General features: G+C 40.4%; 1 protein-coding gene across 4 annotated transcripts; it reads left to right on the top strand.

The window, feature by feature from the left end:
• Positions 1-3,856: 3,856 nt before the first annotated feature.
• Positions 3,857-59,671, top strand: CACUL1 (CDK2 associated cullin domain 1). 4 transcript variants are annotated; one of them, XM_056351641.1, is made up of 10 exons: positions 3,857-4,323; positions 10,854-10,980; positions 15,570-15,672; positions 25,947-26,042; positions 31,983-32,085; positions 34,499-34,579; positions 45,221-45,310; positions 49,615-49,753; positions 55,015-55,058; positions 56,209-59,671. In XM_056351641.1, the coding sequence occupies exons 1-10, from the start codon at positions 4,023-4,025 to the stop codon at positions 56,247-56,249; spliced, it is 1,125 nt and encodes a 374-aa protein (XP_056207616.1). In that variant the 5' UTR covers positions 3,857-4,022; the 3' UTR covers positions 56,250-59,671. The 4 variants fall into 4 exon arrangements, with proteins under 4 accessions (XP_056207616.1, XP_056207618.1, XP_056207617.1 ...); XM_056351643.1 differs by lacking the exon at positions 25,947-26,042; XM_056351642.1 differs by lacking the exon at positions 34,499-34,579 and having other exon boundaries at positions 3,859-4,323.
• Positions 59,672-72,089: the final 12,418 nt, after the last annotated feature.

Genomic DNA, 72,089 nt, shown 5'->3' on the forward strand with positions numbered 1-72,089 from the left:
TGCTGCCTTGGTGGGGGGTAGTTAGGATTTCTGTATTTTCAAAATACATTGTTTCTTTTGCTTTCTTTTGCTTGTGGAAGATGGCAGAGATTGTTCCAGTTCAGGCAGCTGATTTCTACTTGTGCTGTTTCTTTCTTCTGAACTCTCAGAAATCAATACTGCTGATAAAAATGTGTTAACAGCCTTTAGTGCCCCAGGACTTATCACATAAGCTGGTTTTGTGTGTTTTTTTTCCCTAGGCAGAGCCCAACTAAGAGATTGTAATACAACCAGACAGACTGTATATAGTCTGTGTTTGCAGACAGTATATGGTCAAGAAACACTAAGGGTGGTCTTTCCATACTGTAACTGGCATGCTTTCCATGAAAACTTTACACTAATCAGCTTGCCCTAAGCAGCAGTTGCTGTTGGAAGGGGTATGCCATAGATACTGCCAGACTGGACTATCAGTTCCCTGAGCTCAAGCAAGTCATCTCCCAGAGATTGTCAAAATATGTCTCAAAAATAATGAGCACTTGAGCCTTCCCTTTTGGTTTATCTACTTTCTGCCAGTATTCTGCAAGGGGCTGTCTTATTTGCCATTGAAAGAGCTATGTTTCATGCTCTCCCGACAGACTGCTATTTAAGGCTCTGCTTAGCATTCATATTTCTTTCTTGTCAGAATTATTTTCTTTTTTCATTTGGTGTTTAGAACTAGAGCTATAAATCTAGGAAGCATTTTACATGCTGTGTTAGGGCTTGATTGAAATCCCATTGAAATCAATGAAAGCTTTCCTATTGACTTCAGTGGACTGGGCACTTGGGAAATAAGGAAAAATGGTCTGTTTTAAAATAAGAAGAATTGTATCCATGTCATAATGTTTATTACCAATAGCATGAAATAAAACAAAACGTATTATGCATGGCTTTTCCCAACAGGCCTCATATATCATTTAATTGCCACCTACATACACCCAGATGTGACATGGAGTGCAGCAACAGCTGTCCTGGGGTACTTAATAATTCTGCTTTATGCACACAAGTATCTGAGGAAAAAGAAAATACCCTTATCTGTCTGATACAAATGTTCATATAAAATCAAAATGACACAAGACAGAAACATTCAGCAGAAGCTAGTGTTGCAGCCTGCTTCCAAGCGCCTGGAAAGAAAAGCTCCCTTGTAGCCTCATTTCTACAAATTTCTCTGTAGAAATTAGTTCTTTAATGAGTCACACTTTCCGTGGGTACTGTTAGGAAACCTTGATCTTCCCTTTTAATTTGTAGGAAAGCTTGCAGCTGTGACCTGGTTATCAAAAGTGCTGAGCAAAAAAAATAAAAAAAAGTAAATATTATGAAGATGTAACAAACGCTTCTGATACTACTCTATGTAATTAAATACTGATCCAGGAGTCTGAAAGTGTGAAATCTGCATATTACTTTGTTGGCGAAAGTACTGTAGTCTACTGATGAGCTAGTTACAATGAAGATGAGTCTTAAGTCTCCAGGGATTTTTATGGAGATGTGAGGATACTCAGGTCTTGTCAGAATTGCATTTGTATGTGGTGTTCTCAACTAATATTGAAAATAATTATAGTTGTGGTATTGCAAAATGTAATTTTGCTAAGACTGTATTTAAAGCCTGAATCAAATTTTTACATGCTGACGAGGAAAAAAGGAAACGATGCGGAGAAGGCTCTGAGGTGCATGCAAAAACAAGCGTTGCTTTAATGATGAAGTATTTGATAGTGCCTTTATCAGCATGCAGTCATGTGTTTAAATAGCATGAGCCATACATCACTATTGCAGTTTGTCATTTGCCTTATGGGAGGGAAGAAAGAGCTTCTTGTTTGATCTGTAAGATGAGCTAACTTGTTGCACCAGGCAACAGAGGAGGCTCTGTAGAGAGCTCCACACTGAAGTATTTCCTAATCTTTTTTGGATTCCTGCCACAAGGAAGTGCAGTGAGGGTAGTCACAGTGCAAGGAACATTGTGAAAGGGATTAGAAAGGAAACATACCTCTAAAGATCATGGCAAAAAAACCCAATCCCAAAAGACCCCAGCTGGTCAGTAAATTACAGAGGTGGTAAGAAAAATAGCTGTGTGCAATAAAAGAGTACAAAACAAAGGAAGAAATCCTAGAACTGAAAAATGCTGGGTTTTTCTTACTTTTTGACTGCTCTATGATGTCAACATAAGCACTTTCAAAATTAATAAAATGAAGATAAAGCTCTGCTGATAAGGATAAGTTCCTGATTTCTCCTCAGGTCACAGTGTTTTTAAATACTGGCAAATAATCTGAGACCCAGTCCTGAGATCAGTGGAAGTGGATGAGTAGGAGTTGCCCTGCAGGTTGAGAACACAAACATGTCTTTCTTGAAGCAGCAAAGATATGCAGACTTCATTTACGTTTCTTTGTGATCACCAGAATATTGCAACACTTACCTAAGCTAAAAATGGTTTGCTGCTTTAGCTTCCCAACTTTAATATTCACCATAAATATCTGTGCTGATATTTGCCTTGTATTACACATCCCACTCAGTAAATGCAAAGATGGAGCAGAAGTGAACAAAAATGTCCTTTCTGTCCTTTTTCCATCTGTGGTTAAGGTGTAGATAGAAATAAATCAACAGCCAAAATAGCGTGTGAATATGCTGAATCCATAATCTAAGAGCTATGCATAATGCGCCAAATCAGCTTCTGGTCTCCAAGACATACTGTGATTTGTTGGTGTTTACCAAGTTAGAAAATGGAGAGGTTCAAAATTGGTTTGAACAATCCATTGATGCTCAGTGTGATTTTTAAATCTAAGAAAAACACTATTAGTTAAAATACATGAGAAAAAAATGCAATAGGGACAAATTCTTTTCATCACTTGCTTTTATCAAAGCAACTTGAGATAGACTGTTTCCACACTGCAGTGAAATCAGTGGCATCTTCTGCTGTTGTAAAAACAGGAAAATTTTGCCTCATACTAAAATACAAATTGGTGTTTCTATTTGGAAAACAAATCATAAGCTTTTCACTTTTCATGAGACATTTTAGAAAGAAGGCTAGGCATCTCTGCTGTTATCCTCATTTTTTGCTTTTTTTTGTTTGTTTGCCAAATAAGAGCAAAAGCCCACACAGTTGATATTTATTTTTGGTAAAAAGCCGCTGTTGATGTCCGTTCTTCCATCACAGTAGCCAGTTGCAAATGAAAATAAAACCTAAGGGAAGCAGACTTGAAAACAAGTTGATAATGCTGAAATTGGTTTTAACTGGTACATTGTTAATTGACAAGATAAACGACTTTCTATGTTATTTGTGCGGGCTTTTCCTCCATTCACAGGAGAAAGGAAACATTGCAAAATGGCAATGTTGTCTAGGCACTTCACAGATCACAAAGTAAGAGCGGTAAGGGTGGTATAACCGCCACAGCCACGTTTGCTTTTCTAACGGGGACTTTGCGGCGGTAGCGCCCCTTTGCCCGCCCGGCCCCCCGGCGGCGGTGGAGTGCTTTCCCGCTAGAGGGGGATGCAGCCCACGCGCATGGCAGCGGGCGCAGGCCCTGGCCGCTCAGACGGGCAGCCCTGCGGATCTCTCCTCAGCAAGAAGGGGAAGCCAAACGCAGGACCTGCTGGAGCCTCCCATCTCAAGTTAAAATTAGTCACTGGGCCTGGGACGAACGGAAGGGGGAGAGAGCAGCCCCCTCCCGGCTCGCCGCGGGCCACAGCTCCACCCGCCACCTCACGACGCCGGCGGAGCCCGCTCCGCCCCACAATGCATAGCGGGCGGCCCCGCCGCCTTCTGCGCTCCAGCCAATCACAGCTCCGCCCCTCCGGACTACACTCCCCAGCGTGCCCCGTGGCGGGGCGTTCCCGATTCTTCCGCCGTCTTCCGCCTGCCGCAAAGTGTCGCGCTGTGCGGCCGGAGCCTGGGCTGGCGGCCGCGGCCCGTGCCCGGAGCCGTGCCGCGGCGAGCCCCGCCGGGCGAAGAGCGGCCGCCATGGGCGGCGGGCGGTGATCTCCCGCCCTGCCCCGTGCCGCGCCGGCAGTCAGTCGCCATGGAGGAGGAGAGCATGGAGGAGGAGGGCGGCTGTGAGGCCATGATGGACGACCAGAACCACAACAACTGGGGCGCCGGCGGCTACGGGCGGCACCTGCTGGGCCCCGCTGCGGCGCCGCTCGGTGACCGCCTGCTGCGCGGCGTCTCCGCCGAGCCCCCGGCCGGACCGGAGTTCCCCGCGGTGTCCGAGGCCAACGGTGTGCTGCGGGGCTGCGAGCCGGGGGCCGCCGCCGCCGCCAAGGGGGGAGCCGGAGCCATCGCCGCCGCCATCAACATCAACGCCTCGACCTCCAAGTTCCGTAAGTGACCGCCCTGCCCTCTGCCCCGGGGGCCTCGGGCGCACGGAGGGTCACCCGCCTCCTCCGCTGCCCCCCTGCTCGCTTCTCCGTGCCCCTTGGCTGGTCTCGGGTCTGGTCTCGGGTCTGTCCTGCGGTAGGCCCCTTCCTTGGGTCTTGGCCCGAGAGGCTTCTCAAAGCAAAATCAAATGGGTTGCAGTGCCTTGGAGGGAGAAAATAAGCTTTTTTGCTCGCACTCCAACTGCTGCAGGTTTCCTGTCATGGCAAGATGACGCGGTAGATCTGGCTGTAGAACTGGGAGAGCGAGTGTAGGCAGCTTTTATAGCTGTACAGAGGCACTGTTGAATTTCCTGAAGGTTTTAGCTCAGGTTGTGTTTTCCTGGAGGGTTTTTGTTTCTGGCTGAGAAGCCCAAAGCTGGGCCTGAAACCTTTTTGTGATTGCTGACAGCAGATGGCAATGAGTGCAGAGCTCCTGGGAAGGGTGTGCTGTCCTGGAAGGGACAGATGTCTGCAAAGGCCTGATGAGAACGACTGAAGACTAATTTACACACACATCTCTCCCCGCCGCCCCCCCCCCCCCCCAAAAAATAAAATAAAATAAAATAAAAGTCTCAAAATGTCTTTTGCATGTAGTTTTTAACAGAAATGGCAAATTTTTCAGTTGTTTTGCTGAGCTAAGGATGAGGCAAGGGAGGATTTTTTGCTGTTTCAATTATACTTTTATTTCCAGATGTCACCTCTCTGGGCAAAATATGCCCTTTTCTCTAATGGCTGTCAGAAAACTTGGATTTGGCTAGTTAAAAGGATTCCTAGAAGTGTAACTATGTAACTGCCATGATGAAATTTTGATGGGAAACACGTTTTTTTCATTGTTTCCCTCCTTTCCCCATTGCTAGCTTACCTGTCCAGCTCCTCAACAGCTCAGCTCTAGAGCTGATCAGAAGCTTGATGTTCAGGCTTCTGGACCCCTGCTTCCCTGGTGGCCTGGGTTTTGTGGCTCTAGGCACCTGGCCAAGGCGGCTGCTTTGAAGTTGAGTCTCCCAGACTCCGTAAGCTCTCTGGCTCTGCCTGCCTTGCTTTGCTGAGCTCCAGGTACCTCAGGGTGGCTCATAAATACTTGAGACAGCTGAAATGAGATGTCCTTCAGTCTTGCTTAAACTAAGCTCTTGATTTCCCAATCCAGACATTTGGAGTCTTAGTTTTTCCTTCTGTTTCAGAATGAAAATGGTCTTCAAGCTGGATCTTTACCAAATGGGAAGGTGATTTTCCAGCTAATGTACAATTTATGTGTGAGGGGACGAAGAAGCAGCTGTGCGTGATTTTGCTTAGAGTGTGGGTTTTGAGTTCTTGTTTTCACTTCTCCGCCACTGGTATCCCGACATAGTATCTGTCTTACTGATGTTACGTATTGTTTTAAAGAAAATTTAAATTCCTGTAAAATACAAAATTCTCTGACTTAAGTTCATTAGAACTTTTCTACAACTTTATGATGTGGATAGTTTTGATGGTACATGTATGTGAACAGAACAAGTCCAGTGAAGTAGTACAGATTGAGAAAGTACAGGACCTGAGTTACGATCCTGCCTGTTCTAATCCTGGCTCTGACAGAAGATCCCTTCGTCTCTTCTGATACATTTCCATGTATAGAAGAAGGAGGAAAGGTTACTTTTGATGTAAACATAGAATGAGAAGGGAGACAAGTGTGTGCTAGATTCTCTCCTGCCTTAGTTATGGCAGAGCACGTGTAGAGAAGCTGATTGTCAGCCTTAAGCTTGATAGGAAGGTTGTCTGTTCTTTGCTGCATGAAGAACTTCTTGCAATTGAATGAGCAAGGACTCATGCCTTGCTTGCTTCGTGATGTACAGGCTGAGTCTTAAACAGGTTATCCTACAGGTGACCTTAAAAAATGTGGGTGCTGTATGGTTTCCAAAAATCCTATATGATAAATTGGAGCACCTCTTGACATTCCGATAGGTCTCCTTCCTGATTCTTTCCTCCAAAACAAAAAAAACAGTGCCTGTGTTCCAGTGCCGTAATTACTTGCAGAGTGTTGGTCTTGTTCATGTTCATAGTAGCGGACTAAAGCTGTCTGGTGGACCTTTTTTGGTCTAATTTAGCCAGCAGAACAATAGAAGAAGGTTAGATGGAAACCCATTAAAATCATTCAGGAGGGCCAAATCCAGTTCTCCTTCCTTGAGATCTTGGTGAGACTGAGAACTAAAATCAGATATAATAATGCATGGTTCATGTAAGTAGGTTTTCTTCTAGTTAAGAAAACTTAAGAAGATTTTCCATGTTGTAGTAAACTTACAAATAAATCTGTGTTTACAGTTCATTAGTTTCAGTCATAGTAATGGATTTATAAAGCAGTAGCATTATGAAAAATATTTTTCAAAGGCCGTAAGGGAGAAAAGAGTAAGAACTGTTAATACTTTAAGCAAAAGTCTTCCATAGTAGTAATTGTAGCATAACTCAATTATGGTGAAAAATGAAGAGTGGTTTGGTTGTTTGTTTTTTTTTTTTTAAATCCTTTTCAAGCAAGGATGGTTATAAATGTGTTTGATGCCAGTCCCATTTAGGGTGGGCACATGTGGCTGTCAGTGTTGACTACCCTGTTGCATAACATAGTTCAGCACAGTGTCTGTGCATTGCTGCGTAGGCAAATTGTCTGATGAAGAAAAAATTCAACATTACTTTTACTAACCAGTCTTAACACAGACTGAGAAACATGTAATAAAAATAGAATAGAATTGAAAGTAACTACGGGGCAGACTCGTAAACTTGCTAATGTATGCTAGGATGTGTCAGGCAGGGGTTATAGCAAAATCTATTGTGTAAACATGCACATGACAGCTGAGATTAAGGAAAGCGTAGAGCCACAGGGATAGCTACAAGTCTGTAGATTAGTCTCAGGCGTCTGCTTGAGGAGTTTGTACACTTTGAGAAAATATTTTAGGATTGTAGGGTGCGTTCCAAATTAAGCAGTAAAGCTTCATATATATGTCATTTTGTGAGATGAAATAATGCTTCTGAAAGATGCCTAGCTGCTGCCTTTGATTTTTATTGTCAGAATAAATGACAGATAGTTGTCAGACCCATATCTGCTTAGTTGACAGCAAGTTGGATTACCCGTCCTGCTTTTTAGCTATAGTTTTAAAAGAAGGAAGGTTTTTTTATATGTGAATGTAGTAAAGTGTTTTGAGCAGCTTTTCAGGTTAAGTTGTCTCATCTAAAAAAAGCCCCAACAGTATCAGTGATTTTTTTTTTTTTTTTAAATGGTATTCTATTTCTTGTGTCCTCTGCCTCTTATGTTCCAGCATCTTTTTTGAATTATGTGTGTTTGTAGATTTTTCTTATCAATTTCATGGGGGGATGTATACAGAGTCTTGGACTTTTTGGGTGGTTTTTTGTTGGGGTTTTTTTTTTAATTTTCTTGGTTTTTTTGCCATTCTTCTGATTGAAGTTATCATCAAAGAATTTGTTAGCTTGGAGCAGGCTATGTTTCAGTTATGGCTATGATACTGAAATATCTAGGTTATGATGTAAAGCTCATGCATATTCTTTTTCACTTAAATGGTTTCACTGCTGCATTTGACTTCAGCAGTTTCTCTTTTGAAGTTTTCTGTATATGGAAAAGCAGCAGTTGTTTCTCAAGCTTTACCTGTGAAGTCTTTGGAAAATGCTGGCTTCCTTTCCATTCAATCAGACTGATTTCTCTCCCATCCCCTCCCCAAACATGGCTGTAGCTGCATAAATCATACATTCTAGGATTCTTTGTTATAAAGTATGTGTTACTTCCAAGAAATTTAATAAATCTCAATGAAATGAAAGTCATATTTTAGTATTGCCCTTTCCTTGCGATTTGGAATTGGAGGCTGTTGGACAAATTCTTTTAAATTTTAAATAACTAATGTAGGGATAAACATTTAAGAGTGACTTCCTAAAAAGGTGGAAAAGTAAAAAATATGTTTCTAAAAGAGCAGTCTGTCTGCTTTCTAAGGATTTGGGTCATTCCTTTCTTTCTTGGTCTTGAGGTTCTGGCAGCGTTTGTAATTCAAGGGTGCTACCTAAACTCATCCTTCACTTTTTGTGTGTATGTAAGCACTGCCAGAAAAAAAAGGTTGTTACTAACTTGTGACAGTTATTAACATTTTAAAGTAATTTGTTTTCTGGATTAGAAGAATAAGTGATTGTTTGGTGTGTAGTCTTGGACTATTAACTGTATAAATGCTATGGTTGGCTTAGTTTCAGAACTGAAATTTGGAAATCAAATGAAATAGTAGTTGTAAGAGTCTTTTGAATAAAAATGAAGCTGTTCTGGAATGTTACTTTGAACTCATCAGTGTTTCTTAGGCAAGTGTCCCAAGGCTGTTCATAAAAGCATTTTGTCCTTTACCTGTGCAGCACTTCTAATGGGCAGGACTCCCTGTCTGCAGGTACTTGTATTTTTTTTTTTTTTTTTAAAGTAATAAATGGACATCTCAACAGCCTGTTAAAAGTTATTTTGCAGCGTTCTCAATTCTTCCTTGACTATTTTCTTCAAATGAATAGAGCTCATCTAATATGTTAACCCAGATGTGGGTGTGATTATACATTGAAATCTTAAATCAAGACTTGGTCTAATATTTATGCTGACTTCAGTTTAATATCTGCAGAACAGAGTACTTCTGTGGAGACCCACCTTGTTTGATGTAACGAAGTAAGACACAAATGCTCAAAATTTGCTGCTGAGTGTAAGTGTGAGTAGTAAAGCTACTATGTGGAAGCTGCTTCTCAGAGGATCTGCCCAGAGCCTGGGCTCTGTAAGGGGCAAGAATTCAAGCGAGGCATTGCGAGAGAGACGAAGAAGGGGTGAATTTACAGTCAGGCAGGTGCTGTGCTGTTCCTGACTGCATGGAGGCTTTTACCTTGTAGAGGTGACTTGCTGGACATGTTAAGTTAGGTCCTACTAGTTGTGTACCCAGACCCTGTAACCTTTATCAACTTGTTAGCAAATGGTGGTGTACTTTCAGATTGCAGGGTGCTGTGTCAGGTCAGCATCCTGCAGCACTTGGTGGTGGTGATCCGTTCACTGCTCAGACACTTACTAGGTTAACTAGATCTGTTTCTGTAACAGGTATGAAGCACGAGTGAGCCATTGGCTAGTTGAGTGAAGAGAGTGCTAGGAGAACTACAATACTAAACAGATACACAACAGGAGTCTGTAATACCTGCTCTTACAGCTAGCGTTCAAACACCTCCTTGTCTCACACCTCTTTTTATTCTGCGTTCTGTTTGTAGTCTTCTTTTTCTCATGATACTGTTAAGTCTTGCCTGTACTTCTCTAAAATTGTTCTTCATAATGCTGCCAAAAGTGACTTAGCCAGCTCCTCTCAACCCCTTGTGAAACTTAACGTTTCAGAAATTGCTCTTTAAACCCAGCAGTGAATCTACGTTTACGCATGTATTTAAAATGCAGCTTGATCAAAATATTTCTTCTCAGTGTGGTGTCCAAACTGCATTGTTTGGGGTGGGAACTGTCTTTATTCTCTGTTCCATATAGCCCAGACCCACATGCAGAGTTTAAATGAAGAAATGACTTTACATTTCCTTGGCTGGATAGTTTTGATATGAAGTACACCCTGTGCTGTGAGTTACTGAGGGCTTTGTTTTCAGTGAGTGCCGTGAAGTTTATGGAGGTGTGACAAGCCAGCTAGGTAGTCCTGTGAGTACATCCTTGAAGGGAAGGTGTTAACCCTTCTGCTGTGGCTGCTATTGGAACTGAGCCATGTGTGGTTAGTTCAGAAATCCTCCCTGAAAAGAGAGAGATTAAAACTCTGTGTCTGTGAAGGCACACCGACTGACTGGCTTGCGTGGTAGGGTGCAGTGGGGAAGCTCAAAGGGAGAGTCAGGGAGTGATGGGGAACGCTAATTTAAATACCTCCTCTTCTTCCCTGTGTTGATCCTTATCTGGAAAAGGAGTACTATTGTGCCTGCTAGAGGGGGAACCGTAATACTGATCCAAAGGCAGAGGGAATTGCATCAGCTTTTAGGCCAAGGGAGTTGCTGGTCCTACCTGAGACTTGTAAAATACATGTGCTAGGAAGGAGTATTCTGTCAACTACTAGTCTTGGCCAAAGCTTGTCCTCCTGCATGTGAGGACCTGGTGTTAATTGTTGATTCTGGACTCCCACAAGATTGCATAATTCATTAATGTGAACCAACTACCTAACTAGTCTTTTTAATTGTTACTGTGTTGTCATGCTAGGACTTCCAGGAGTTTGTTTTTCAGTGCTGCTTGGGCCCTTAAGAAATATCCAAGCACTGATTTGGCAGGTTTTCTGATTTTATTATATTTTCTGTAAATAAAAAGTTACAAATTCAAGTCTGGGTTTTACTTTTAGATTAGGCTATCTTAGTGGAAGTGAACTGTTCCCAGCTTTTTAGCCAGTTTACTGGTGTAATCTGAAATTGCAGAGCATTCACTTGCTTCTAAGCTTTTAGCTTTAAACTTTTAGCAAAGTTACTAATGTAGTTTTGTCTTTTTCTTGTAGTAATGAATGTTATAACAATTGAAGATTATAAGAGCACATATTGGCCAAAGTTGGACAGTGCCATAGATCAGCTTTTAACTCAGAGTCCTGGTGACTACATCCCTATCTCCTATGAACAAATATACAGGTAAGGAAGCTATGGTTTGTTTCTTTTTTTTTTCTTTAAAGTTAAATGTTTGTTTTACCTTGCAGCTTATGTATATATCATATTTTCTTTGTGAGGAGGAAAGTGGGAAGGTTATGTGGAGTACAATATTGTTTAAATAGTTGGAATGAGTGAATAATAGATATATATATATCTTGACATCCCATGTTAACAGTAATAAATGGTAAAGAATTAAAATGTGTAGGTGCTGAAAACATTAACATTAAAGTAAGATCAAACACAGTTACTTGGTGTAATATATTAAGTATTAAAGTCTCAACATCCCTTTCCTCAAAGGGTAAGAAGACGACTGGCATGGTAGGTGTTTGACTTCTAATGTTTCAAAAGGCTTCTTTGTCATGTCTAATAGCAACCAGTTTGGTGCAGTAGAGGTGCAGAAGTAAATAGAAGCAACTAGTGCCAAGATCCATCCGTATAAACTGTCATTTGTGTGTTTTGCGTTAGGTAGATTTGGTCTTGGACAGCCAGCTGACTGCATGCGCAGTTAGAGGCTGTCTGAAAGACTGATAAAAGGTTCAGTCCTTTATATCTCATTCTTGTCTGGAGAATGTTTGATTTGTACCTGGCCTGGAGCTGCAGTTTACTTTGCTTTAAAAGGGATCTAGGCACACGCCAGAACTCCTCTGCAGACTAAACGAGTGCACGGTAGTGGGGATGGTAGGGGATTTGCTTCAAAACCACACTGCTGCTCCAAACTAGAATGCTAAATGCTTTAGAGACCTGGCAGTTTCTTAAGAGAGTGACTGAAATGGAGATTTTTGGTTCCGTAGGTGACAGGTATTCAGGGTGTTGGTAAACAGGATGGAAACTGGGTAGCTGCTGCTGCATTTATGGGCCAAGATGTTAAAACTACTGGGCCTTGCCAGTAACACCGCTAGTAGCAATGCTGGCTTGGTTTTCTTTACCATAGTGTTGCACTCTATGAAATAACGCTGGTGGCTCTGTCACTGATTGCTATTTTTAGAGGCTTTCAGCACTACTGTCTACTGCCCACTTGCTCTTAGCGACTTGGTCTCTCCAGTTTGAAACTTTGAGTTAGGGAACCAGATACGAGAATGGCAGGTGTTTGGTCTTCCCTCTTAATTCCAGTTAAAAACTTCATTAAACAACTTCTTCCCTCTCCAAACTTTTGGAACTGCTGTTATCAGGACTTGGACTTCATCATGAGTATAAATAATTAAGATGGTCATTTGAATTGAGAGACATTTTGCAGCTTTAGTCTAAGTCATCAAAATCCTTTCCCCAGCTTGAAATCCCCAATGTGCAAACAGCCATTGCTAAGAATTAAGCCAACATCTCATCTCTTGACAGTCATCTCTGACGACGAGTAGGTGTACAAAATTAATGATTTAATTCTTAGAGTAGTTCCATATCTAGTTGTGGTTTTCAGATAACTGGAGTTCATCCTTGTCACATTTTTATTCCTCAAAAGTTTTGTTTATTGAAGGCATAATGGGGTTTAGGTTTCTGCTAGATAACCCTTATACCATCAAGGTGACACTTTATGCAGTATTGTAATGATGCACAGATGTCTGCTGCATGTATTTTACAATTACCAAAACAAAATATTTTCTGTACTTAAGTGTTACTGATAAAGCTAGTGTGTTAATTTTCTTTTAAAAATTATGTCTGTAGTTGTAATTACTCTGACACAGCCTCCTCCAACCAGGAGATTGATATTTTATTTTTAAATTTTTAAACTATTTTTAGTGTTCCTTTGCTTGACAATCTAGATTGTTTGAGAAGGGAAGGAAAACTGATTTTTTAATTTTTTTTTTTTAAATTTATTGAAGTTAATGAGGATGCTTGCTTGGAGTATTATGGAAAGTCTGTAGCAGAACTGGGGTTTAGATCCTTTCTGCTTCCCTAGGCTAAGTCTTTAGTCTGAAAAACAGGGTGGTTTTTTTAAATGTTTTGAACAGCTACATATCTCATATATTTTTTTTTTACAGTGAAACTGAGCTGCAAATACAGTGGTGTTTTTGATCGTCCTTGTGCTGACTAAAGGAATCAAGGTTTCCATAATGTAAACTCAAAATATGTTATGAGATACCCAAACTATTATGTTTGTCATGATCAGTGATAACTGTAGGTGTCTACTCCGCAGCAGTGAAAGCTAGGAGATAGCTTCGAAGGTGTGTATGCAAGTACTTCCTACAGATCAGTTTACCCATAAGGTGTTGGTGTGATTAGTGACTGTTTTCATTTTGAGTCCAAAGCTTGCCTGCGCATAGTGCCCTCCTATTAAAAGGGTTAAATATATTGACAGAGAGATTTGAAGGAAACTTCGAGATGAGGAAAATACGAACAGCTAGGTTATGCTTGTGGCAACTTTTACAACTGCCTCCCAGGTACAGTGCAGTTAGATCAGTGTTCTTCAAGACACCTTACAGATCTCAGATCTGCATCGCTTTTACTAAATGCTTACCTTCTAATGCTCTGCTTGGCTCTTCCTTTTCCCAAGGTGTTTGGTTATGCTAGAGGACTAACAAACTGGTGACTTCTTTGGGGTAATAGCAGGGCAAGGATGATTCACAGAAACAGCCTGTAATCAGGAACTGAAAACAGGATCTGAAAATGGGGAAGGAACCTCTAAACAGCAGTGTTCAGATAAAATGTAAATACACTCTGCGCATACATACAGAGACTGGTGTTTGACTAGAGAACAAGTTGCAGAAGTAGGTATAGTAGTATTATAGGTAAAACTAAGCAGAAGTACTTTAAAATTCATTTTGATTACGTTGTTGCAAATGAAGTGCTCAGCTTGTGGAAGTGGCTGTGCACTGGTTAGTTACAGAGCAAACAAACATGGCCATTTGCTGTTGTCACTTAGCTGGCTGGTTTGTAAAATACCACAAAAATCAGTCTGCCTTTTCTTGTCAGTGTTTCTATCTTTGATCCAAATTAAATTGATATTTTTCTGTGTACTGCATCATACCAAAATGTCCTTTGCACTTGCTTGTTCCAGAATAGGATCTGGTATTGGTAGACTTCATGTAAAAAAAAAAGCAGGATGACTTTGACTGTTATTTTAAAGAATATCAAACTACAGATACTAAATTATTTAAAAAATATAATAGTGGGAGAGGTGTGGGGTTTTCTTTTGGTTTTAAAGAAATGGCATGGTTTGCCAAATGAGTAGACCTTGTGTAGGGATGAATGCTGTATTTTTGGAACTTTTGAAGTTTTCAAAGGGAATAAACACAAACTTCTGAAAGTTACTGATAATTCCCCTCTAAAACCTTCCTCCAGAAGACTGAGAGTGGCAGTTATTGAGTGAGAGCACTGTCTTGGCCCCTGAAGGCTTGGAGTTAGTGCCTAAGCTCTCACTTGCATTTGAAAATTCCAATAGCCCATAGTCTATGGTTGTTTTAATCCCATCTGCAGTTTGTCATCGTGCCACCTTCTCAGTAGAGAATTGGAATGGCTCATTCCCCTGCAGAGACACAGTGTTGCTCTACCATAGCTTTAGGCTTTTGGTGCTATTAAAAACCTGCAGAATCCAAGTCTGGGATCTGAACCTTGCTGGAAATTGTTTGCATGTGTCCTAAGGAGCAGTCTCTGCTCTTAAGTTATTTGCTGTCATAGCACTCTGTACAGAGAGATCATGGGAGAGGGGAGCAGAACAGACACGTGGGAAGGGGGTTTGGCTTGCACAAGATAACGGGTGAAGTCTTCTTTGTGCCTCTTGACTTTTGGCAGCTAGCTTTCAAAGTGCTGGCTTCAAAGAATTGAAGTGCTCAAGAGAAGTAAAAGCTGCTTGGTATAGATAATGTTGGTGTTACTCCTGATGGTGATGAGTGCCTTAATGTAACTACTTGCTGAAAGTAATAAATGTCTTTTGTTTTACAACTGTTGTAAATATGTTTTCAATACGTAGCCTTATTTTGCAGATATGTTATGTTGCAGTATGAGAGCAATAAAATGTTCTTAAAAAACAAAGGTAACACTGAAGACCAGGGTTAACACAGCCAAGCTATGGAATGTACAGTTAAAGTTTTGTTGCTCTTTCTCTGTGTCTGTTTATTATTACAATGTATGGTTTTCTTAGAATTTAAGTAACAAAGGATGGAGTAACATGCTTGGGTCTGTAATTTTAGCACTTTTGTCATTTCTTTTTAAAACCCTAGCACAATTTTGGTACAACTTCTATGACTCTTTGTCAGTGTTGCCCTTTTTTTTAATAAGAGTTTTACCCTAGAATATGCAATAAACATGCTTATTTTAATGGAGACTTCGTTCATATGGGAGAGGCAAAAGCCAGAATTAGGAGTGTGCTGTTGACAGAATTATCCTGGCTGTTCTGAAGTGCACTATTAGCTAAAGTGAGATTGGGGAGGGGGAATGGAACGGACACACTGGGGCTTCCAGGGGACACTTAAGAGTCTGCTGGAACTCATTCCAAGCTTAGGGCTGTATTTAAAAGTTCAGCAATCATTCAGTTAACTCTGTCCTCTAAATTGAGACTTGAACAAAATAATTTTAAGTCTGTTACTCTTCATTGCAAACTGTTGTAAGTTCATTGTTTGTTCCTATATTTGTTTCTGCAGTTGTGTGTATAAGTGTGTATGCCAGCAGCATTCGGAACAGATGTATAGTGACCTAATAAAAAAGATAACTAACCACTTAGAGAGAGTCTCAAAGGAGCTGCAGGTAAGAAGCTGCACAATCTAATTCTGTCTTTCCTGGGATCTGTGATTATATCAGAGCAGCATGTAGGTGGCCCATGGAGGGGATTGCCATTTAAGACTGATTTATGCTAGTTCACTAAATTGTGGGCTACTTCATTCACTAACTGGCTGTCAGAATACCAACTACTAGATCCAGGTGCATGGCACTGACTAGCCTTAGAGATCTGGAAAGCAGTGGCTAAACTTGAATAAGTAATATAGAATCAAAGACTAGAGAATGGGAAATATACAGTGTAATCTAGGATGTAAATGCTTCAGTCAATCTGAGCACATGCCATAGATGTCTGCCATTGCTATGTTAGTCTATATAAACTGCTTACGGTCCTTGTGCACCACAAGTAGTGTGAAAGGGAAAATCTAAAGGAAAAAACTGAAGTGAAGTAAATATGAATTGTGAAATATAAATTAGGAATTATTGCATATGTAAGTTTTCTGCTACATTTTATTCTGCATTTTTCTTGCCTATCTCTAGATGTCAGTGGTTTACAGCAGTCCTAATACAATTTGTATATCCCTATCCTTCTCTGCATCTTATTTGTGCATCCATGTTTGTTTTCATATGTGTTCCTTGTTGAAAATTCCTTCTCGGCTAGAATCTCCAGACATGTTCTTGAAATTGTCGTTGCTGTAGCAGCAACACTGTTCTATTTCCCTACAGCTTTTGTCATTTCTGTAACTGATGTTTGAGTTCTGTACTGACGTGCAATGCATCAAGTAGAGAATGCCAAATACAAAGGAACCCTAAACTACAGCAGCTCCTTCAGTGCTTCTAACAATTGATAACTAATTTCTGTCAGTCAAAAGCAGTCTTACTACTTTCAACTGCATCAGGTACTTCTGGCTAAATGTGCATTCCCATCAAAATATATAGCACTGTGATCACTCTGTCCTTGTCATTTCACTCCCTTTCACTTGTTGCTTTCCTTAGGAAGACAAATAACCACCCTGCATTTAACGAGCACGGTCTTTGGGGCAGTCTTTGACTATAAAATATCTGGGTTGTCTTGAGCTAGGTTCTTTGCTTCTTTTCTCTTTTACAATTTCTTTATTCTTCATGGAATGATGGCCTCGCTGTTCTGTAAAAATCGGTTAGCGTAGATGGATGTAGTATTTAAAATAAAGCCTACCCTTGGTCTGCTGAGCTCGTGCAGCTTGTACATTTTCCTTCTGCTTGTGAGAGCTACGAATCATTGCAGCTGTACAGGTTTGGCCAGTTCTTCTGATGCATCCCATGGTAGTGTACTGCATTGCTTTGCTTTGAATTTGGGAATACCCCAAATTCTTTACTCTGTGGCAGACCTTGGCGTTTCCTTTAAAGTTCCAAAACTGACTGAGGCAGCTGCTTTTAAAATTTGCTTTAGCACATACATGCATTCAGTGCTTCTGCCTAAAAAGAAGGCTGCCTTCTGAATATCAGCTGTTGCAAGAATAATTAAGACACCTATTTAATGTAATCTTTGTCTTGCAAAAGTTTTTTTACATAGGTTAGACACACCTTGTGGCAAGAGAACTGTAACATAACATGATATCATCTTTGAGTGTATTACGTGAGTTTTGTCTGATGCAAGTGTGACTTTGGATTTGGATGGTAAAATCCATCTTTTTGAGCTGCTGGAAGAAAAGCTCATGTGCCTTCAAAAATTGTTCTGTAAAGAAACTGTTTTAGCTGTGAAATTTACCCTTAAGAAATTACTTGACTACAATATATTTTATTGTCCTGATACTTCTGTGATTTTAATACATTTCGGTGTCAGTCACTTGGGTTTTACATTGAAAATGTGGTGCTAGATCTTTAGTGTAGCAACAACAACAAATTATTTTGTAAATGTTGGTCACTTGGGAATTTCTGGTTCACACAGGCAAACAATAAAAAACCCCCACTATATATATGTGAATCCTCAAAATGCACAATGTGGTGTTTTGCTTTCTCTGACATAAGCTCATTCCATCTGCCAACAATATTTAATCTAATTGCAAAGTTCTGCTTAATTGGCAAGGTGTGACTTGGTGCAAAGTAATCTTCTTTTTACATGCGGAGATGCAAATGTAGCCCAATATAAGCAGGAATGTTAGTTTGTGTGAGAAAGCAGATGATCATGAAAACTGAAATTGCAGGTAAATGTAATGTCTTATTCTGGACAAGCCATGCAACTTCTTTGCATAGAAGTGCAACAGTGTAATGGCAAGTGAATTGCAGAATATCTGCGCATGTAACTAACATGCCAGAGCAAGCTGCTTCCTACAAGAACACTCATCAACAGCAAAAGCAGTAAAACTGTCAGATACCAAATTGTAAAAGTGGGAGCATCTCAGGGAGCTGGTCCGACTTGCTCTTGCATGGTCGTGGCCATTTTGGATTTGTCTTCTTTCTGCGTGGCGTTCACTGCAGTAACTGTCGACATCTATATTTTTATGTATTTACCACCACCCACCCCACCACCCCCCCCCCACTTGCCTGGCCAGCTGGCCTCAGCTGAAGTCAGCTGAGTGGGGGGTGCTCAGTGTCCTGAGCTGGGTGTCGCAGGCACTGCCACTGGAGCCCCATGGTCATACAGGGACATGCACACACTCCCTGGTCATCCCCTGTGTGACTTTCGTTCTTCCACACTGCAAGACACCTTGTGTGGCATTTGTTTGTTGCCACATATATTCCTGAAAGTCTGCTTCACGGATTGTCACCACAAAAAAATAACTTTCAGTGGTGACAGAGGCATTATGAAAACGTGGGTGTGCTGAAGTATTCTCTGCTTGTTAAACATTGGGTGAAAAGCAGTGAATGTTGCCTGCTGAGTAATAAATAGTATGTTTAGTTGGGATGAACTGCTTGTCATCAGACCATCAGCTCTTTATGGGTACTCCTATATCCCAAGATTTTCTGACTCCCTCCTTACTATGTGTGTACATAAATGATGCTCTCTTCATGCAGTTTGAGTTACGGAGAGACTCTGAGCAAAGGCTGCCTTCCTTTCTTGCAATTGATGTCTGACCAGCTTCTTTGCATTAATAAGGTTGAGTTTTGCCATGTGGAGCTTCCACTAATTGAGAATTAAATTTCCACAGTTCTTGAGCTGATCAGAATTTTGGATTTTGTGTGCTTTTTTTTTTTAAAAAAAAAAAAAGGATGGCTGCAGAAAGCACAAATGAACATGTTTCCTGTTGTCTTGGGGTCTGTGAAGCCTGTAGTATACAGATGATTTTTTTTCCGAGATGTTTTATTTGGAAACATTTTATTAGTGATGGACATAGCCCATTATGTTGTGGTTTAAAATAATGACAGCTGTTTTTGTGGGTAAGTGCTGAATCATTCAGATGTATGAGGTAGGGTGGATACACAGACATATGCTTTCAAATGAAATGCATCTCTTCTTAGAATGAATAAAATTATATTTGCATTAGGCACTAGTGTTTCTGGCTTCGCTTATTCTTATGCACTCTGATGAAGTAATTTAAAATCAAGTACCCTGCCTGTTACATATCTCTTCAGCAAAAGACAATTGAAAGTACTTCAAGCACTGACAATCAAAATGCACGGAGGCGTTGAGATGGCCCGTAACAAAAGTAGATATATATTTTTTCTTGGTGGAAGTACAGTGGAATATTTTCATTTTAGTTAGAATAATATCAATATTTCCTTTAGGAAATGACTGAGAGCTGAAAAGCAGTTGTGTTATACCCTCTTTTAATTTAGAGAAAAGAGAAAAAAGGATCTATTGTTTTCTGCTTGTGTGTGTTTGGTGTTTCTTTTTTATTATGAACAATGGTTTTTGTTTTTTTTTTTTTATAAAGAACATGACTGAACTGAGCAGCCGCTGGTGTTGTAGATAATATGTATGACTGCTGGTGGTCACCAGGACCTGCAGATTTAGGGTCCTTGCTGTGCAGTGCCAGAAAGTTTTCTTGCCTTCTGTTAATCCTTACAGTTTCTCGAACCAGTCAGTACAGTGTATGAAAATACCTTCTCACTCATTGTTTCCTTGGAAGAATATGCATTGGAATCAGGTTACTGTAAAAGCTGTTCTGCTATTTTGAGGGCTGCCAGATCTCTGGGAACTGAGTGCCTTGTATCATGTCAGTTATCTGTTGCCATCTGTTCTTAAAAATGTCAGCAGTATCTGTTGTGGACAATTTGTTCTTTTCTTGCCTTTTCCTTTCTTTGTTTCTGTCTCACGTTTACCTTCTACTTGTCCTTTGGGATTATATGGAGTTTTGCCATCCAGTGGTGAAGAGCCTGTGATTCCTGACCCAACTCTTTCTGAAACACTAATCTGATAAAATACAGATGCCTTACTCCAAACTTCAGAACCTCATCTGAACTTAATTATTTGTCTTTTAGAAACACTGTGTAACTTCCAGCTTTTCTCCTGATTGCAGGAGTAAAAGCATGAAGCCTAAGTGGCTTGTCATGTTTACCTTGTAGGCTTTGCATATGGTCAGGGTGGTAAAAAATGCATCCCAAGTAGTGCTTGGAGGGACTAGTAAAACTGACCTAATTGTGGGCAGAGTTACGTGCTGGGTACCACCTCATAGCAGTTCTTGATATTTATACTTCAGGGTAATTTTACCCCAGATGGTTTTGCAGATATATTTTGCTTTCCTTCCAAGGTACACATGACCTTTATATAGTGCTGTATTGTAATTGAACAGTTATGCCAGTCTGTAAAACAGAGCTTTTGATGACATCATCTGTGGCTCGTTTTTGTGTAAACTTAGTAAGTTAGATTGCTAATGAAGTTATGAGTTTGACTTTAGTAATATATTTATGAAGAAGCCCATTCTTATTACACTGTTTGTATGCACATTGTCTGATTCACTAGCGAAATGAGAAATAGCGAGCCGCCTTCACGATTCATGTCTCATCATTTGTAGCATAGAAATAACACTCAAATTAGCTCTTGTTAATTTGAAATTAGTTGATTTGCTGGAATAATTTCCATAGTTGCAGTAGTTTCTCAAACACTTATGCAGAAAACAAATCCGCTTCCTCTGTTCTGCCTGTAGAAAACCTCAGAAATAGAGGTGGAAAATGGAAATTGAGAACTTGCATTTCCTAACTCTTTTCTTACTAAACATGTTAAAACCCTAGTGTTTCTTAAAGTCCATTTGGGTTAACTGAATAATCTGTTAATATCAGCAGTCTGTTTTTTAAAGAGGAGACTCAGACTAGCCATTTATCAGGTCCATAATACTTAAAAGGGGGAAAAAAAACCCAAACCAAAGAACACAACCACCAGACATCCAGTGCCACAGGCATTTATCTATCAGTTTTGCTAGGTGAACATTGCTTCACTGTGTGTGAAACAAGCCTTTACTGCTGTGAAACGCACTGAATTGCATGAGAACAAGTGAATGATCAGTATTAGAACTGAGATGGCAGAAACCAGAAGTGTTAGAAATGTGTGCATCTTCGTGTGTGGATGTCAAAAAGGTGGCTTTTGCTTTGAGGTAGAGGTCACCATGTTGCCAGAATTGCCATTAAAAATGGCATTGTCATGAGCAAGCTAACCTGAAAAAAGTATCCTTGTCTGCAACTTTTTGAAAAAGATTGTATTCCTGCAGTCATTTTGAGTTCCTTGCCACACTACACTGGGTGCTGCAGGCCCTTATACAATTATGGAAAGGTTTAAGTAAATATGGCACAAATTAGTATGTTTTTACTAGATGGAATTAGGACGATTTGATGGTCCTTAGATAAAATGTCATCTCGTTTTACAGACATAAAGAATAGAAATGGAAACATGTCCTATGTCTGCTACCCTGCTCTAAGACAATTATATGAGGGTGCATAACGATGATGTACAGCTTTGAACAGTTTTGAGTGCAGACTTGAATAGGAAGACACAGTCAGTCTTTAAATGAATTGTATTTTGGCTTGATGTCTGGCTTTTGTAAAAGGTTTTAATAGTACTCTTGTCTAGTGAGGTAGACCTGGGCATCACATATATTGTCTGCAAGGCAAAGTAAACAAATTACATTTTCTTGAAAAGAACAAAAACTGGTTTAAAAGATTCAGACCACTTGCATGAATAGCAGGTTAATTTGTATAGTCATAGCCATTCTCCCTTTTCACTTGGCAGGCGTGGGAGAGATGCTGCAGCATGTATGCTGGCATTTTGGCAGTGAGCATGTTCCCAGGAAAATGGAACTGCCCATTCAACGTAGGAATGTAAGCTTTACTGAATATATTGCTGATTGTGCCAGACGACTATTCAGAAACAGATTAACTTTGTGTTCCTCAAGCAAAGAGCTGTTGTCACTGTTTCTTTCTTGTGAGCCATTTCTGAGTTGTCTTGAGCCAGCAGCATGCCTTCTGGTTTTGTTCCTATGTTTAGTTAAAGAACAATTTTCAAACTAAAAAAACCCACATCTTTTTCATGTGTACAGTTTCTTGCCCACAAATTCTTTGGAATGCCTAGATATTAGATTTCAAATAAGGGAAGGGTAATTGGGTCTCTAATAGCTTGCTTTGTTTGAAGATGTCTGTCTTACATGTCATCCTTTCTCAAATGTGTTTTCTTGTTACTTCTCATGTCTCTTGGTGCTGAGACGTCCACTATGGTGTGTAAGGAGGTTAAATGATGTCTTTAACAGCAGCCGTAGTATTTTATGCTAAGAAGTAGTTGGCTCAAAAGCAAGCCTGAAGACGTTGAACAAATGCAACTGCATCATGGCATCACGATTTGAGAAACCTGACCAAAACATCCAGTGGACAGAGGCACTATATATAGTTGCTACTAGACAGCTGTTCTTAACCCTGTGAGTGGTAGATGAGTGCAAATAGAGGAGAGGAGCGATGTCTCCCCATACAGAGTGTCTTAAGAAAACCCCCAAAACAGCAAGCCCAGTGTGAATTGACAGTTTGATAGGATTCAGGATAGGGAAGTGAATGAATGAAGGAGCCTCTTCCTTCCTGGAAGACCTTAGGCTAGCAATATATTTTTGTTTCTTTGAATAGCTTCTGTAAATCATCCCTCAGGTATGATAGGAGTGGATTTAAAGACTTAATATTTTCTGAGGGGTTGTAAGAAGTAAATGTCATGCTTAATTCCACTCCTCCTTCTGTAATTAAAAAAGCTGAACGTATGTGTTATCTTTTCTGGACCAGGACCAAGAGCGAAAAATGTCAGCCTAAGCAGTTTATTTTCTCTAAGATTTTTTCAGTTATAGCTAATATATAAATGCAAGTTCTAATCTAATGATAGCCTCTTAATAGAAAAATCTTAGCAACATCTACTTATTCATTAATTTGGTGCTACGCACTGCTTTTTGGTTTATAAACTTCATGTAGTTTATATAAAACTAGTCCCACTCCAGTTACTGCCTCATTAATGTGCACGTAGAGATGTGGAGAAAGTTCCTATGCTTAAACAAGTCATTGACTTCAGTCTAGCAGTTTTGAGCAACCATACAGTAACACCATAATGAACAGAAGACAGATGGTTCTGTTTTCCCCACACAGATTATGATAATTCATAGATGAGCTGTGAAAATACTGTTATTGATTTCTCCTTGGCCTGGGTTTTTGTTGGGTTTTTTTTGCTAGTTTACAAGCAATAATTGAGGATAGTGTTTGATTGTGAAATGTGTGTGGGGGTTTATTTCGGGGTTTTTTTTTATTATTTGGAAACAAGCAGAATCAGGTAATATGTGCTTTCCTGTTAAGTGTCTTGACTGTTGAGGCTTGACATGAAATGCCATGAGAATAAAACTGGAAGGTAACATCTCATGCAGATAAAGCAGGTAACACTATGATTTTGCGTTCCAGGGGTTAAGACCAAGGCCTGATATTTGCCTGACACTCGTGGTTCCTTCCCCTGAAGCTGTCAGAACTGTTCTTAGCTTTTTTGTCTTTATCTATAGCAGTTGTTTTCCACTTGGTTGCAAAGTGCTGGTGGTTAACAGCTTCCAGATATCCTTCTATTAAACAGCTCTTGAGGTTGTTGTTGGGAGATAGATGAGTGTGCAGTTGTTCTTCCCTCTTAAAACATCTCTCAATATGACTTAGGCTTTGTGAGGTGAGCTAGCAGTTACTTTCAGTGGAGGAAAAAGATAGCAGTCCTTAATACCCCTGTAAACACTGGCAGACTGGCTGTACACTATTGCCTAGTGCCGGTTCATGGAATTAAATCACACATTGTCCAGACAACTGTCTCTGGGTTTTTGTTGTGGTGGTTTTTTTATTTGTGTTTTGTGTTTTGTTTGTTGTTTTTGGTTTCTTTTTTAATGAAAAGTGCAAATTGTCAGTGAGAGAAGAGTGGTGCCCTGTGTCAGGCTATGGTCTCCTTTTGTCTGACATGTTCTTTGAAGCAGAATTTTCCTTTTTCTTTAATCTTAGAAACTGTATACCAAGTGTTTTCAAATCAAAGGGTATAACCATATTTAAAGTTGAGGTTGAAAATGAGCGAAGCAGGAATACACACTGCTTAGAAATGCAGATTTCATTGCATCTTATTTGCAAAAATTTATATATGTAACTATATATGAAAGGGAGTCCTTTGAGTTCATAGCCACTTTTATACATTGTTGGCATTTTGAACTAAAATTTGTTTGGCCACCCCTGAGAACTGCATCTGCAATAAGATTAAAAACTTAAGATCAAAATGAGGAATAACCATATATAACATTTGGCAACCACATATGGAATAACAGTCTTTATTCCTTTGCCAGTTTTGCTTTCCTTTTTTGAAATGTCTGCTCTGTATCGGTGTTTGCTGTGAAAATTATCCACATGTTCATTAAGCATATTAAGGAGGGAAGCAAAAGAAGCTAGTTTAAAGAAAAAAACCCCAAACTTCTATAAATTTAGAATATTAGTAGAGCAAGAAGTCAACGTAAATTTTAACTGTTCTCTTAGGGCCCCTGGTGAATGTCCCTACAAAGGCTGAAAAATCTGCTTTGTAGAGATAAGAGCTTTACGTTCCAGTAAGGTGGTTGAGGTGCAGCTAGCTTTGAGCATTTCTCATGCCACACACGCTCTGGCTTTAGAAAAATCTTTGAGCTTTTTTTCTTGCAGGGTCCCAGTCGCTGCTGCATTCTCCATCCTCTTCTGGCTTGGTGCAGTCAGAGAGGAAAATAGTGCAAGGGAAGAGGAGTTTTGCATCTTGTTAGCAAGCAACACTTGTCCTTGGGTGTGTGCAGGTGTGCACATGTATATGAACAGTAGAAACTCAGTCAGCTACTCGCCTCCCTCTGAAGAGACCATGGTAGGGAAAGCAGGAGTTGGGCCAGAGCCAGAGCACATGGGTAAGCTGGGATGGAGGTGGGATGGTGAAGGAGTATGTTACCCCAGCTACACTTCCATCCCTGGGCGTGTAAGTGCACTCCTGAATGCCTTAACGCAGCTCCCCTGCATCCCTCCAAATAAATATTTATAAAAGAAACAATGGTTAGTGCTTCCCATTTTTCTGGTCACTTTCTAAATTTAACTTAGCTTGCTGCAGAGCAGATCTTTTTAGCTGCCTTATTTCCTTCTCTGGGAAAGATGGTATTGTACACAGAACACAGAAGCGCTGTCACTGTGGGCTCTGCAGGGTCCATCATAAAGCAAGCTGGCACACTCAGGTTTTGTGTAGGGGCTACAGGGTAATGCTGTGTGTCGGAGCACTGCCGTAGATTTTCGTGGGCCTGATCTGGAGTGCAGGACGCCAGATGTGGGGCACTATCTGCAAACACTGCTTCACAGTCCCTCCAACTCAACACCCTGAGTACTTGCCTTGCCTTAGGTCACCCAGCAAAAATTTTAAAATGTTTTCTGTGATGGAGAACATTCCCTGGAGCTGGAGAATGTGCCACTTGCTAGCTCCTGCAAAGCAGCAGCTTAATGCCACCCTGCTGCCTTGGAGTAAAACCCTGCAGGGGGGTCAGAGCACACATCGCAGCACTTGCTGGAATTTGGTTACGGATTCTAGGTGTAGATAATTCTTCAAAAACAAAGGTTTGGTCTTTAATATGTGTTTTTATTTGCATATGCTAAATGCTAGTTTGTTACAGTCATACTGTATTTCTTATTGAATGGGCATTGACATGGTTCTAGGCAAAAACCAGTTATTGAAGAAAAACTGTTTTTGCTGGAGGGACTTATAGCAGAAACTCTGGAATGGTGTGTGGCTTGCTTTGTGTTTCAAATTTAGTGTTTCAAATACTTGGTAGTTTTTTGAGTTTGCTATGAAAGCATAGCCCATACTGTTCCAGATCTTTCTCTTGTTCAAATTACAACCTGACTTTTACGGTTTCTTACAGGCCAGCCCTCCAGATCTCTATATTGAAAGATTTAACATAGCCCTTGGACAGTATATGGGAGCATTGCAGAGCATTGTGCCTCTTTTCATATATATGGTAAGTTTTAGAATATTCTTTTCAAATAATGTCCATACACAAGATTCTGACTGAAAGTGAAAAGAATAAAACGCTGCTGTAATGATTTTTAATTTGTGGAACTTATGAGTCATGCTTTGCTTTGCTACCTGCATAACAGTACTAACCAAGTAGTGTGGGGAGAGGGAGAGGAAGCTGTGCTTTTAAATGTAGAATTTTGCAGTTGGTTTCTGCCCTGACATTTCTTTCCTGGCAATGGGGGGTGGGGGTGGGGGTGGATGGATGTTTTTTGTTTTGATTGGAAAAAAGCTGTCCCAAATAGGTTATTATTTATATCTTTTTTGAACAGTGATAATTATTGGCTTGTTATATGTTGACTTGGCAGTTTGGGCAGGTTGCAAAGATGATTGTTTCTTGCTTTTAAATTGCACAGATTCAGACAAGACAAAGAAATGTCTCTTGGAAATGTCTGTGTCACATGATTGAGCATTGACTGGATGAAGACAAACGTGTTCATAGCACTGTCAGGCATACTTGCAGAGTTTCCAAAACTATTGGCTATAAGCGTATGTCATGCTGATTTTGTAATTTATGAAGTGTTCTGTACCTCTGAAGAAATGAAAAATTTTTGTCAAAATGTCAAGACTTTTGTTGGGTGTTTGTTGGGTTTTTTTATGGTAATGAATAACTTAAGCTTGAATTTATCCTTCTCCCAGAAACCATCCTTGCGTTGGCATCACTTAGAAATAAAACCCAAAGTGTCTATGTGTTGGGCAAGAAATGTTTTTATTTTTTTCAAGAAAAAAGTATTAAACTGATTTAGAGTGAATAAATCTTGACCTCTTCAAAATTATTCTCAGTGGTAGCTTCCCAGAGTTTGGGAAGCAGTATCTTTTAGAAGGGTCTCCTACATTTCAGAGAATGTGTCTGAAACGGAGTAACTTGCCACAGTCTTTCAGCATAGAGTTACCACACAGATTTGTTGCATTAAAGGACTAATTTTCTTCTTGAACTGGGTGTCTTCTAATGTGCTCTTTTGTCTAGTTAATACAGAGTGAAGTTCAGTTGCTATAGCTTCACTTAATAGCTGAAGGATGTGTTCCTAGTGATGATTTGGTTTTGTTATTTATTTATCACCTGTTCCTGTTGTGAAGTGCTGGGGAAAAACTAGAAAGGGAGTTTTTCCCCCTGTTGCATTCAGATATTTTTAATGTTAGCCATTTTTTTCACCTATGTGTGCTTAACTTGTTTATTGCAGACAGGTGTTTAAGCAGTCTCATAGTTTAATAGCCATTTACAAATGGAGATAAGCTGGTCAGGTGTGTACTTATTGAATGCTCATTTATGCTCATTTCTGTCACTGAGGTTCTTCCATCACAGAAGTCAAAATCTGTCCTTAACAATTAAGACTGTAGTAACTAAGATTGAAAAAATGTTCATGAAGAGCATATAGACAGACAGGTTTAATCATTATAGGCCTTGTCTATATGACCAGACAAGGTATAATTAATTGCCAAATAGATTTTGATAGCTTGTGTTGTACACAGTTGCGATGCGGTGTTTGTATCTTCAGAGGAGGAGTGCTGTGTATCCTGTGGTTTCTTATTTAGAATTTGAGTCTGATATCTGAACATATTAAAAATGGTTAATGAGTAATAAACCTGTAAAATGAGTAGTTAGTAATTTTTTTATATTTGAGGACAAAGAGAAGTCAAAGTACTCTTGCAGTTTTAAAGGAGAAGCTTCTTTAAAGCATGACTAGTGATTTCTTCAGACAGTAAAACTCTGTTCCTACAAACACTTTCTCATTTAAATGACAACTCAAGTTAGACCTGAGAGTTACAGAATCACAGAATGGCTTGGGTTGGAAGGGACCTTTAAAGGACATCCAGTCCAACCCCCCTGCAGTGTGCAGGGACATCTTCAACCAGATCAGGTTGCTTGAAGCCCCATCCAGCCTGACCCTGAATGTGTCCAGGGATAGGGCATCTACTGCCTCTGCGCAACCTGTGCGTGTATCGCCACCCTCATAGTGAAAAATTTCTTCCTTATATCTAGTCTGAATCTACCTTTTCATAGTTTAAAACCATTACCCCTTGTCTTATTGCTACAAGCCCTGCTAAAAAGTCTGCCCCCATCTTTATTATAAGCCTGCTTTTGTGTAGAGTTTAGTGACCTAGGTGTTAGCGTTGCGTTTGGCAGCAAGAGGAGCTGATTTGGCTCAGCTATATAGCTGGCTTTGAAGACTAATGTCAAATTAAGTCTCATACTTTTTCTCTGAAATAATTTATTAACCAGTGCTGTGCATAATGTGGAAAATATCTCTAGAGAAGTCAGAATGAAAAATGTTTGCCTCATTTTTCTCTGTATGCATTTGCAAGTACTTTTATGTACAGCTACTCCTGCAATTTTACATTGTAGGTTCTAATCAAGTTTTCTCTCATGCAGCAGCAGTGGCTTCCTTTATTTAGACAAGAAAATACAATTAAAAAACAATTGCAAGAAGTGAAAGCCTAATTACAGTATAAATTAAAGTTTTGCAGTTACTTTAATACATACTTTCAGTGTATTTTTAAGTGAAGAGGACTAAGTTGTTGAGCTCTGCCTTTTTAGCAGAGGTGGCAGGGCTTTCCTTTTTTGGTAGTGATGTGATTGCTTTGGGCAGTTGAGTTGCAGTGATAAACTTTGTTCTGAAAGGGTAATTGTATCACTGCTTAGGAAAACTTTTAATATACATTTAAATATTATTTTTTTTAATTCTGTGATGCTGAGGAAAAGCTCAAGGTTGTTTGTGGGGGTTTTTTTTGTACAACTGGAATCTTGGGTTTTGGCCTTTGGTGGCCAGAAAAGGTACAGTATTTTTGCCTTGGGCTTAGTCCTGTGTGTTTTGGTATCAACAGCAACACTTTTTGTTTTTCCTGATAGATACCAAATAATGTTCTTGTATGTGAATGGTGGGAATACAGGAAAGATGTTTTCTTAACTTGCTTGTGTATGGTGACCAAGGTTTGTTTCAGAGCTTATCCTGAGTGATGTTTGAGAGGGCTGACTTTGCAATCAGGGGAGTTTTTCCTTTTTTTGTTAGGAGCATTAGTGGTTTTCTTTATCACATGATGATGGATTTTTTCGGTCTTATGCTGCTACAGTGGACTTCTCAAGAAAGCATGGAGACCCAAAATGCTTTTATCCCTCCAAAGTTCTGTGCGTTTGAACTCCTTCAAAAGTTCTGGGAAGATAAAGCAAATTAAACTAGAAGTCAGCTTAGCACATAGTGTTTCATTCCTAAGCATAATTCCTAAGGAATAACTTTGCTTTGTAATCTAAGTGAGGCTATTCTGGATGCTTACAGGTTGTACATATCACAGTATGCTGCACATATGAATGATTAAAACTCATATTGCCTCTAAAATATTACTGTTCCTACTAGGTGGTATTGCACTTTGTTGCTTATGAGCTAGAGGGCATTTTGTGTGTGTCTGTATACATAAGTGTAAGTGTGTGTGTATATATGTATATATATAGTTATATGTGGATGAGATGATAAGCACTCATACACTGTTTTTTCTGTTTCTAGTATTTATTGATCTCCTCTTAATGGTATTAACACAAATACGTCTCTTAACGTTTGCCAGATTGCTTTACTGATACAGTGTTTTGTAGAAGAAATGCTTATATCATATCTGACTTTCTCAGTTATTTATATCTGCTTATCTTTTTACCTGTCATTTAGACCTTTAGGTGACTTGACACACTTCTCAATAAATACTGGTACAGCCTAGGTAGTGACATCTTATACAGAAAATCTTCCTGGTTTTCCACTAACAAGAATGAGAAAGGTGATAGTTATTCTGCTACCTCCTTTCAGCACTGTGGACTGGAAATTAAGTACTTGGTTAGATCATTTTTCATTGTCTATTTAAATTCATGCAAGTGTAACATCTTTTTCAAAAGGTGTTTCCAAGTGAGCAGATGTGAAAGTATTTTACAGTTGTTCTATGTGAAAGCATTGTGTTGTAACTCTTCTGCTTGAAACTGCTGTTGGGGTTTTTTTGTTGTTTTTCTTGCTATGAAACTTAAGGTATAAGCTTTCCAACCCTTCAACAAAAGGAAGCGTCACAGTTTGTAGGTTGCCAACTGCTTTTAATGCAAGAAGCTTTTGAGACTGGGAAAGGAACAGAGTAAGCTATTTCCTTAGCTGGGTGCATCTCATCTGTCAACTCATAAGGATCAGCAGAATCAGTAGTTTGACATTGTCAGGTTTGACTCGGGTCGGTAGGCTTGTGCTGTGATGTTCTGGTCTCTCCAGTGTGTCGCACCAGTGGCTGTGTGGTAGAATGTGGTGAGGAAGCTCAATGTGGAAGTGGTTCAGGAAGTTAGGTCAGATGAAGGAGGTAGTGTGGTGTGTTGCTCAACACTTCCTAGGAGATGTGTATCTTCAGTTGCTGTGAGTTTCTGTTGCAATTGAGATTCAGCATTGATCAGAAATATTACAAGTGAAGTTAGTCTGTTTCTTATGAGACAGGTTATTATGTCTATGGAGCCTTTCCCTCAGTCTCTTCAAAGAACAGGCCTAGGTGAGGGGGAAGCAACTGAGTAACAGCCCTTTATAAAACCTCTGCAGGTAGGATAGCTTCAGGGAGGGAACCAGCAGTAGGAAGTTACTCAATTTTTAAAAAATATCTTTTTGAGATTGTTGTCTATCACTGCAACAAATCTAAACTTCAGTAGGGGCATGTATTCAGCCCTCAAATTGCCTTCATTTGTGATTAATAGTAAATAACTGCTTGCCTTGAAAATTCAAGTGGTTTCTGCATGGACGGTTTATTATGGTATGTGTAGTTTTGGTAATGGCCAAGAGAATGGGTTTCACACAAAAAATGTAAAGATAGCTCTAATAGTGTTCTAAGGGTTTGTTCCAATGATATTAAATGCTTTAATGAATAGAAGAACTTGATTTAGTGTGTGGAAAAACCTTTCTCCCTTAAGATATCCATTCCTCTAGTAAATCTTTTAGATAAGCATTCCAGGTCTTTATTTCTTGATTAAGTTTATTTTCTATTACAGTCTCTGCAATATCTGGTTACCTCTTCTACACAAGTTGTCCAGATGAATTCAGTTGTTCTACTTGCATGTTAGTGCTGTAAAATGATAAGAGATTTATTTTGAAAGAATTATTTTTTTACAGCTTTTAAAGCTCACCTATGAATAAAATACAGACAAGAAATCTTGCTACTAATTGCAGGCTGGAAACTGAGAAATAACACCAAGTAGTACGTTGGGTATAGAGGCCCTCAAGGAACTCATGAATAGAATTTCCTTTAAGGGCTGAAGAGGTGAATTTATTATTAATGCTGAGTGGGTCAAGATAATTGAATCCTGCAGATCTTAATACAGTTCAGTTTTTCTGTAGATTTGTATATGTCACTTCCACTGTTCATTAGTTCTGAGTAGTTACCCTCTTGAGATTGTCCATGATGAACCACAGAAGTGTATAGTTGTACTGATGATTTGTCTTTATTTTAATGGCTTAATCACTTTTAGACATTAGTAAAAATGTTTTCTTTTGTTGCAAACATGATGTCCAGCCCTACTTTGGTGTTAGAGCATTTATTTGGTGTTAGTTCTAAAATGAAGTGTTTTTTCTACAAACTCAGCAGTCTGGATTGATATGGAGATGTATCTGTAGATATAAAGTAAAAAAAAAACAACACCCAACCAAACACCTATATGTAAGTGGGTTTGTTACCAGTAGTACCACATGTGTTCTTAATTTTAAATACATGGTTTTTTATTGTACAGGAATGTTCTATTTAGTATAAATGCAGTCACCAAGGAGGCACTTTTAAAGCTCTAGAATATTTGACCTGTAAATTTTGAACTATTTTTATTCAGGAAAAAAGTAAGTTTGCTTTATTTGCTATTACAAAAAACAAACTTGAAACCTTCTGTCTTATTTTCCAGAATAAATTTTACATAGAAACCAAGCTTAACAGAGACTTAAAAGATGACCTTATAAAGCTGTTTACGGAACATGTTGCAGAAAAGCACATTTACAACCTAATGCGTAAGTAAACTTGTCAATTTTTTCTTATAATGGGAGTCTGGAAAGCTACAGTGCTTTCAGATATTGCAGAAATCCACAGCAAATAGGGAGAAAATGGCAAAAGATTAGTGAAGTTAAATACAAATTATTTTTAAGACTTCCACATGCAGAAATGTGGCATGCTTCAGTTTTGTTTGTTTTTTTTTTTAAATATGACTTTGTATGAAGTTATGTTTTTCTTGAGCAGCTGGGGGTACCAATATGTATTTTCTCTTAGGACTTGTGATTATGACATAGTGAATGTTTCATTGTCCTGTTGCTTATGCTGTTATTCAATTTCATTATCAAAATACTGACAGGTGTCATTAATAATGCAGTGTGGTCAAAGAATTATGATACCGCTGGGGATACTGTCATGATGTACTGGGATAATCCCTGCTAGTTAGGGAACTGCATAATGCTGACAACAATTTCTCTGTTAAGCTAATGGGTTAATGCAAATAGAGTATGTGTTAAGTGATACACTTCCCATTAAGTGCTCCTGGGGTAACTCCTGTGGCGAATCTGAGTCTGCCTGCAACCTGCCACCATCTGTGTGTGTTTGTGTGAGCATAGGGACCTCGGTACTGACCTAGTTAGCCCCTCCAGAGGGCAGTTAGCAAAGGCAGAGGTAATCAGACTTGGAGTTCAAATTGGAAGAGTTTGCAGAGTGGTGAGCAGTTGACCAGTGTGCTGGAAGAATTGCAATTGTAGGTGCTTTGTGCAACTGGATGGTTCCTGTGCCCTGTGTTGAGTTCAGTGCCCAGCCAGGTGTCCTCCTTTCTGTAACTCAGCCCTACTGCAGTGTCTCTGTCTTCATCTAGCTGCTCCCCTCCTCTTTTCTCTGAAGCAGTTGGCATCTGTATGCCAAGTGGAGGCCAGATGATGGGCTACTAGAGTCAAGCGTATTTCTCCTTTTGTATTTACTTGGGTAGCAATGCCCTCCTCTCTCCAATGAAGGGCTGAGGGAAAGGAGCTTTGCTGTGGTTTTAGGGTCACTGTGAGTTGGCATCCTGGGAGAGGGGTGGGTGAAAAAGGTGACTACCCACACATCAGGGAGCCTGGTACCCTACAACAGTGGGAGATCATCATCTCTGATGCCGTCTTGCTCTTGCCATCTGCAAAGGTCTCCCAAAGAAGAGATTTTAGCTGTGTGGCAGATCAGATCACCTTGGGAATAGCAGGACAATGAGGAATGTCCGCCCATAGACCTGATGTTTTATTTTGTGCCAAAGAGGTTTAATGGTATCATGAAACCTAGTAGGAAGATTATTGTGACAGGACCATGGTAAATTCTGCTTATATTGCTTTAAAATTTAATACATTTTAATGTATGCATATGTATACATTTTGCAGGTAATGAAAACATTATTATGATATTTTTTTTAATAACAAAGCAAAGGTAACAGGTCAAATCTTTAGAACAATGTCAGGTGTATGTTGCTATGTAATTAGTTTTCTGTGGATGATAATATGAGAATCAAATAGAAATTGCAGGTGAACTATTGAAAGCAAAAGACCTGTGGTTGTGTGTGTGTGAAACCTGAAATACTTCTCAGCTCTGTATTAGTTGCAGAAGTAAAATCAAAACAAAACATTGAAAAGTGAAAGTAAGCTGTCACCAGCTGTGTTGCTGTATATGGGGTCTGTTGTTTGGAGCAACTTCAGTCTTACTGTCAGCTTGTTAAACCTAAGTTATTTAGTCTTTATCGTACTTGTAAGTAAAGTGATATATACTGACATGTATAAACTCAGAACTGTGATCTGACTTGGTTAAATCTTGGGTAGTAAGATCTTTAAATTGAGTAAAAATATACCTAAATAAAATTCTAAACCTGCTAATGGACTCCTGGGAAATAATTAAAGACACACAGCACATGATATAGTGCTCTGGAGGTGCTGAAAAAGTTATAGTATTGTATTATTTTCTGCCACTCTCAGCTGTTCTTTTGTGGTCTGAATTTCAGCAAACTAGAAAGAATCTTGCCTTCAGTTTTGGAAGTGTAAGGGCCCTATGAAAATAGGGTCAGTCAGTGTTTGTTAATTACTTCCTGATGTTATTGTCAGTGTGTGGTGCTGTTTCCTGATATTTGATATAGATTTGGTTCAACAGAAAAGTGTTCTTGTATGAAAAAACCAAGGTTTTGAGTGGGTACTCTTACAAAATTAAATGAAATTATGATCTTTGTAGAGAAATGAAATCCTGGGGCTATTTTTTAGGGATGCTGCAGCTGCTACTTCAGTGAGAAGAAGCATGCCTTTCCTCCCTTTTTAAAAAACAGAGTAAAATGGTTAATCAGTTTGTGATCTAGGCACAGGGGACAAGAATAACATCTGCTCTTGCTCTTGAAATTTTGTTGCTATGTTTTTGGTACAAAGGAGTTTTTGTTTGTAGCTTCTTGTCATTCTATCAGAGCCTGGAAGCTGGCATTGCTGTTTGAAGCTGTGTTCAGGAAGGACTGTAAGTACATTTCAGGTCAGTTAAAGTTCCTGCTCCTCTTCAAAAGATGGGGGGGGGGGGGGGGGAGGGGGGGGGAAGACAGAAAAGCAGTGCAGCACAGATCTCTAAGTGTTTGATCTTGCTCAAATTCCCAGTGGTTGGTTCAGTCCTAGTCCTTGTGCTGTGTGGTTGAAGGCAGGAAGATGCAAAATGAACTTGTGGTACAATGGTCTCTGTGGTGGGAGCACTTATCTGAGCACTTAGTTGCAGAATATAGAGTGATTAAGGTGTGAATTCATTATTTACAGAAGAAGTATTGCCTATGTGACCTTTACTTGGACAAATTTTGCCTGCCCAAGCACTGATCTGGTTCCTTTTTTTGTGTAGAGGAAATGTGTTGGTATTTTTTTAAAAGCGCGTTACTATCTAGAGTACTTCTGAGCAGTTAAATACATGAAAAATAATATAATACACAGATCCATGAACACAGTTGTGTTTTGTGAAACATTTTTACACTCACACATATTTATCAAGTCAGTGTTCTTCAAATTAAAGTGGATGCATTTGAATTAAGTGAATATAACCTGATTATTCTCCTTACAAAGCCAAAGCTGGCTATTGCTGATAAGACTGCTCTATTAAATGGCTTGGGAGAAGTTGCTATATGCAGAACTACTTAACTGAGTGTAACAAGGAAAGATACAGCATCTTAATTTACAAGAAGTTTTAGAAACAGGGTGGGAGGTGGGAGGGGGATGCAGATAATATCCCCTTGCCACTAGAGAAGGGGTGGCAAAGAATGTTGTCTTTGTTCCTGCTAAAGTCCTGCATGAGTTGACTTGTAAGTAGAAAAAATCAGAAACACATGGGTTTTCTCCTTGTGCAGCCATTGTCTCTCCTGGAGGTGAGACCTGATCTCAGTGCTCTGGAAACATCCTGCCTGTTTGTTCTTTTGTCTAGAAGAATGACAATTTATTGCAAACTTTTAACTGTCTTCAGTGGTGAAAAGGAGTAACAGCTCCTGAAACTCTTGTTTCTAATCCTTGCAGTAGGTAAAATCCAGTGGCAGAGAGTATTTGCAAATAATTGCTACTTTTTTTCAATATTGGCAGCTTAGTGCCTGTAACAAACTTGCTTTTGAATCTTAACAAAAGGGAAAAGCTATTAACAGCTTAGTGGTGTTTGTCCTTGGTGGGTAGATCTCTTGGTTTCCAATTACAAGAGTTTGCAATTACACCTGTTCTCCTTCCCGAAACTAAAACGAGGAGGGTGGCTGCTGGGCTGGAGTCCTGCTCTGGGAGGTAGATCAGATTCTCAACATCTCGATACTGGAAAGAAAAACAACAATAACTTAAATGTGTCATATAGGTGAAAGCAGTTTTAGAAGCCAGTCTGAGGAGAAGAATTCTCCTTGGTCTTTGCCTGTGATGGTGTTTGTGGGGAAAGTAGGCTGTATCAGATTGATTATAGCACTTCCAAATAAGCGGTAGCCTTAGCAGATCGCTGTAGTACTTCAGCTGTTTATATCTGTATGTGTGTGAGTTGTTTCTTTCCTTCCATGTTAGTGTTTTGAGTTCAGGAAGTGGTTTCGCCTCTTGTAGGAGCAATGTACTGGGTGATATCACCCAGTACAAGCTGGTTCTTCCCAAAGAAGCATCTGTCTGTACTTCTGGACAGAAGTTACTCAACTAGGAAGACAAATGAACTCTATCAGAGGGAAAACCGCTTTTTTCAACACTTCTGATTTCCAATTGACTGTGCTAAGGAGCGAATATGTGCTTGTTCCTATCTTTAATCAACTGAGTAAGGAATAGATTATAGAAACAGATCCTTTTGATCCAGAGGAAAGGAAACCTCTTGGGCCTTGGTGAAAATGTTATAGAATAAAAAGAGCCAAAAGACTTGATGGGTCATAAAATTGTTATCAGGATCGAAGGTGATAACACAGCCTGTGAATGAGGCAATTTCCTGAAATTTACTGTTTCAGAACTAGACCATGGGCTTGAAAACAAGTGACATACAGGCAAAATGATTATTGGGGATTAAAGCATGAGCTCTCAGCTTCTGGCTGTCTCAGATTTTTGTTCGTGATGTATATCAAGATAATTACAGAATTAGCTACTGAAAGCTAAGCATACAGAGCAGTTTTCTGTATGCAAATTCTAATAGCATGTAGGCAATTGTTGAATGTAGTTTTCCTTGTCAGTGCTTGTGTGAGTACAGAGCTAAAACCCAGTGTAAAAATTTATCATGTATAATCACCAAAAGTAGCAATTTTTCTCATGGTTTTCCAAGAAAAATGTCTTTGTAAAAAGTCTGGAGGAGGGGGAGGACTCACAGCCTATTTCATTATGTTAGCAGGTTCTGATTAGTTACTGTGAAAAAGATTCTTACGTATGATGGCTTTGTCTCTTTCCAGTTACGTCACTTGGATTCGGCTGAGGTAAAGGTATCTTGCTGCTCTGTGTTCTTAATTTTTATTTTTTTATTGGAGGTATATTGTAGTTCAATAGAAGGTTGTTTATGTTGGGAAAAGTTTTTCTTTATAAAGATGGGTGTAAGAATATTTCCACTGCATTGGTGCTTTCTGAAAGGTACCTGAAAAGTTAAATCGGATGTTAGAAAGCTGTTAGCAACTTTTCTTCAACAATGAAGTTGTCCAGCTGTCCTTTTTGGTTGCAGCAGGTACAAATTTAATACAAAGTTATAAAGAATGAATCTAGTTAGAGCTGTTAGAAGTTGATGAATGTATCAAGGAGCATGTTTCCTGTGCAGAGATTTTCCTGCTGCTTATGCAGTGGTACACAGGAGAGGGTGTGTTGCTCTGTAGGCACCCAGACCTACATACATAGCAGATGTGTTTTGGTGTGGTGACCTCCAGAAGCCTATTGATGTCAGCGAAGCAAGGAACCCTCATCTCTTATAGCAGTACACAGCCAAATATAATGCATTTCATTAATAAATTCCATATCTAGCTTTTGTTTGTGAGTACCCCAAGAGAAGAGGAGTAGTGCAAAAGGCTGAGAGAAGGACTGTGATACCAGGTTCATAGCCTAACTATACAGCTACAACAAAGGACACGGGTTTTATTTTGATGTGTTGGGGGCTTTTTTATGCACTCCCCATGCCTCACCCTTTGGCGGAGATAGACAAGAAAAAATGAATTGGACTGACTTTTTTCCCTGCTTGATCTCGCATCCCCCCCCATTTTGACATCTGTCTCAATCTGCATATGAGAAGCAACCTGTTACTGGCTTGATGCACAAACTGCAGAGAAAATCTCCTGTGAAAAGGGGGAAAAACACTCTCATTTTTCAGCTTCTTACGAAAGACATTGCCCCTACCCTTTCTGTATGCTGTCCTTCTGCATTTACATTCAGGAAATTACTCTTTGTGCCTGTCATTTTTGTTAGATCTAATGCTTATGTTTCATAAGTAAAAAACATTTAGTTTCATAAATGGGCTTGTTCTTGAATGGCTGTACTGAGCTGGATCGAAAGTCAGTTCAGTCCAGTGTCCTGGTCTTGACAAAAATCGATAGAGCATCATTGCAGGTTTGGTGTAGCAGTTTTGATGACCATAGAGATGTGTGCCCTGTAGGAAGAGCTGAAGGTTGCCTTGCGCGGTTTAGGCTATGTCTATGTTAATAAGTGGTGTGAGGTAAAGGGAGCAGGTCTGCAGAGTATGAAACACTTGTGTGCTGGTGTTGAGGACTCAATGTTTGCCTTTACATGTGTTTTGACGAGTTTTATTTTGCACTTGCTAATGTCTGGTCCTGTGGATAGAATGCCAGTTAGTAGTTCAAGCACATCTGGTTTAATCTTGCGCAAAAGGAGTTAATATACTCCAAGGCAGCTCTGTCATATGAACCATGGAGCAGTAAATGGGGATGATCTGTGAATTTGCTTCAAAAGCACATTTCTAATCTGAACTAAAGCATTAATGTAGAATCTGCCTTTAAGCATTTGAAATCACTATTCTTTTTTTCTTCGAGACACAGAGTGACAACTGTGGTGGCAGAAGCGATACGTTGTGTATCTTTCTTTCTCTAATATATTGGATGTTACTCATCTCCTGGACACTGCTTTACTTACTTTTTTTCCCTTAAAGTGTGCAAAACCACTATGAGAAGACAATCTGCACAACCTTACTCTGCCACCTTCATAAAGCTATGTTTCTTGCTTTTTAAGTTTAAGAATGATACAGAAAAATAAAACAATACGTTTCTTACAAAAAAAAAATGAAAAAAGGCAGAATTACTTGCCTGTAGAGTGACTTGCTGTCTGTCTTTAGAATCATGCCTCTGGATAGGTAAAATGAAATGAGAAGATTCCTTCCTAAGGGCCTTAAAAATGAAGCAATGTAGCAGAGCACTAGAAGAAAACAACACTGATTCATGCCAGTGCATTTGTACCACACTAAAATGGGATGATTTCTGTTAGAATCCCTCTACAACAAGAAGCTAATTTACTCTTTTTTCCCCAGCAATAAAGCTGTTGAAATACCAGCTTTTGACAGCAGATGTTTTGGGGGGCCAGAAGGTTCTGTAACATAAAGGATCCTTTTCTGAGATGTAGGGAAGGGATGCATTTATTGTCACAGTCTTTGTTAAAAGTAATTTTACAAGATTTTTATGCATCTACAAGTTTTTGAATTTGTTCACAGTGTTTAATATCTGGCTAATTCTACATAGGCAAATAGTTTGATCTTATGACCTTCATTTCAAATTCCTAATTCTAACCTTAAAATCAACATACTCCTTCCCCTCCTTCCTTCCTGTCTCCCTTCCGAATATTTGTAGACACAGATAATTGATAGTGAAAATCAACTGCACTTAACGTTATACTTTTCCAGCATGTGAGGAGATTGCTGGGATGCTGCTACTGCAGGATAATTGACTGTTCCTTCTTTAAAACACTTTTAAAAAATCGTCACGTTAATGTCAGTCTGCTCTTAAACCTCAGCAGGTACCCCTACGCTCTTAAGGACTATAGGATAGATTTTGTAGCTATTAATCTTTCTTATACCTTCTGTGCTCTGCAGATCTGATGGAATAATCAAGAATAACATGCTCACCAGTTTAAGGGTGGTATCACTAATACTGAAGTGGTAGCTGTAACTTGACAGCTAAGAGCCAAGTAATTGTATTGTAACCATATTCGAAACAGCATGTGTCGTTACCAGGTATTATGGAACACACTCAAACTCTTTAAATAACACTTAATCTACACACAAATTTTGTCACTGAACTAAATTTTTTATCGGAGAACTGCGTTATTTTAAAAAGTTACAGCTATCTTTCTTTTCTTATTTCATGTTCAGTAAATTGCAGCACCTCAAAGGAAGGGAATTTTTTAATAGGAAAATAATAGTTTTAAGTAATAACTGTCATCTTTAGTCTGGCTCCTTGGTAAAGAAATAGGAACAACGTTCCCATTTCAATAAGCCTTCGTAAAATTGGAAACATGAAAATATCATCTTATTTTCCAATTATAGAAGTCCAAATCTATGTATTTCTACATTTATAGCTTCCATATTTATTTCTTTCATATTTATTTCTTTCATATTTATTTCTTTCATATTTATTTCTTTCATATTTATTTCTTTCATATTTATTCTTGCTACAACACTGAATATTTTCCTTGTGATTAAGACTTGATTTTTATTTTGTAGCATTTTTATTAGATACTTAGTAAAGCTTTTGGGCTAGATAATGAGTATTTTGAAAGTAATCTCTGGCTTTCTTAAATGCCTGGTGGGAAATGCTTAGTAATAAATACAACTTTTTATTTCTAATCTAAATTTTAATTACAAACTTTTGAAGAATTTAAGTTGCTAAAAAATTATTTTTAGCTTTTTTTAAAGGAAAATGAAAATGCAGAATCTTGAGGAGTTTGATGTAACTGCAAGCATGAGGGTGAAGCCAGAGGATTTTCATGCAAAAGGCTTTTGAAGTTCTAGATTGATAGTTATGTACAAATTGTACATGGGTTAAAGTAATGAAAAGGTAATATATGCTCAAGGTTCATCAGTCAATTTAATAATAAAATAGGCAGCAGGTAAAAAAAGCCAACAAACCCAAAATGCTAAAGAACAGGGGGGAAAAAAACCCACCATAAAAAAACACCAACCAACCTCCCAAAGAACCTCAACCCAGGACAACAACAAAAATCTACAGCCGCATCTGGGACACCAGCCATAGCGGTTCCCTCCCTGTTTAATTGCTGCTGGCATGTGGGGTTCAGTCAAGTGCTTTGCATGGACTGGATTTGAGAGTAAAGGCTGGGATACAGGAACCATTGGAATTCATTTAAGGTGAATATGACTTTACCACAGTAAGTCAAAGGGTATGTATGGTCAGATGAATCCTATATGTTTAAGCTGAGAGAAGGTAATTCATTACGCTATAGATTTGTCTACACGTGATCTGATGATATCTGTGCTATTAAGGTTCGGTTAGGCTGTGCACTGATGAGAGCTCCATTGTTCCTGCTCTGCATCCCTGTATATCTCATGCACAGTTGTAGAAGGGCTCAAGTTTTCATTCTGCAAAACAGTATAAATATTGCATACATATTGGAATTAAGCACTGAAGAGAACAGTTTGTACAATGGGATAAAGATCTCCAGAATACATTTATTTGACTTCGTAGCTTCGTTAAGCAATCAGTTCTGCTTCTGTTGGAGACTGGAGAGCAGCAGCTGACTTAATTAACACCTTAGTTGTGGAAGCTGTTGGGGTTGTTTTTAATGGGAATACACTTTATAATTTTAAGTGCATTGTTGAATAATAACAACTTTGAACACATCTGCCTAAGGTGTACTTATATATGATTTGTTAAAACATCTTGCTGTGAACTTCTATTAGATTACTGCAAAAGGATGAAAATAATCTTCTGAGCTAACATGCAAAAGTTGTAATCTTTTTGGCAGAACAGTAAATCTTTGCCAAGCAAAATCTATTTTGAAAGGAATGTCGAAGTTTAGAAAAATATTTTTTTAGAACAGCTAAAAATCTTGGGTTTTGCAAGTGAATCTTGAGTTATGAAGAAGTGAGTTTGAACTTGTTAAGATACCATCTACTATTTCTGGAATTACTGGGGTCCCGGGTCTTGCCTCAGGTACCCCACTGTAATTAGGCGGTAGCTTAAACCTTCATAAAGGGACAAGCTTCTTCAGCGTTACTGTGCAGTAATGGAGTAACTCAGTTACTGCAGTGCCTGAAGTGCTGCAGGTTCATACCTCACTTACTCCACCATCCCTCAAAAAAATCCTGAGGCCATGCTGGGTATTGTCTTACCTCAGTTCGACAATATTTCAAAGCATCTTGTATCTTTTCTGCAATTAAAACATTTTATCATGGGAACCCACACTTCTCTTCTTTGATTCTGCCGTGAGTTATTTTCAAGACTATTTGCAGGTTAATTAACTTATTTGCATATTGGTTACTTAGTCTGTAGAATGCAATATTAGTTCATAAACACTGTGGAGGTGGTCAGATAGTATCATAGTGTCATTACCACTGTCATTCATCTGAGGCTTAGTTTTGTTCTGCCTCGCCCTGCTCTGTCTTTGTAAGTGCCGCAGGTGGAGCTTCTGGGAGTAGGTAGAAGGAATCTGTGCAACTTCTGTGCGTAGAGTCTCATTAATTATTCTAATAAGGCTAGAGCCAAAGCCGTAGTATTTGGAGAACTTTTGTAAGATTGTAAAATAACAGGTAACTTCAGTATGTCTAGCACAGCTGTTTCTATTCCTTGAGTTTAAGTGACCCTCTCTTAAGAAGTAATACAGGATTGAATGTTAATATAGTTTCGCTGCAAAACTGAAGATGAATTTGTGCATGAGGAAGTTTTACATCTTTTATTTATTTAAATCTTTGTCTATAAACTTGCACTGAGATTTTTCACTTCTATCCAGAGTAGTCTCGTTTGTTCTTATGGAGATCATTCTGAAAATGCATGTTCTACAGGAGTGCTATTTATTCTTCAGGTATCAATGTCTAGCTTCTGGAAAACATGTAGGCTGGATTAGTTTATACTGTATGGTTTAATGAATAGTATATTCTTTTAGTTTTCTTTATTAGTAACAGGAAATATATGCATTACTTTGTTATATTGTTCTTGAAGATAATACCATCATACCTGTATGCGTTAACTGCAGTTTGCATTGTAGTGTGTGGTGTAGTCAGTTGCAGAAAGATAAGAAATGTTAATTTCTGAAGCTGCAATGAAGTGGTGAAGAAGATATTTCTGTAGGATTGATTTCCAGGTGTATTCTTCCACTGATTCTATTCATACAATCTGTTTCTAATGCCAGGTAATGTGGTCAGTAACCTAGAACAAAAGCAAGTGGCTGCTCATTATACTTGCTTTGTTTTGCAAATATATCTCTTTGTGTTATCTCAAGGGATCCCTAGTGAAATGAGCTTCATGAGTGAATATTACCTTAAAGTAACAAATAGTATTGCATGTTTATGATGGTGAACTATCCTGAAGATATGGAACATCCTCTTAAACTGTTGCTTCTACAAATAATTTGGTTGGTCAGCACCTTGAGCATGTTACGGGGACTTCTTATGGGAATGCTGTGGGGGTTTCCATTAGCTGGAAGGGAAGAATAAAAGGTGGAGCATCTTGCATCTCTAGCGTGTCTCCAATACCATGGACTGACAGAAATGAGGTGGGCCACCAGTCTGATTTACTCATCGCCTCTTGCCTTTGGTTCTTATATACCATAAAATAAAAATTTTGTTTCTCTGCCATCTACTTGTTCTCTCTCACAAAAAAAAAAAAAAAAAAAAAAAAAAATTAAAAATTGAAAGCTGACCGTACATATGACTGCTCAGAGTATAGGCACTGTATTTCATGTTTCATCTGTAGATGGAATAAGTGTGGCTTGCAATTTTCTGTTTCCTCAGAGGTATCAAAGTAGTCAATGCCCTCTAATTAGTTATGTAGTTTTGGACAGCTTCTGTTAATGCTTGTGTTTGTCCCCAAAGCAACTCCAAATGACATCTTTCTCTCCCACAGTATGTCCTATACATGTACAGTTATATAAAGTAGCTTCTGAAATATTTTGTAATTCATCTTGCTAGTTATAACTTGGACACTACTGAGAGCACAATTTTCAGTTTATCAGGAATAAAATCAAGAAGCTATGTTTATTTTCTTAACGTCTTTCAAAATGTTAAGGGACTTTTAACTCTGGACTTCATGGTCTGTCAGTATTAATTCCTAGGTTTATTTTCATTTAAATAATTTGTTATACATATTTTAGGAATATAATTTGATGTCTGCATACAAAGAACAAATGTCCAGAGAACTGTATGCTTCGCAAACCTATCGGTGAAGCTTGGGCTGAAGTAGCTCCAGTCTAATTAAATATGTATATGTATACACACACATTGTTTGGATTATGCATTACTGTCTCATATCTTCCTTATAAAGCATTATGTCCTGTATGATGTGCATCTTTCTTGGCTGTCAAGAGGCTGTTTGAAAAATCTTTAGGGAAGAAGGCTGTAAATATGTCATTACAAAACAAATCACAGGCTCTTCACCCCCCTCAAGGCTTCAGCTGAAATGAGCAAGCACTTTTAAGATGGTTCTTTTTAAAATAAATTCATCTATAGCAGTTAAATATAACAACTTTGATTACTTGACGGTTAGAAGAAATACTTTATTTTTTGATCACCCTATTATATGAGCCACATAAACAGTTTCAGAAAGAGAAGAACATGCTACTAAAGATATTTTTTTTTGTGGTAAATACTGTAGTGGCAGATGCTGAAGCTGGAACTGGAGATGCTTTGAAGCTTAAAAAGCAGTCTCTACAATGTAAACACAAGAAACATGCCCTTTAGGTAGAATTGTAAGAGTCAGTTCTCCGTGTAGTACAGAAAGGTGTATATATTACTCAAGCCTTTTTGTAGAGGAATAAAAACTGAGAGGCAGCAGTTGATTTAAACCTTACTGATTTATTTTCTCTTTTTTGGTGTTTCTGTAATTCAAATGCACGTATTTGAGGTTTGTACATACAAGGCAAGATAAAGGGCTGGATATTGTAATATAAGCAGTAAACGTGTATTGGCAGGTTTTTCCACAAGTGGAAGATGCAATTATTGCAATGTTTACTACAGAAGATACAAGAATGAAATAAAGATATTCACTTGTGTTCAGAAAAACAACTTTTCATATATGATTATTTACTTATTTTTTGACACTACTTGTACTTAATTCAGACTTTCAATCCATCCTTAGGTTTATGTTCAAGATTCTAAGTACTGTAAGGCAAGGATTTGTGGATCTCCAGGTGTTTAGCGCACACAGTATGAGTGTGCTTCTAAAAATAAATTGTTTGCTTCAGTTCTGCATCAGAATACTTAGAGCCATCACTGGCTCGGTTTTTTCTTGCAACTCCTGCTGCTTGTCTGAAAATGGATGAAAAATAACTTATTTCACATTTTCATCATATAATCTGAACAGAATGTCTATTTAAAGCTGAAGTGTTATTACTCTTAAGAACTAAATTGTCAATCAGGTACCTGGATGTTTCCTTTGTCAGGACATCAGATAACAAAAAAAGTACAGCTACTGTATTTCTTTGATACAAAAATGTATGTGTAAGAGTTGCTATTTCTTGATTAGAAAAATTGCTAATTCTCTTAATTTTATTTCAGCTTTACTTTTGGAAGCTCAGTCAACACCGTTTCAAATAACTCCTTCAACCATGGCAAATATTGTGAAAGGCCTGTATACACTACGACCAGGTAAAAAAGAAAAATATTTCCAGGAGTCACTCATACTTTGGTTGTGATATATTTTCCTAAATACGTATGTGCTCGCCATCTATCTAATGCATGTTTAACAAATGAATGTGTGTTCTGTTCTGTCCATTGTAATGCTTCTATCTATAATTCTACTATCCAAAGGCCCTGGTTCTTATTGTTGCCCATCTCTGTTACCTGCACAAGGTAGCATGTGAATACCAAAGTCATTTTTAAAAAAAACAAAGCCTCTGCTCTGGAGTCAAAGGGAAGATTTACTACTTTTGCTCTGTGGAAATAAAAAACGCTGTTTAATGAGTCAGTCGTGGCAGAAGTTTAGAAGTACTGAAATGGTGAAAATTATATTGAGTCACACTTAGAACAGCCAGATCTTTGACATGAGATGAATGACCGTTTCGTCTATGAAGCTATTATTTGGTTGATGATATTTCACAGAAGAGCTTAATTTAATTTCTGAGTACATCATGACCTCTTGTGCAACAACAGTTATATTGAAAGGAAAATAGTGTTGCAGTTTTTAATAAATTTTGTATCAAAATCTTTGGTTCTGTAAGTTTTGGAGAACCGAGTAGAGCTCTAGCCTGTGTTTGAAAAGACTTTAGAAACGGGAAGTATTCAGAATATCCATAAATAAATAGTACCTGCTTCTCTTCCTTTTACAATACTGATACTTTCTTCTTGGTGTGACAGAGAGAAGGATAATGTCTAAGCTTCAGTCTAGCTTTGCTTTGCAATCCCCATTTATAGAAATAGAAATGAGAATGGGAAAGCTTTACAGAAAGTTTTAGTGCAATGTTTAGCATGTGTACGAGCCAGGAATGGGGTGGAGTCTCTGTTTATAAAATGCTTGGATAAAGCACTTTAGGCAAGGATTATTTTTACAACAGCAAAATTAACATTGCACCATCATTTTTAAGGCAATATTAATTTCATTTTTATGAACTGTTCAGTACCAAAGAAAGTAAGGGTGTATACATCAGTATAAAAGTATAATTCTTTTGCAAGTAGCTCAGTGTGATTTTCTTTTACTGCACTTAATATTGTAGATGATGGACTTGTGATTTCCCAGTTTTCAATTTCATATGATCCCTGTCTTGCTGTATACTTCACAACACAGTAGAAACTGGCGTGGGTTGGTATCATGGGCCTAATCAGATTTTGAATAATTGCCTTATGTGTGTAAGATATTTAACTATAAATATTGTTCCTTCAATTTGTGATTATCTGCCTTTCCACAGCTGGGTAGGAAGACCCGAGTGACTGCCTTTAAGCTGTTGCTTAAACAGATAGACATTTGCTTTAATTACCTGCCTCTCAAACTTCTCAGCCTCTGAGAAAATGAGGAATTTTAATGTTATTCCAATCAGAAGAGCACAGGATAGACTTCTTGATGTAAAAGGCTGTTCTTTGGTGGTGCTGGTTTTTGAGGATGAATTCTGAAACAATTAAGACAAGAGTTCCTCTGAGGTAGTGCTTCTCACTTACTCCATGGGATATACTCTGTTGGATGTATCATGGGGACTGGTGAGCAGGTGACTGGGAAAGTAAAGCAAAAAATGTGGCCAGTGGGAGATGCTCAGGGATTAGAGCAGCACTGGGAAGCATCTGTTTAGGCAGTGCAGAGAGCAAGAGGAGAAGCAATGCTGATGTGGCTGGTGGCCATGAGCTTTCTCTTCTCTTTCTCTTCTTTTATTTTATCTTCAAGTTGGAGATACTTGACAGCCGTTAGATTCAAACGTTGCAGAAAAGACTGTCTTCTAATTCTAACTCCAGCACATGGTGGCTGCAGTAGAAAACACTGAAGCCTGGACAGGTGCTCAGGCTGCTAGCTGGCCCACTTGGATTTAATGTGAAATGCTTTTTTCACCTCGCCTATAATGATCTCTCAGAGGCATGAAATACCCTACCTCAGTATTTCATGTTGTGAATTCCAAGTCAGTTTCTTGGCTTGGCTCAGTTATTCAGTAGCAGTAGCTTTTTGGTAGGGAACACATTCTACATGTACCTTTTTACTGTATTTCATGAGATGAAAAGTACCATTTCATGTCTGTAGAGGGTTTGGGGTTTTTGTTGGTTGGGGTTTTTTTTTGTTTTGAGTGGTGCTATGATCGGGGGGAACAGGTGCCAGGGAAGGTTATGGAGCAGCTCATCCTGAGGGCCGTCATGCAGCACATGCAGGACAACTGGGGCATCGGACCCTGCCAGCCTGGGCTTGTGAAAGGCAGGTCCTGCTTGACAAACCTGATTTCCTTCTTCAACAAGGTGACCTGCTTAGTGGATGAGGGAAAGGCTATGGATGTTGTCAACCTGGACCTTAGTAAAGCCTTTGACACAGTTTCCCACAGGATTTTCCTGGAGAAACTGGCTGCTCGTGGCTTGGACAGGTGTATGCTTTGCTGGGTAAAAAATTGGCTGGATGGCAGGGCCTGAAGAGTGGTGGTGAATGGAGTTACCTCCCGTTGGTGGCTGGTCACAAGTGGTGTTCCCCAGGGCTCAGTTCTGCTTAATATCTTTATTGATTATCTGGACGAGGGGCTCCAGTGCACCCTCAGTCTGCAGACAACTCCGCAAGTTGGGTCAGTGCTGACCTGCCGGGGGGCAGGGGGCTCTGCAGGGGGGTCTGGGCAGGCCGGGCCGATGTGCCGGGGCCACCTGCATGAGGTTCAACCAGGCTCAGTGCCGGGCCCTGCCCGTGGGTCACACCAGCCCCAGGCAGCGCTGCGGGCTGGGGCAGGGGGCTGGGAGCTGCCTGGGGGGAAAGGGCCTGGGGGGGCTGGCTGACGGCCGGCTGGGCAGGAGCCGGCAGGGTGCCCAGGGGGGCAAGGGGGCCAACAGCACCCTGGCTTGTATCTGAAATAGTGTGGCCAGCAGGACCAGGACAGTGACCGTCCCCCTGTACTCGGCACTGGTGGGGCCGCCCCTCGAACCCTGGGCTCAGTTCTGGGCCCCGCACGACAAGAGGGACATGGAGGGGCTGCAGCGTGTCCAGAGCCGGGCAGCGGGGCTGGGGAAGGGGCTGGAGCACAAGGCTGGTGAGGAGCGGCTGAGGGAACTGGGGGCATTTAACCTGGAGAAAAGGAGGCTCAGGGGGACCTTATTGCTCTCTTCAGCTCCCTGAAAGGAGGTTGTAGGGAGGTGGGAATCGGCGGCTTCTCCCAAGTAACAAGCAGCAGGGCAAGAGGAAATGGCCCCAGGTCATAAACCTCCACTGGGGGAGATTTAGATTGGATATTAGGAAAAAAATCTTCACCAGAAGGGTTGTGAAGCACTTGAATAGGCTGCCCAGGGAAGTGGTTGAGTCCCCATCCCTGGAGGTATTTAAAAGGTGTGTAGATGTGGCACTTAGGGACATGGATTAGATAGAGGTGGACTTGGGCGTGGTAGGTTAATGGTTGGACCTGATGATCTTAAAAGTATTTTCCAACCTAAATCACTCTGTAATGAGTGAGGCTAGTGCACTGGTTTTTGTTTAAACCACCTGTATACTGGCAATGATTGTTCAGTGAGTTTGCTCATTGAAAAAACTGTTGAAGCTTGGCATCAACCAAGTAAATGTGGGAACTGGATAAAATCCAATTGCATTCTTTGCTCAGTCTTCTGTGTTTGTTATAATAAGCCTTGAAGCAGCGCTGAAGTCTTGCTCTTGTCTTGCTCTTGTAAGGCAATGTTCAGTGTAGTGAAATTAAATCACATTTCTATCCTGAAGCTGAATTAATACAGGTTAAAATTATATAATGAACGTTAAAAAAGTGTTCATCTAAGCTTTGGAAGATCACGAGAGAATTGCATTAATTTGTAATGGGGAATGGAGAAGCAGGATTGTATGGTGATACTACTGTACTTTCTAGAAGTAAGGCTCAGGGAAGAGAGGTGTAAGCTTTGTGAATATGCTTCCTGGAGTGAAGTGTTACAAGTGATCTGATTATCAAGGTGAATTTGCTGATCATCAGTGCCTGTCCTTGAGAGTGCCCAGAGACTCAGCAGGCCCTGTGAGATGCAGCAAGAACTGAATTTCAGTTTGGTGATGAGGTTGATGACAAAAAGTAATTACTTTATCTACATGTAAACATCTGATTTTAGCAGGCCGATTATTTGTTCTGCTTTAAAGCTTGGTTTCTGTGGCTTTTGGGGATGGTTTTGGGATTTTTTTGTTTGTTGTTGATTGTTTTTTTTTTTTTTTAATTCAGGATCCTAAAATGTATTTAAGAGTAAAGTTACATTTGTCAAAGAGTAAAATTTTCATAAAATCCCTTCCACCTGTTTTGTTGCTTTTCCTTTTTCTACAGAATGGGTACAGATGGCACCAGCTTTATTTTCTAAATTCATCCCAAATATCCTACCCCCTGCTGTGGAATCTGAGCTTCAGGAGTATGCTGCTCAAGACCAGAAACTTCAAAGAGAGCTTATGCAGAATGGATTTACTAGGTAATAATTATTAGTCTGAAGTAGTAATTCAGCTGGACAGTGCTGAAATGGTAAAACCGGATACACCTAAAAATCCTGAAGAAATAATTTAAGAATTAATAAATAACCTTCCCATCTGGAGTATCATCACATATCTGAAGTATGGCAAACATTCCAGATGTTTTGAGCACTACCAACCCTGCAGATGGTACCAAAAAGTAAACTATTTGAAGTCTTGACATATTTTCATGAAACAGATTACTTTCAGTTCATGCATCGCTGTGTTTTGATTGTCTTCTAATGCATGATCGTGCTTTTGTTCAGCCTTTACTTTGGCCGTTTATTTTCTGTAAGCTCACTTTTTTCTCATGATGCCTCTGAAAATGTCAGTTGATGACTTCTTACTCCACTTTCAGAGCTATTTATACAGACGAGTGTTTATTTTAAATAGGTATTTATCATCCAAGTAATGAAGGGGGGTGGGGAAGAACAAACAGTAAAAGAGACAGTGGAAAATGTTCATATCCTGTATTGTTCACCCTGGGCAGTGGCTGTTGCTCTGTGCTCTGCTATTTAATCACCAGACAGAAACACAGTGCTTTCACCACAGTAGTCTATCACTTTTGCAGTAGTTTGACAATCTAAGATCAGACTGGGGAGGCTGTTGCGCTCTGTTCCCAAGCTTCTGCATGAAGAGAGAGCATAATCTTTCCTGTTACTTGTGCAACACTGAGAACCTGGTCCTGTAGTTTGAACACCTACTAGATGGGGGTATGTTTACTATTAGATATAATCCTGTATTTTCTTTGAAAGTAATCTCTCTCTTCAGAGCTTGGTCAATTATTGAGCTTCAAAACTCTACTACTGATGGAAATGGTTTTGTAACTCTCTCCTTGTAAAGCTTTCCAATGAGGAAAATAATTTTTTGATAGATATGTGTGAGTTAAGACACTAAGAACAAAGCCATAAGCACTTTGGCTGAGAAAAGCAGTGCTTTTGGCCCAAGAAATAAAAGTTTGAGACTTTGAAAATGAGTAGGCATATAATGCTGACAAAAGAACGTAATGCACAGAACAAAACAAAAAAAGGAACTTCTAGTTTAGTCTTAACTTTCAGTCTTACTAGTTTTGTAGGTGACTTACAGTAGTTCTGCTTACAACTGCATTTCAACAGTCCATGGAGAATTAAAATGAAGTTTCGAGTAGTAACAGTCCATATCCACAAAAACAATGTTTCAAAAACATTTTTCCACTAAGTACCTGAGAATAAGACAGGCTTGTCAGCTTGGCTGTGAAGTTCTTTGGCTGGTACTGTGAGGAGGATACTGTATAAAAGGCTAAAGAGTAGTAGGAAGGATACTGACCATTGCAAAGGCTAGATGCTTCTGTGGTGCTGTTAGTTGTTAGAGACTTGGTGGGATCCTCAGAATATATTTTAGCAACTCCTGTTTCATCCAGAAAAGTAATTCTCTACCACTGGAACTAATGCAAATCCATAGGAAACTATTTGTGTCCTGTATTGTAGATGGGGACAAAGAAGAAATTAGGGCTTGAGGATAGTCATAAAAGAAAGAACTAAGTCAAGGTTTCTGTGTTGCATACTCTTTGCAGAATCTAAGAGTTCCTTTTCCTTTTGGCTTTCTGCAGTATGGGATCCTCTGGATATTAGACGTGTGAAGAGTTTTGATGTGCCTTGTAGGCTTAGAACTGGCCCACTATTGTGCAACTGCTGTTTCAATAATCAGCTGAAAGCAAGCTGTGTAGAATGCTTTTAGTCTCTGAATAGGTTTTGCACAGTATATTTTATATGGTTGTACTACCAGGGAGTCACTGTAGTCTGGTAAACATGGAGGCTATATAAAGTGTTGGAGTCTGTCATCATTAAAATGACATAGGTAAAAGAAGACTGAAGTACAGGTAATGTGTTTGCAACATGACATTTTGCAGTGGTATTTGAAATGCATTTTGCCTTGTAATGTGTCTCACGATGTAATAAGGTTCTTCCTGTGTTATGAACATAGATAATATTTATTTATAACTTTACAGAATGTTTCTGAGTTTATATTCCTACACACACACATATAAATTTTATATATATATATATTTATATATATATATGTCATGGTTTAACCCCAGCTAGAAACTAAGTACCACACAGCTGCTCACTCTCTCCCACCCCCAGAGGGATGAGGGGTAGAATTGGAAAAGAATGTAAAACTCAAAGGTTGTGATAAGAACAGTTTAATAATTAAAGTAGGAGGGGAATTAAACCAATAACAATAACGAAAAGGAGAGAGCAGGGGAGAGGAATAAAATCCAAAGGGAAGGGAGAAAAAAACCCCAAGTGATGCACAATGCAATTGCTCATCACCTGCTGATGCCCAACCATTCACATGACACAATTTGATTAATTGGCTGTTTTCACCCAAAACGAAATCCCCTTGAGGCACACATCAAACTTTCCCCATCCTCCCACATTACTCACCAAGTGCACCAGTCCCATGGATCAGTTTACCCTTGCCCGGGGCACTGCCCCAAACTGTTTTCCCAAACATCTTTCTAAGGCACACTACAGGAACTTTATCCCCTTCTACAGTAGGTAAAAGCTTTGATTGGGCAGGACCAGCTCACTTGGCAGTTCCTCTGGCATTGACTAACCAGGCGGCTTTTGCTAAATGTGTATCCCAAGGCTTGATGGTCCCACCACCCGCTGCTTTCAATGTAGTTTTTAACAGTCTTTTTAACAGTTTTTAACATGGTTTGATTTTCCCAGAGGCTGGTGTGTGGTAGGGGATGTGATATACCCACTCAGTGCCATGCACTTTGGCCCAAGTGTCTATGAGGTTGCTTCAGAAATGAGTTCCCTTGTCTGACTCATTTCTTTCTGGGGTGCTGTGTCACCGTAAGACTGATTTCTCAAGATCTGGGATAGTGTTCCAGGCAGTGGCACAGGCTGTGTTTCCAGCCATCTAGTGGTTGCTTCCACCATTGTTAGCACGTCTCAGCTATTAGGAGCAAGCTCCCTTCAGCCTGAGAGGGAGGATCTAGGAGGTACGCACCATGGGGTACCCTGTGGTTTTACCTGTGGGACCACAGAGGGCACATGGTGGGGAGAGAAGATATAAGTAGATTCCATGATTGGCTCTCCAAAAAGGAAAAGCTAAAGGTGCGGTTTATCAATAATCTCTGCCAGAGAACACCTGAATAACAGGGGTGACAGCAATACTGAGTATGCAAACTAGATTAGTTTCACAGCCAGTAAATATTATCATATCATAAACCAGTACTGTGAAGGACAGTGCAATGATAGCTTTAACCCAGACCCCATGGGCCATCAAGAGCACTACAAGGAACACATACTGCAAGTAAGGTACATAATGCAACCCTGAGATCATGAGCAGCAGCTGAGAGAAAAAAGAAAATAATGAGGCCAGTGAGTATTTAACCAATACAAAGAATACTTATAATAATTTTATTTTAACACACTCTAGTCAGATCCGTTGTTATCTTAACCCTTTGTGCCCCATGTTGGGTGCCAAAAAGAACTGTCATGTTTTGACACCAGCCAGACTCCCCCCTACCCCCAGAAGGATGGGGAGGAAAATCGGAAAAGAATGTAGCACTCAAGGGTTGAGATAAGAACAATTTAATAATTAAAATAAGAGGGGAAAAAAACAAACCAATAATAATAATTGTAATGAAAAGGAGGGAGAAGGGAAGGGAGAAAAAAACCCCAAGTGATGCACAGTACAGTTGCTCACCACCTGCTGACAAGTGCCTAGGCAGTTCCCCAGCAGCAATCCACCAGCCCCAGCCAGTTCCCCCCAGTTTATATACTCAGCGTGATGTCCCATGGTATGGAATATCCCTTTGGCTAGTTTGGGTCAGCTGTCATGGCTCTGTCTCCTCCCATTTTCCTGTGCCCCTCTAGGTTTCTGGCAGGGCCTGAAAAGCTGAAAAATCCTTGACTTAGTATGAACATTACCCAGCAGCGACTAAAAACATTAGTGTGTTATCAACATTGTTCTCACACCAAATACAAAGCAGGGCACTGTACCAGCTACTGAGAAGAAAATTAACTCTATCCCAGCTGAAGCCAGGACGATGTATAAAAGGTTTTTTTCTCTTTTGCTAAGTACTGTGCCCAGTCTGTTCTCTACTGGCTTAGTATGAAATGTCATCTGTTCTCCTCTAATTGAGTTAAAAAATGATGATGTCTTTGCTGTTGCATTTCCTACAACAATGAGCATGAGGAACATGGCACAGCGAAGCATCTTCAGCAGCATTAATGGCATGTCGGGTTCTAGCCGAAACAGCTTATTAATGCTATTAAATACTGTCGTTGCAGAAGGTGGAAAGACAAGCTATTTCCTTGGTGGTATTTCTCTTGTGAAAGACCTTAATTAAGGCATATACAGTGAGTGCACCACTTTGAGAGTGGTTTCAGGGAAGAACACTTTGTATTATTAGAAAAACCTCCCAATTTCTGCCAATTACCAGCAGATAACTGTGAAATTATAACCACTGTGATGAAAATACATTGGAATCTCTTTCTTATATAACAGTATCAGTAGCATATCTGTCATCACAAGAAACTTGAGAAGCACTAAGATTTTCCAGCTTTAAGAGTTTGTGTGTACAAGGATAAAAGAAAAATATTTTTATAAATAGATGGGAATTTGACATTTGGGTTTTTAGGAGCAATGATGTTAACCAGCGTTTATACAACTTTAGCTACTTAAATCTTCTACTTGAAGAGGGAATGCTGGCTGTCAGCTCAGACTTGTGTAGAGTCTGATTGTTGGATTTTTCAGGAGCATCTTACCTCTTTAGACCGATAGACGCAGAGTTTTTCATAGTTCTATAAGGTTTGATTGAGGAGTTTGCATTGAAGACAATTTTGTGCGTAATTTGAGATTACACTGCATATGAGCAATTTTCCTCATCTTCATTTTGTAGAAGTCTATCGTATAAAATCAAACCTACTAATTTTAACAAAAGCGTGAGCTAATTGAATCTGTAAAAAAATAGCTTATACTTCTGTTTCAGTAAATTGATGATTCCGCAGTCACGTTATTGCTACTATGGTTGCATTTTGTTTCTAAAGTCCATAAAAGTCAATGATTGTGCTGAGGTATTTCACTATTTTTTCCCCTTTTTTAAAATCACAGAATGATTTGGGTTGGAAGGGACCTTTAAAGGTCATCTAGCCTGCAATGAGCAGAGACATCTTCAGCTAGTTCAGGTTATCATGAAAATACCTTTCTTCCCCTTCTTTCCTAGAGGTGACCAGTCACGCAAGAGAGCTGGAGAAGAGTTAACTTACAGTAAGTATGCATCTAACCCTGCCCTCCAGTGTGCTGCAGTCCCTGATGGCTTGGGCACAGACAAGTAGTGGTGGACTTTGGGTTCTCGGGGGGTGGTGGAGTGTCAGAGGCTGCATGTCCACATGTAGCTAGCTTGTCTGCCAATGTAAACTTTACCATTCTAATTAAAATTCAAAATTATTGGATTTAGAGCCTGGCTGACTGTGCTGGAGTCCCACAGCCACCTGTAAGGTAGTAACATACCCCAGCAGCTACCGAGGCCAAGGTACTTCCACTTCATTTAAGTGGAAGCTGAGGTTTTGACAACTTAGTTGTCCCAACTCTGTCTGGTCAGGATACACATAACAGGCAATGAAATGATGAGCCAGTCCAGCTTGGATATAAATCACCCACTAGTGATGTGTGTTTCTGTGGGAGTTTGGAGGGCTTGTGCTTTTCAACTTGGAACCCTAAATTACATGTCTGATACAACCTGGGATCCAGCTGCATTGAGATACTATAGGCAGTATTTGGCTATAAATGTTTGAGTCATGAGCAGGGAAGTTCTCTTCCATTTTTAGATGGAAGTTTCTTGCTGCATGTTTAACTGTGAGGTTCTTCACTTTGTTACTCCGTTAATCTCCCCCAGTATAGATTAGGGAACTGGGGGATGAGACGCAGGGAGAAATGAATGATGTTTCCATACTCAGTTGGTTGCTCTACTCCAGACAGCCCTAATTTGGGTGCAGTCAGCCAAAGGTCCTGTCTTCTGTGCTGACTAAATATTTGGCCAGGAGAGACTCTAGTCCCATACATTGTAGGCTAGGACTGAAGTACAAAGTTCTGTTTGTCATTAAAGGGCTTTGGGGACTGGGGAATACCTGGCACTGTGTACTTCAGTTCATTTTACCACATACTTTCCACCAAGTTCCTTCCTGTGCTTTCAGCTGAGTATGTTTGCTTTATTACCTACCATAAAATGTCATCCAGTTTTATGATGAATTCTTATTACAACCTAAAGTGAACGAATGGGTGTTTTATGTGGTAGATCAGCTTCTGTTTGCACTGTTAACATTTTGCAGGCAATGCTGGGTTTTGGGGCTGCTGGAGGAAGGGAGGCAAAACCCTAAGTTTAATATGAGAATTTCTTGAACTTTTTATATAATTTCAGATGGCTCGTCAGCTTGTGCAAGCTCCAGGGGGTACAGATAGTGAATATACTGGATCAGCTTCTATTTCTAGCCAGAACAGACACTGGAGGAGCACAGGTGGTATCTGGAGCCTCCTTTGGCGACTGCTGATACTTGAGCTCTGACATGAACTATGCCTCAAAGAAGAGTTTTGGACTTTCTTCTTTATATAATAAAACGTCAGTTGCTGCTACAATTGGGATACCTTTGAAAGACATGATCCCTTGGTCTAGCCTATCAACAAGTTCGTGTTCTGCGATTTTTGTGAGGAATGCACCTTGAAAAACAATCCTTTCAAAGTGGAAATGGGCAGCCGAAATCAGCAGCTTCCAAAAGTGTTAGAATGGAAGAATCTTTTTTGCACTCTTTTCTTAATATTAAGGACATTCTTAAAACTAGTTAACACGTCAGTGTATTAGTTTTTAAACTTCAAGGTATTTTCTGGAGCTTTTACTTAATAAGAATAAAGTTATTTTGCAGTATTTGTTCGTTAGTTTAAAAATTGTCAGCTTTTAAGAGTTGGTCCCATATAAATGTATCTTCTGTCAGGGAGTTTAAAATTCCAGATTTTTCTTTTATCTTTTTTTTTTTAATTGGTATTTTGAAATCTGTTTTCCTATGTGTTTGTACTCTGTGCCTTCAGCTTGTGCACTTTGCAACTTTATAGACCATATTTTGTTACTGCAAAATGTGTTCTTGAGGAAAAACTTGATGCGAACAAACATGCTGCAAAGCTGCACTTTTCTCTTGCATTAATGGGAGGTGAATTTAAGGAGGAAGGAAGAAAAGTTGAACCTATATCACCATCACTAATAATGACTTGGAAGTTTGTCCCCTTTTATGTTTCATATGTATTAGTGTTTAATGCTGGGACCAACTCTTGTAGAACTCTCTCATTGACTTTTTATTGGCTTCCATAATTGCAATAGATTGAGATGTGAATTCCAGACTGAATGAAATACTAAGATGTGTTTTATGCTGTGCTATGTAGAAACATTGTGGGCAAAATTCTCCAGTCAAGTAGGTCTGCAAAGTGCATCTCTGTCAGCACAAACCAGATTTGCACCTGGTTGATCGGCGAACAATGGTACCTGTCCATGATCACTTTGTGGTTCCTGTACCATTTCTCCTGTTTCAGGGATGTGATGGGGGTATGCTAGTGGATGTAGTCGGAATCAGGGAGTTGAGGAGTGATCTAATACACGCATGTGTACTCGTCACCCTCCTGCTTCCAGTCTTGTGTAAACTCAGCTGGAGATCCAGCTGAGCCCAGTTCCAGGAGATCTGGACCTATGGTCTAAATCCTAGTGATTGTGACATGGTTTTTAATCAATAGTATGAGCAATGTGATTCTTTCATGAGGAGAGAAACATACTTGAAAAAGCAGTTTGAATACAGGTTGTTTTTTGTTATTACTATGGATTTATTTTTTATCACCTTTAGTTACGAAGAGAAATGAGTTGGTAATATAAAAATATTTCTGAAGTGAAACAAAAGTTTGTTCAGGTTTGTCTTGCACAACTCTTATGCCCGTTTAAAAAAACAACACAAAAAACAACACAAAAAACCAACACAACCCCCTTTATGCTTGTATGGGTTCATTACAAAATGCAGGAAAAAAGAAAAAAATAGATGCGGCAGGGACAAAGATTTTTTTTCTTTTTGTTCTGTATGCAGGCTTCATGTAAATGAATTTAATTCTGTCAGTTTCACGTCAGCCACTTTGGCAATGCCATTAGTTCGGAGGGTGGTGGGGAGGAAGAACGAGGACGACGCTGCTGTGATTGACCAAGTCTGATTTACCTATATATTCCTTTGCATATTTGCAAAGCCTATTTAATTTGGAGGAAGGTTTTCTTTTAAAATTAAAAATGAATGCTTTTGTTTTGTTTTCTGTGTAGAACATTGCCAGCAGTGTGAACTCGTCCCCAATAGTGGAAACCCAAACCACTCTGAGCACAGATTTTTGTTGGTAGTAGGTGTTGGTAGTGTTTGCTTCAACGTTGCTATCAGCTACTTAAGTTGAAGCAGAATGAGATAAAAACAGGGGGTTTGAAAATTTGGCCGAAGTATGCAGTAGAGAAGTTAATGAAGGCTAATAGGGAACAAAAAATGATTTACCAGCTTCCAGGTTTTTATCAGTTTTGGTTTTAAACAAAATTTAAGTCTCTGATAGTGTCCTTAGCTTTAAAAAACACTGCTGAAATGACAATATTCTTGAGTTAAGAATAGATACGTTAACCTAATTTGGTTGGTTTGTTTACAACTTCATTAGCGTTCTAGTTCACATAATACAGTAATCAAGCTCTGTCATCTTTGTCAAGTGATCATAATTCTTTTCTGTTCCTAAAGTGGTTTTACTGGTTCACGTTTGTAAATAACATGTAGTGCTTTTGCTTCATATTTGAGGCAAGGGTTCAACATTCATTTTACATTGTGTTATGTTTGGGACACAGACTTCTAAACCAGTCATTCCATCAAAAGGTAAAGCATTCCTGTCAGCGTGGTTCGCTTCATACTCACTGAGTAGCGCTTGGATGCTTCTCAGTCCTGTGTAGCATTCTCACTTGGCCACCATACTTGAGAAATCTGTTTGTTAAGCACTGTATTATGTTGTAAATTTGGCATTAAAATTCCTGTGTGTTTTGGCATTATTAACACAATGCTGAAATATTGTTTATCTGTTAAAGACGTTACCATTGTGACTGAGCATGAAACAGAATACAGCATACTATACTAAATTATTTTGTTCCTCTGTAAACTTGCATTTTACTTACAGTAAAACTAACTCAGCCAACTTGAGCATTGGTACTGCAAAGCCACAGTCACCAACAGCATGATCCTAACTGCAGTATTTAATTTAACCAAATAACTTGTGGTAAATCCGTTGCACCTGTAGCTTACTCTGTTAAGATTAAGCAGTAAAGTTGGTTATACAATGGGTGTCCTCTTTATGTTGCACTGGTTCTATAGCCGAACTTGCTACATTAAAATATTTTTAGGTTAATTTCACTTCTTGATTTGGGAAGATGAATATTTACATTAGTCCTGCTGACCACTGTAATGGTAGGCCATTGTCAATATATGGTCAAGGTGGTCTTCGATACAAACAATGAAGGTGTGTGGGGGTCTAACTAGATAAATACTCAACTCTTCTGCAGTTGGATCTCCTTGATGACTTTCTGCAGTTGTTGAGGAAGTGTTTGTGGATGAATTTTTTGAAGCAAAAGGTTTTGACTCTTGTCATTTGATAGAAATATGACCAGCCAGATTCATTGCTTTTAATTTTTCCCTGATGTGATTGTTTACTTTCTACATGTTAAAAAAAACCAAACTACAAAGACCATGTTTTGAGCGACTGAAAAACGTGTTTCATGTACACTGTGCCAACCCTAGTGAAAGGACTATTCTGTAGAACTACGGAATAAAAACCAACTGCTTGAATTTGACTCCTGTCTTCAACCCAGCTCCAGCAGAGAGAAAACAAAGATTTTTGATGCCTTGACCTGCACCAGGTACCCAGAGGGCACTTAGTGCAGCACGTAGTGGGGACTTTTAGGATCAATTGACCACAACCAAAAGGTACTGCTAGGGAGAAATCGTTACTGCTTGGGTTAGTGTACTTGCCTTTCTGCTCTGCTGGGACAATGTGATAACGTGGGGATAAGTCACTGTGCTGATGCCAGTTGAGTTGAAAATTCCTTTTTTGAGGGTTGTCTTATGTTGACGACTCATTTAAACTTAAATTCAGAGCTGAATACTGTAAATTAGTTTCTTAATGGTAGTATTTGCTTGCATCAGTGGTGTCTGCTTTGCTACTCTGAAGAGTTCCTTCACTGCTCTTGGAGCACCTCTACTAGAAGCCTTTAAATGTACGTTAAAGATCGCTGCATCTCTGTGGAGACGTTTGCATAGTGTAATACCGAGCTGCAAACTGTGCTCCCAACATTGGGCAGGAAAAATGTAGATGGTCAGGCTTTGTGTCCCCTGCTTACTCAGACCTGAGGGTCTGCAGGAACAGACACACGTGCTTTGCTAGTAGGAGGTGCAGCCTTCTCTGTGCTGTTCTTTGGCTGAGCGTAAGCAGGGGAGGGGGGAGCCCTGCAGTGCAGTTGCTTTGCTAGGCTGATGCATGTGAGTCACGTCAGTGCTATAGCATGTACTCGTGTCCCACCATGCACGTGCTCAGCACAGAGCCTGATCTTCATCCATGACTATTAAGACTTTTGTGAAAAGAAACGGAGGTCTCGGTCCCATCCAGTCTTTTATTTCTAGGCAAGACAGAGGACAATTTGCAGGTAGAATCTGGTCTTTCCTTCTAGAGCTTTCTTGCAAAATATTCTTTGGCTGGTAGAGGAGAGGGAATCTCTCCTCCAAGGAAAAGGACTATGGGTCATCTGTCTCTGATTTTTGTCTACTGGTCTCCAAGGCAACGTGGTGCAAGACAGTCAATCGTATTGAGTACACTATGCTTACAGCACAGCAAGACTTTAATTATGGATTTAATCTGGGATAAACAATGGTCTTTTTGGTAGGCTCACAAACCTCAGGTATTGGTAATCGTGGAAGGTGTGAACCAGGGATGGGCTTACTCTAGCAGGTGTCATTCTGGTAATTACAGGTCAGAGGAAGTTTATTTTTTCCCAGGGGACATTACTTATTATAGTGTAAATTGGTGTGATACTGCCCCAACAAGGTATTTTTATACCCATAGCGCCTGTTAACAGAAGGTCAGAGAATCTGAATTTTGTCTTTATCAGCCCTGAAATACACTGGCTTTGAATGGGGAGCAGCATCCCATGCAAGGGGAAGCCTTGCCTTCCGTCAGGAGGTGCAGAAGATCAGTGTTCCTACGTTACTGAAACAAGACAAACAGCTGATTTGGCCTCAGTTGAAAGCTCCTTGACAAAGTGCTTTGTACTTGGCTAGAGGGAGTAGAAAGATTAAACCCATGTATCTTGACCTAACTTGAATGACTGGTTTAAGGGAATTCCAAAATTTCATAGGCAAGGAGTACTTGGAAATTCCTTCCGGCTGTCCCTGGGATGCTCCAGATACAGTTGGTTATTATTGCTCTTTCTGTGCTGCTGCTAATTGATCTAATTAGCACAGGACAGGAAAGTTGACTCCCCTAATGATGACAACAGAATGGATTTAGGTAATAGCACTTGCTGCCTTTTTAGTATTGTTTTTCAGCCAATCCTGGTTTAGTATTAGAGGGCAGCAGGTAACTTGTTTATTAGCACCATTTGCCATCTACCAGCAAATGGAATGATTTTGTGTAGAGAACAGCTCAGAAATGAGCATCTTGGGATGGTTGGTACCTGTTACCCTGTGGATGAGCGACATCGTCAGGACAAGTCTGAGTGTACTGCTGAAGAGCTGAGGTGGTCCATCTGCTTAGGTTCATGCTGTGACTGTCCTATAGAAGCATATAGCAACTGTGAAGTGAATTGTGCTTTGAGCACACGCCCAAAGACTCTACAGTCAGTTACCATGGGATAGCCGATGCTCTGCAAATTCACATTTTATATTCATAATAACCTGTTCCTGTAGCAGGAATGGCTGTGCAGTGACATACGACTCACATTTGAAATCGGTCAAGGCATGAAATCTTAAAAGTAACCTATTTGTAAGGTGCCTAACATAAATTCCCTGTATGGTCAATGTGAAGCCAAAGATTTTTCCCACAGGTACCGCACAGCACTAAATGGATATACTTTATGATTTCCATTTTTGGGTCTCTGTTACTAGCCGTGGCTTGCTGGTAGTTGAACCGGTCTCATCAAAGGAGAAGGAAGCAGATCTTGCCAGACAGGACCTGGCCTACCTATGCAAGAGCAGAAGGAAAACAGGCCTGTTTAGTTCTTTTTACTAATGACTTTTGTACTAAGCCTTTACGGAGCAGGCACCTGCTGTTCCCAGCTGCTTGGATAACCCAAGTTGTTCCAGGTATGTAGTTTTGATGGTTTTCTCTGTTGGAATGAATCTTTGGCAGAATGTCACCGGAGGTATAGAACCATTTCCCTTAAAATACAGAGATGCATCATACCTGGTGATTATCTATTTGTAATCTAAGCGATCTCATGATCCTATTTCTTCCCTTAGTTACAGCTTCTGAATGTGTGTTCAAGTGATGATGTGCTTTCCAGTTATGGCTTCAAACTTCTACCTCAGAGAATGTTGTAGTTACTGGGTACAGATATGCAGGAGAGAGAGGCCTGTCGAGTAAAATTAAATTCTTCATGCTTATTTCAGCTTCATGTTTCCTTCCAGGAATGTGTGGTTAATTGAAAAAGTACACACACGATCCTTCACCTCTTTCATAATTTGGCATAATAACATTTTATTCTTTCTTTTCTAATAATTCCCAGCATTGACTTTGCCTTTTCTTAAGCTGTGTATCAAGCTAACACTTATTCAAGCTATCTGTTGTAATCCCCAGATGTAGTTTGTGGGTAATAGTAGTTCCTCCTTGTGGAAGTAAAATGAGGACCATGTTTTCCCAATGCATCATTTTGTCAGTCAATATAAACCTATGCAGTCTGTATCTCTCACCCCATTGCATAGTGAAATGAAGCCCTGTAGCTCTTTGTAGTCAATCCTCTTCTTCCCTGGATGATGGCACGTGAACTTTGCGTTTCATTGTTCACCTCAGTGCTTTTTTTTCAGCTTTTTATGAGCGCAGCAATTAGAATGACCCCAGCGCTGTGGAATTCTGCTGGTGCCCTCTCTGTGTTGTGAGCACTGTCAGTTCCTGCTCTGAAGCTTTCCAGTGGCAATTTATTCATGTGGAAAAGCTGCCCCATTATCTCGTGGTAGCTTTCGTAAAGAGCTTTTGATGAGAGAGCTCACCAAACACCCTGTGGAAATCTGTGTATATAAAGGATCTCAGTTGCCACGTGCTTGTTGAATGTAATTCAGCTACGTCTGTCGTCATAGAAAGCCATGTATCCGTGCTACAAACTACTGAAGCAAGCCCTCATCACTCATTTTATAGCTCTCTGTTTTAGCATGGTGGTGTCACTGCACAGGCTCAACTGTCCAAACTCTGACATCGCAGGTGACGAGAGTTCAAATGGGAATTTGTGATGTCACACTCTGATCCTGCTGAAGAATTGGGAATTATCAGGATTATTTCCTTGGGTAAAAGGGAACAAGGCAGACTTTTAGCATGATAATATTTGGTTTCTTTTATTTAGCAGAGTTTCTGCTGCTCTTTCTCTGCTGCAGATTCTCAGAACTCGGACTAACCGGTTGTGAGCCACTTCATGACTCGCTGCTGCAGGAGAGGAGAGCGAGCCGGCTGAGTGCCTTTGCCTGCCAGCACAACTGCTCATCTTCGGAGAATCTACTTGCATCTGAAGATCCAAACCGAGCAAAGGAGACCGAGCAGAGCAGGCTGGCCGCCATTCCGCTGCTCCGGCTGAGGTTTGACATCTGCAGTTGTTGCTGCAGAATGGTCTCTTTCACCTACAGGGCGCTTTAGTGCCTTGTTACTGGAATTGCCTGTCATGGCGCTTGGCTTTGATTGTTAGTTAAAACAAGCCACAGTCAGTGATCAGCAGGTTTCAGGAGTCACCTCTGAGGCATATTTACCAAAGCCACTGTGCCCTCCCTGAAGCAGGTCATCTCTGGGCTCTTTCCTAGGAAAAGCTGTGCCTTTCTGCTTCTGAAACCTGCGCGGGATCGACAAGGCTGCTCCGAGGGTCCTTGCCCAGTGCGCGTGGGCTGGGTGCGCAGCACTACCTGAGGCCCTTGCCCGTGTGCTCTGTGCCTTGCAGTAAAGTTTTTAATTAAAGATTTAATGACTGTGTGTATGGCCCACAGCTAACCTTTGGGCTTGGTAGGCGGTTTGCCTAATAAACAGGGGAACAAAAGGTTGTCCTTAGTATTTACATAAGTGAGTAGGAAGGACAGCTCCCTTGGGCTTTGGGGAAGAACGGGGTAGAAAGCTGAATCGTGAAACCACAGCACTAGTGCCCTGCCAGAGCAGCAGTGGCTGTGCTTTTGACTGAGAGAGCACTTTTCCACATGCTCCGATGTGTGGAGCTGCGTGCTGACAAAAGGATGCTGAGGAGAGCAGGATTCCCCAGCGTGCGTGTAGGTGCTGGTGGTGGAAGAGCTGCTCGCTGCTGTGCCCGGCTGGAGGTGTGTGTTATGCTGGGCGGGATGGCTATTACTTGTACCACCAAATGGTGCTTGTGTTTCTGTTTAGCAATTCCCAGGGCAGAACAAATTTCCACTCTTAAATTGATTTAGCCACTTTGCAGCCAATGTTTGATTGTATTTGAAGTATTTCAAGAGCTGTATTGATTTTTAAAGGCATCCTGAGAAATCATGCATGTGAAGTTTGTTCCCAGTGGAGATAATTTAACTTTCTGTTGGTCTGCATCGTCAGTGACTTAGTTCAAGCTTGCTTTAGTCTGATGAATTCCACTTGTGTGGAATACAAAAGTTTTGGCTATTATCACATTATTCTCTTTATTTCTTCTGTAGGCTACGTGTGCACAGAAAAAACCCCAACATATGTGGCTGCTTTTAATGGAGACATTGTAGTTTAGCTTACTTTTATATCAGTCAAATTAAAACTAAACTGAATTTAAAGCAAAATAGTGATATTCATACAGAAGAAATAATTCTTCTCTTGGCTGGATAAATTTCAGAAGATAACTGCCTCAGCCCTAGATACTAATCTCTCAGAATTTTCAGAGTTGTGAAGAGCTAATAATAAAACTTCCAGGTCGTGTTGAACATGACAGCTCCTGAACAGGAAGGAAGGAGCACTTCAGCACTTGGAAGTGCTTGCTTTGATCACATACTTAGATTATGCAAAACTTGTGTGTGTCTATAGACACAATTTCAGCTGTTTTCAGCTTCTCCAGTGTATTGTCTGACTTGTCTCTGAAATTTGTAATTTTCCATGTGGTTGTCAAATATTGTCTCTATTTTGGCTCTCTGGTGTCTTCTGACCTGGAGATGCTGAGCACGTTCAAATCCCCATCTTCCCTTCCTAGCCCTAGGGCATGGTCGTTGGGATACCCTCTGCATCTCTAAAAGCAGATGCTGTGAGGACAAGGGATGGGACAGGACAAGACTACTTGGTTAAAGAGGAACAACAGTGAAGGTAGGTGGTCTCTTTGTCCCTTTCTAAGGAGAATAACGTGACCTGAATATCCCTGGGTCTAGTAATTTTGCCAGTTTTAACCGCTTGGCAATCTCTGCTGCTGGCTGTCCAGATACGCTGTGAAGAGCCTTTACACTGTGTTGAAGTTCTCTGTACCCTTTTCCCTCTGGGCTGCTGGCCTTGAGCGCTGCTCAGGAGTAGGCTGTTTATCATAAGCAAAGTTCTGTGGCTTGGGTGAGGCTGCAGTTGTCAAAGCAGCTTTAATCTCTCTCTCTCCTGCATGGATGATGTACTGGCAATCATTTAGCAATGATGCATTTTAATTTTCTTTAATAGTCGTATTGCAGAAGAGATGGAAATATCAGCAGCTTGATGTTTCAAAACAAATTGAAATCTTAGGTACTTCCAGTGTAACATAGTCTTTCTCGGGAATGGGGGAATTCATTTATATATATTTAAGTTTTCTACCAGCCGTTCTAGTCTGTTATTCTGTAGTTGTTGCTCTGCTGTCAATCAGGTTCTCCTGATTTGTGGGTTCCTACAATGCATGATTTTCTTCTTCTGCCGCATTTTTGTAGTCTGCTTCAATATGTATGAAGTTGATGCCGTTTGCAGGTGTACTCTCTCTGGTTTTATTCTCAAGCTGTCCAAACCTGTCACTTCTTCTGCCTTTCACTCTGAGTCAGAGCGGTCAGAAAGGCTTATTCCTACTTGGTGGAAAATTCCTGGAAGTTGGAGAAAAACACCCAACTTTCAGTAATCTGTCTGATTCCTGAAAGATACTAAGAGAGATTGCTTTGGGACATCTGTATGCTTGAAGATGGGTTGAACATGTGTAGCCGTCAGGCAGTGCTGGCTGTTACTTCAGTATGTCAGAGGTTTGTTTCACCACAGAGTAACGTTTTTTCTTGTCTGTATTTAATAAGAAAATATGCTTCGGCTTTCTTTAAACCATAAAGCTGCAAACAAAGCTTGCACCACAAAATGAAGTGGCAGTTGTAAGGAAAACAGTGAAACAAGGTGATGCACAAAAAGAGCGGTGAAGGATGCCGATGTTACAAAGACAGGTTGAGGTTCTGCACCTGCTGAACTCGGCAGAGGTTTCCCTGCAAAATACCAAACGCTGCAGTTTTGACCCGAGGTGTTTGTGCAGCAAAGTGCTCAGACATGCGGCTGCATCCACTCTTATGCAAGGAAGGAAACGGCATTTGGCTGTTCCTTAAATTATGCACAAACCAAACAGGGATGTTGTGTGGAACAGTGGCATAAGTGAAGGATCCAGACGTACAGAAACTGGTTAGACAGTAAATTAGGCAAGATATTAGAGTCTACTGGGGTCTTGGAGAGTTCATGACAGATCATTTCCTTTACCAAGAAATGGTAAAGGAAATGATGTGGGCTGAGTTTGCTTGCAGTGTTTTCTGAGCATTGGTGATGGAGGGGTGGAAAGGCTTGCCCAAAACAAATGGCTGTGCTCACAGCTTCTGAGGGATGGCAAGTACTGAAAAGCCTGAAGAAAATGTATCACGTGGCAATACAAGAGGTTAGTCTGCAATGCCTGCCAAACACTCTGCGTTTGATTGCAAGGTGGTCTTTGGGCTGTTCCCTCTCCCTCTGGCAGCAAATATAGTGCTGCTGAGGAGCAAATGGGGTAAGTGCCCAGTTGCTTTGGGCAGAAGAGGCAAACTTTATCATATCTTGTCAGGCCTCTAAGTGCATGGGATAGACTGATTTCTCCATCAGGTAACAGAGCCGTCTGGCCTCTGGGTGAATATACAGAAGCCTGTGGGTTTGAGTAACAACGCAATATTACACAAAATGTCATTAAAAGTGATCTGATCTAACATAGGCATTTGCTGTCCGACCCGAACTCCTGCGGTGATTGCTGGGGAGAGCAGAGCCTCCTGGCGAGCTCATTAACGGTGAAAGAGTGATGCCTTCTAACCTACCTGAGCTGTTGTCGAGCCTTAAACAAAAATCCCAACGGTATGCCACGTGGGAAGCTCCGCCACTCTTTTTCTAGCAAGCAGAAGCAACGTACAGCCCTCCGCATGCTGAGTGTCATTCTGCTGGATGGAGGAATGCAGGAAGCATCCACAGCGCTTCTGATCACGTTCGTACAGCAGGCTGTGGTCATGTACCCTGACCTGCTTGTCTTTCCTCCTGTCAAGTTTCTATTCCACATGAATATGTGCTTATAGACCCTGGAGGAAGAGACCGACGCTATCTGGAAGAGCTTTATAGTGTGAGCTTAACGGCAACTTTGTGAGGTTTAAACTTACTATTGCACTTCATGTGGGCACATCAGTCCCACAGCGGCAGCATGCTGCGTGCAGGAATGGGGTTAGTGAGCCGGGATGGCTGGAGGGAGCTTTGTGTGTGGGAAGCCGCAGGTTTGGTATCTCTGGCTCTGCTTGTCTGAACCACCTCAGGAATCCAGCAGCTCCTCGCAAGCCTCCGCATGTGGTGGCTGCCTGCATGCTGGGATCCCAGGGTAGCTTTGGGAGGACTGCATGGGGTCTTGTTATTAAGTTTTTATCTGTAGTTCTCAGCATTTCAGGTGATTTTCTTCATAGCGTGTCCCTGAACCTGGGAGATGATAACATCTCCTGGGGAGAAACAGGCAATCTTGACTGTGTGGGTTCATGAAGGACTTCTGCTGGGGAGTGGGGGTCTGAACCTGTATCTCCAGAGTGTAAAGTCTGTACTTTAAGGCACCCTTCTTCTCTGTAGGCTTCACCTCCTGCATGCTCTCAGGCTCTCCCTCCTACCACTGAAGTGCTCTGGCTGGGGTTTCCAGATTATGTTCTTGAACACCATCATCATCGGTCCCTTCCCTGCCCCCATGTCTTCGAGTACAGCGACAGATACCTAGAACGGATACAGTTATAAATTAAATTGCCATAACACCCTGGCCCTCCAAAGGATGTTGAACTCCATCTGCAAATCGCAGCTTTGGCTCAGCGGGAAAGAATCCTCTGATCTCTGCCCGTGTCTTTGGGCTGTGCTCCAGCTGGGGGGGCTGGCTGTCCTCAGCGGGAGTTCGAGGGGCAACAACCTGACAGAAGTTGCTTGTAGTCCCAGTGACTGCATCAAGATCAAAAGCAGGTTGTTACTTTCTATGTCAGGAGTTGTATACCTCTGTGGGAAAACCCCCAAAATGGCTTTTGATAAATAACTGTATGGCTTCAGCATAAAGAAACTTTTTGTTCCAGTTGCAAGATCTTTTCCTTTGCTCAAAATCAGATTTTGCTTGGTGTGGTGTAATTCATTGAATGCCACAAAGTACAATTATTGACTAACATCAAAATTAATGCTAATGTTAGAGTAAAGCAATTTATGGACAATTTTAAAAAGCATTTGTCGTTACATTTAGGACAGAATTACAAGGTTTTTTTAAAAAGCAACCATCTGCTTTTCCTCACACAGATTACTGGTCTGGCAGTCCCTTGGACAAGGATTCCACAAATCCTTCTGGAATAAGGCAAGTAGGAACACCCTGGTTTTCCCATGATTGCTTACCCACTGGGAAGCCAACAGGAGAGCTCAAAGCGTAGGAGGAGCACGCGGATCAGGTCTTGTGGGCTCGGGTGCTGCTGCTGCCCAGCTCTGTGCACCAACATTTGCAGGTACCGTGTTTCCTGGGTGAATGTCTGGAATATTTCTGAGACCTGAACCCACAAAGGCTGTAAATCCTAGTGCTGCTCTTTGCTGCCCACTGGTTTATTTGCTGGTTGGCTTTTTTGGGTCATCCTTGTTGAAGTGATACCAATTTATGCTTTGCAATCTCTCTACTTGCTCTTTCTCTGCTGTTGCTTCTCCATCTCTTTGGCCATTGAGGGAGCCTGGGGATGTGAAAGCTCCCCATGCCCCAAACTGAGGAATTGCACAGACTATGGAGACTGGAATATAATTTTTGGAGAGAAATTGCACTATGGTAAAGGTGTGGGTGAGAGGAAGAATGACAGTGATTTTGGAAACTTATATTTCACTTCTCGCTCACCTCAGCCATAGCCATTTGCTTCGGTATCTACTTCAACTTCTAAAAAAAGCCTCTGGGTATGGAAATGCTACTGAAATCAGTGGAGCTCAGTGTCAGGTACTTTATAGCCTTCTTCTGTCATATCCTAGATGCTTTTCCACACATTGAGGTACTTAACCTTTAAAACGTGACTTTTAGTCATGGTAAGCCTTCATTCCTCACCCATGAAGAGGACATAATTGCTTTTCCTCATCTCAGTTTTGGATATTTCAGAGCAGGGTACCTGTCTGTCTGCTTACCAGCACCACCGGTTCTGTTTCCCTGTAGATGCTGCTGCACAGAGTACAAATGCAGGCTCTTCTTGCTTCATTAAATAATTTACAAGCTTGAGGTAGTTTTTGTTGGATTTTGACATCCCCTCTGCCTTGCTCTTACATTCCACTGTCTGGCTTAGGCTGTTCCCTGACGCACAGCGGGGTTTTGATGGAGATTGCACCTAAATACTGCAGCAGGTACAGCTGTGGCTGCTGCTGCTCAGTCTCTAGAAATGGTGGTTTTGGTAACAAGGTATCTATTTCATTCAAAAGAGTAGTTGCCTAGCGCAGCTGGCCAGGTTCGACGCAGCGTGTTCATTTGCTGGAATTGCCTTTCTCAGATCATGTTTCCTCTGCATTTCTGCCTCGCAGAGGGATGTGGAAGTGGTAACTGCTGCCGGATGAACAGATCCTGTCCTGACTCTGATGTTCCTCTTGCCGCTCCTGTGCTGCCCAGTTGATTCGGCTGCTGCCTGGAGATTTCATATCAATAAAATAAAACCCAGTCACCTGATAGCAGGAGGAAGTGTTAAGCCATACAAGCAGCTCCTTCCTTGCTCTGTGCAATGCAAGAGATTAAGAGGATTGGGTGTAATTTCCACTAGTTAAAGTCCACAAAAGTAGCATGTGGACAGGGGTACCAGGGAGGCTGATGGGCACATTGCCCACTCCTGTGCAGTTCGTGGGCCAGACCAGTGCAGCCTCTTGCTCTGTAGCTGGAGGAAGGCATGGTATACCAAGCTCCTCCTTTCCCACCTAGCATGAGGAACGCGGTGGGTCCTTGTGGTGACCCCCTACACCCAGTAAAATGTTTTATGTTAGAGGTATTGCATCACTTGGTGTTCAAAATGTGGTGGCTTGGCAGCCTTCCAGGTCCCTGTGCCGCCTCCTCTGGGCACTCTTGGAGCATGGGGGGCAGTGTGAGTAGGTGGCAGTCTCCATAGCTCTGGGTTTGGGGGAGAAGCTGAAGGATACAAAGCTACAGCTTTGTGCCTAGCTGTTGTGGCACTGGAACAAACAAAAAGGTGGGCTAACCTTTTCAGTTCTCTGCCCTGATGAGCTGGGTGTGGGGTCTCTGCTGTCAAGTGTGGCCTGGGGGTGCACTGTGGCAGAAGCAGCGCCGCCGATGCACCCTATGCGCCCCCATTACTTCTTTTCTGCTGAAGCTGCCTGAGGGAGAAAGACGTTCATCTTCTGAGGTGTGGACACCGACAGAAGGCAATCACCAAAGCCTGAACCAGCACAGTTATCCCAGGCAATGAGTGTTTTCTTGAGATTATCCCAGACAACGAGTGGTTTCCCAAGACAAAGTGTAAGCAGACCAAGCCCCGAACGTGCCCAGGTGCCCCGGTGCCCTGCCTGCCATCGCTGGGGCTCTCGCTCCCATGGGGGCTGCACTTGTCACCGGGCTGGCAGCACAGGCATGGGGCAGCTCACCGCGGGGGGCTTCGGTAGGGATCCCTTCATCACACCTGAGTCACGGGCTTGCTGCAGCACCTTCAGATGAAACAAGCTCTCTGAAGGCCAACCAAGCCTTTCACAAAGACTTCCTCACTGAACCCTCTGATTGCTGATTTCTCATTGCCTACAGTATAAAAGCAATAGCAGGCAGCAAAGCTTCCTCACATCACAGCTCTTTGTTCCTCTCGCTGCGTGAAACTCCAGTTTACTCTCTTGAACTAGTCTCTGGCCATCTTTAAGGGCCGCTCTGTGTGTATTAGCATCTTTTAAGTGGCGCTTTTTATTGACTGTCAACTCTGTAAGCACATGATTAATGTTCAAAGTGATGATATTGGTGCTGCTTTTATTTTTTTTCTATTTTTAATCCCAAGGTGAGGTGGTTCAGGGAACTAAACAAACAAAGAAACAGCTCAGCAAAACCAGGCAAGTGACTGGTTGTCTGCTGCCTGCCCTCCCTGAACCAGCTGCCTGCACAATCGGACAGATACCAGCACCTGTGTGGTAGAATGGCTCTTGGGAGCACTAGTGCTAAAGTCAGCTTCGTAAATAAGACTCCCTTAACTCCTGAAAAATCACATTTTCAGGCTCCTGAGGGATTTCTCCATTTTGGTGGCCATGAACATTGCTACTTTTCTTAACAGTCACATAACGGCTGCCAAGTGATATCGGTGATGATCCATGTGGTTTGTAATTGGTAACTGCTGCTCCAAGGCCTCGGTGCAAATACATCCTGTGCCAGCCTAAAATGATTCATGAAGGTAACAGCACAGTTTGCTCTCTGTGGTAGGTCACTGCGGTTTTTTTGACTGAAAGGCAGTCTATATAAAGATCTGTTTTGCAGGCATCTTTTCACCACAAAAAAAAAAAAAAAAAAAAAAAGGCTAATTCATTATTAGAACACTATCAACTTGAAGATTTTTCAATTCCCTGCTGTACAAGACTTTTCACGTGTGTCTTTGCCCTAGTGACTGCTCACAG

Source organism: Falco biarmicus, chromosome 9 (assembly GCF_023638135.1).
Source record: "Falco biarmicus isolate bFalBia1 chromosome 9, bFalBia1.pri, whole genome shotgun sequence".
Lineage (NCBI taxonomy): Eukaryota > Metazoa > Chordata > Aves > Falconiformes > Falconidae > Falco > Falco biarmicus.

Coding starts and splice junctions, on each gene's coding strand:
- CACUL1 (XM_056351641.1), top strand. CDS start 4,023: ATGGAGGAGGAGAGCATGGAGGAGGAGGGCGGCTGTGAGGCCATGATG. Junction 15,673..25,946: donor GAGTCTCAAAGGAGCTGCAG/GTAAGAAGCTGC, acceptor GGTTTCTTACAG/GCCAGCCCTCCAGATCTCTA. Junction 45,311..49,614: donor CCTGTATACACTACGACCAG/GTAAAAAAGAAA, acceptor CTTTTTCTACAG/AATGGGTACAGATGGCACCA.